The following is a 72089-nucleotide window of genomic DNA, read 5'->3' on the forward strand; positions in this document are numbered from 1 at the left end:
CCTCGAAAAATCAAATTTTTCATATGAAAAACTTAAATTGGCCATATCTCCTTAACTATGCGTCCTAGAGCGAAAAGAAGGTTAATTCGTGACCACCCCCCAAAAATCAAAATTTTAATGAAAATCCTCGAAAAATCAAATTTTTCATATGAAAAACTTAAATTGGCCATATCTCCTTAAATATGCGTCCTAGAGCGAAAAGGACTTTAATTCGTGACCACACCCCAAAAATCAAAATTTTGGTGAAAATCCTCGAAAAATCAAATTTTTCATATGAAAAACTTAAATTGGCCATATCTCCTTAAATATGCGTCCTAGAGCGAAAAGAAGGTTAATTCGTGACCACCCCCCAAAAATCAAAATTTTGATGAAAATCCTCGAGAAATCAAATTTTTCATATGAAAAACTTAAATTGGCCATATCTCCTTAAATATGCGTCCTAGAGCGAAAAGGACTTTAATTCGTGACCACCCCCAAAAAATCAAAATTTTGATGAAAATCCTCGAAAAATCAAATTTTTCGTATGAAAAACTTAAATTGGCCATATCTCCTTAAATATGCGTCCTAGAGCGAAAAGAAGGTTAATTCGTGACCACCCCCCAAAAATCAAAATTTTGATGAAAATCCTCAAAAATCAAATTTTTCACATGAAAAACTTAAATTGGCCATATCTCCTTAAATATGCGTCCTAGAGCGAAAAGAAGGTTAATTCGTAACCCCCCCCCCCCCCCCTCCAAAAATCAAAATTTTGATGAAAATCCTCGAGAAATAAAATTTTTCATATGAAAAACTTAAATTGGCCATATCTCCTTAACTATGCGTCCTAGAGCGAAAAGAAGGTTAATTCGTGACCACCCCCCAAAAATCAAAATTTTGATGAAAATCCTCGAAAAATCACATTTTTCATATGAAAAACTTAAATTGGCCATATCTCCTTAAATATGCGTCCTAGTGCGAAAAGGACTTTAATTCGTGACCACCCCCAAAAAATCAAAATTTTGATGAAAATCCTCGAAAAATCAAATTTTTCGTATGAAAAACTTAAATTGCCCATATCTCCTTAAATATGCGTCCTAGAGCGAAAAGGACTTTAATTCGTGACCACCCCCCAAAAATCAAAATTTTGATGAAAATCCTCGAAAAATCAAATTTTTCATATGAAAAACTTAAATTGGCCATATCTCCTTAAATATGCGTCCTAGAGCGAAAAGGACTTTAATTCGTGACCACCCCCCAAAAATCAAAATTTTGATGAAAATCCTCGAAAAATCAAATTTTTCATATGAAAAACTTAAATTGGCCATATCTCCTTAAATATGCGTCCTAGAGCGAAAAGAAGGTTAATTCGTGACCACCCCCCAAAAATCAAAATTTTGATGAAAATCCTCGAAAAATCACATTTTTCATATGAAAAACTTAAACTGGCCATATCTCCTTAAATATGCGTCCTAGTGCGAAAAGGACTTTATTTCGTGACCACCCCCAAAAAATCAAAATTTTGATGAAAATCCTCGAAAAATCAAATTTTTCGTATGAAAAACTTAAATTGCCCATATCTCCTTAAATATGCGTCCTAGAGCGAAAAGGACTTTAATTCGTGACCACACCCCAAAAATCAAAATTTTGGTGAAAATCCTCGAAAAATCAATTTTTTCATATGAAAAACTTAAATTGGCCATATGTCCTTAAATATGCGTCCTAGAGCGAAAAGAAGGTTAATTCGTGACCACCCCCCAAAAATCAAAATTTTGATGAAAATCCTCGAGAAATCAAATTTTTCGTATGAAAAACTTAAATTGGCCATATCTCCTTAAATATGCGTCCTAGAGCGAAAAGGACTTCAATTCGTGACCACCCCCAAAAACTCAAAATTTTGATGAAAATCCTCGAAAAATCAAATTTTTTATATGAAAAACTTAAATTGGCCATATCTCCTTAAATATGCGTCCTAGAGCGAAAAGAAGGTTAATTCGTGACCACCCCCCAAAAATCAACATTTTAATGAAAATCCTCAAAAAATCAAATTTTTCATATGAAAAACTTAAATTGGCCATATCTCCTCAAATATGCGTCCTAGAGCGAAAAGAAGGTTAATTCGTGACCACCCCCCAAAAATCAAAATTTTGATGAAAATCCTCGAAAAATCAAATTTTTCATATGAAAAACTTAAATTGGCCATATCTCCTTAAATATGCGTCCTAGAGCGAAAAGAAGGTTAATTCGTGACCACCCCCCAAAAATCAAAATTTTGATGAAAATCCTCGAAAAATTAAATTTTTCATATGAAAAACTTAAATTGTCCATATCTCCTTAAATATGCGTCCTAGAGCGAAAAGAAGGTTAATTCGTGACCACCCCCAAAACTCAAAATTTTAATGAAAATCCTCGAAAAATCAAATTTTTCATATGAAAAACTTAAATTGGCCATATCTCCTTAAATATGCGTCCTAGAGCGAAAAGAAGGTTAATTCGTGACCACCCCCCAAAAATCAAAATTTTAATGAAAATCCTCGAAAAATCAAATTTTTCATATGAAAAACTTAAATTGGCCATATCTCCTTAAATATGCGTCCTAGAGCGAAAAGAAGGTTAATTCGTGACCACACCCCAAAAATCAAAATTTTGGTGAAAATCCTCGAAAAATCAATTTTTTCATATGAAAAACTTAAATTGGCCATATCTCCTTAAATATGCGTCCTAGAGCGAAAAGAAGGTTAATTCGTGACCACCCCCCAAAAATCAAAATTTTGATGAAAATCCTCGAAAAATCAAATTTTTCATATGAAAAACTTAAATTGGCCATATCTCCTTAAATATGCGTCCTAGAGCGAAAAGAAGGTTAATTCGTGACCACCCCCAAAAAATCAAAATTTTGATGAAAATCCTCGAGAAATCAAATTTTTCATATGAAAAACTTAAATTGGCCATATCTCCTTAAATATGCGTCCTAGAGCGAAAAGGACTTTAATTCGTGACCACCCCCAAAAAATCAAAATTTTGATGAAAATCCTCGAAAAATCACATTTTTCGTATGAAAAACTTAAATTGCCCATATCTCCTTAAATATGCGTCCTAGAGCGAAAAGAAGGTTAATTCGTGACCACCCCCCAAAAATCAAAATTTTGGTGAAAATCCTCGAAAAATCACATTTTTCATATGAAAAACTTAAATTGGCCATATCTCCTTAACTATGCGTCCTAGAGCGAAAAGAAGGTTAATTCGTGACCACCGCCCATCAAAATTTTGATGAAAATCCTCGAAAACTCACATTTTTCATATGAAAAACTTAAACTGGTCATATCTCCTTAAATATGCGTCCTAGAGCGAAAAGAAGGTTAATCGTGACCACCCCCCAAAAATCAAAATTTTGATGAAAATCCTCGAAAAAACAAATTTTTCGTATGAAAAACTTAAATTGCCCATATCTCCTTAAATATGCGTCCTAGAGCGAAAAGGACTTTAATTCGTGACCACCCCCAAAAAATCAAAATTTTGATGAAAATTCTCGAAAAATCAAATTTTTTATATGAAAAACTTAAATTGGCCATATCTCCTTAAATATGCGTCCCAGAGCGAAAAGAAGGTTAATTCGTGACCACCCCCCAAAAATCAAAATTTTGATGAAAATCCTCGAGAAATAAAATTTTTCATATGAAAAACTTAAATTGGCCGTATCTCCTTAACTATGCGCCCTAGAGCGAAAAGAAGGTTAATTCGTGACCACCCCCCAAAAAACAAAATTTTGATGAAAATCCTCGAAAAATCACATTTTTCATATGAAAAACTTAAATTGGCCATATCTCCTTAAATATGCGTCCTAGTGCGAAAAGGACTTTAATTCGTGACCACCCCCAAAAAATCAAAATTTTGATGAAAATCCTCGAAAAATCAAATTTTTCGTATGAAAAACTTAAATTGGCCATATCTCCTTAAATATGCGTCCTAGAGCGAAAAGGACTTTAATTCGTGACCACCCCCAAAAAATCAAAATTTTGATGAAAATCCTCGAAAAATCAAATTTTTTATATAAAAAACTTAAATTGGCCATATCTCCTTAAATATGCGTCCTAGAGCGAAAAGGACTTTAATTCGTGACCACCCCCCAAAAATCAAAATTTTGATGAAAATCCTCGAAAAATCAAATTTTTCATATGAAACACTTAAATTGGCCATATCTCCTTAAATATGCGTCCTAGAGCGAAAAGGACTTTAATTCGTGACCATCCCCAAAAAATCAAAATTTTTATGAAAATTCTCAAAAAATCAAATTTTTCATATGAAAAACTTAAATTGGCCATATCTCCTTAAATATGCGTCCTAGAGCGAAAAGAAGGTTAATTCGTGACCACCCCCCAAAAATCAAAATTTTGATGAAAATCCTCGAAAAATCAAATTTGTCATATGAAAAACTTAAATTGGCCATATCTCCTTAAATATGCGTCCTAGAGCGAAAAGGACTTTAATTCGTGACCATCCCCAAAAAATCAAAATTTTTATGAAAATTCTCAAAAAATCAAATTTTTCATATGAAAAACTTAAATTGGCCATATCTCCTTAAATATGCGTCCTAGAGCGAAAAGAAGGTTAATTCGTGACCACCCCCCAAAAATCAAAAATTTGATGAAAATCCTCGAAAAATCAATGTTTTCATATGAAAAACTTAAATTGGCCATATCTCCTTAACTATGCGTCCTAGAGCGAAAAGAAGGTTAATTCGTGACCACCCCCCAAAAATCAAAATTTTGATGAAAATCCTCGAAAAATCAAATTTTTCGTATGAAAAACTTAAATTGGCCATATCTCCTTAAATATGCGTCCTAGAGCGAAAAGAAGGTTAATTCGTGACCACCCCCCAAAAATCAAAATTTTGGTGAAAATCCTCGAAAAATCACATTTTTCATATGAAAAACTTAAATTGGCCATATCTCCTTAAATATGCGTCCTAGACCGAAAAGAAGGTTAATTCGTGACCACCCCCCAAAAATCAAAATTTTGATGAAAATCCTCGAGACATCAAATTTTTCGTATGAAAAACTTAAATTGGCCATATCTCCTTAAATATGCGTCCTAGAGCGAAAAGGACTTTAATTCGTGACCACCCTCAAAAAATCAAAATTTTGATGAAAATCCTCGAAAAATCACATTTTTCATATGAAAAACTTAAATTGGCCATATCTCCTCAAATATGCGTCCTAGTGCGAAAAGGACTTTAATTCGTGACCACCCCCAAAAAATCAAAATTTTGATGAAAATCCTCGAAAAATCAAATTTTCCATATCTCCTTAAATATGCGTCCTAGAGCGAAAAGGACTTTAATTCGTGACCACCCCCAAAAATCAAAATTTTGATGAAAATCCTCGAAAAATCAAATTTTTCATATGAAAAACTTAAATTGGCCATATCTCCTTAAATATGCGTCCTAGAGCGAAAAGGACTTTAATTCGCCAAAAATCAAAATTTTGATGAAAATCCTCGACAAATCAAATTTTTCATATGAAAAACTTAAATTGGCCATATCTCCTCAAATATGCGTCCTAGTGCGAAAAGGACTTTAATTCGTGACCACTCCCCAAAAATCAAAATTTTGATGAAAATCCTCGAAAAATCAAATTTTTCGTATGAAAAACTTAAATTGGCCATATCTCCTTAAATATGCGTCCTAGAGCGAAAAGGACTTTAATTCGTGACCATCCCCAAAAAATCAAAATTTTTATGAAAATTCTCAAAAAATAAAATTTTTCATATGAAAAACTTAAATTGGCCATATCTCCTTAAATATGCGTCCTAGAGCGAAAAGAAGGTTAATTCGTGACCACCCCCCAAAAATTAATATTTTGATGAAAATCCTCGAAAAATCAATTTTTTCATATGAAAAACTTAAATTGGCCATATCTCCTTAAATATGCGTCCTAGAGCGAAAAGAAGGTTAATTCGTGACCACCCCCCAAAAATTAATATTTTGATGAAAATCCTCGAAAAATCAATTTTTTCATATGAAAAACTTAAATTGGCCATATCTCCTTAACTATGCGTCCTAGAGCGAAAAGAAGGTTAATTCGTGACCACACCCCAAAAATCAAAATTTTGGTGAAAATCCTCGAAAAATCACATTTTTCATATGAAAAACTTAAATTGGCCATATCTCCTTAAATATGCGTCCTAGTGCGAAAAGGACTTTAATTCGTGACCACCCCCAAAAATCAAAATTTTGATGAAAATCCTCGAAAAATCAAATTTTTCGTATGAAAAACTTAAATTGGCCATATCTCCTTAAATATGCGTCCTAGAGCGAAAAGGACTTTAATTCGTGACCACCCCCCAAAAATCAAAATTTTGATGAAAATCCTCGAGAAATAAAATTTTTCATATGAAAAACTTAAATTGGCCATATCTCCTTAACTATGCGTCCTAGAGCGAAAAGAAGGTTAATTCGTGACCACCCCCCAAAAATTAAAATTTTGATGAAAATCCTCGAAAAATCAAATTTTTCATAGGAAAAACTTAAATTGGCCATATCTCCTTAAATATGCGTCCTAGAGCGAAAAGAAGGTTAATTCGTGACCACCCCCCAAAAATCAAAATTTTGATGAAAATCCTCGAAAAATCAAATTTTTCATATGAAAAACTTAAATTGGCCATATCTCCTTAAATATGCGTCCTAGAGCGAAAAGAAGGTTAATTCGTGACCACCCCCCAAAAATCCAAATTTTGATGAAAATCCTCGAGAAATCAAATTTTTCATATGAAAAACTTAAATTGGCCATATCTCCTTAAATATGCGTCCTAGAGCGAAAAGGACTTTAATTCGTGACCACCCGCAAAAAATCAAAATTTTGATGAAAATCCTCGAAAAATCAAATTTTTCGTATGAAAAACTTAAATTGGCCATATCTCCTTAAATATGCGTCCTAGAGCGAAAAGAAGGTTAATTCGTGACCACCCCCCCAAAAATCAAAATTTTGATGAAAATCCTCAAAAATCAAATTTTTCATATGAAAAACTTAAATTGGCCATATCTCCTTAACTATGCGTCCTAGAGCGAAAAGAAGGTTAATTCGTGACCACCCCCCAAAAATCAAAATTTGGATGAAAATCCTCGAAAAATCACATTTTTCATATGAAAAACTTAAATTGGCCATATCTCCTTAAATATGCGTCCTAGTGCGAAAAGGACTTTAATTCGTGACCACCCCCAAAAAATCAAAATTTTGATGAAAATCCTCGAAAAATTAAATTTTTCGTATGAAAAACTTAAATTGCCCATATCTCCTTAAATATGCGTCCTAGAGCGAAAAGGACTTTAATTCGTGACCACCCCCCAAAAATCAAAATTTTGATGAAAATCCTCGAAAAATCAAATTTTTCATATGAAAAACTTAAATTGGCCATATCTCCTTAAATATGCGTCCTAGAGCGAAAAGGACTTTAATTCGTGACCACCCCCCAAAAATCAAAATTTTGATGAAAATCCTCGAAAAATCAAATTTTTCATATGAAAAACTTAAATTGGCCATATCTCCTTAAATATGCGTCCTAGAGCGAAAAGAAGGTTAATTCGTGACCACCCCCCAAAAATCAAAATTTTGATGAAAATCCTCGAAAAATCAAATTTTTCATATGAAAAACTTAAATTGGCCATATCTCCTTAAATATGCGTCCTAGAGCGAAAAGAAGGTTAATTCGTGACCACCCCCCAAAAATCAAAATTTTGATGAAAATCCTCGAAAAATCAAATTTTTCATATGAAAAACTTAAATTGGCCATATCTCCTTAAATATGCGTCCTGGAGCGAAAAGAAGGTTAATTCGTGACCACCCCCCAAAATTCAAAATTTTGATGAAAGTCCTCGAAAAATCAAATTTTTCATATGAAAAATTTAAATTGGCCATATCTCCTTAAATATGCGTCCTAGAGCGAAAAGGACTTTAATTCGTGACCATCCCCAAAAAATCAAAATTTTTATGAAAATTCTCAAAAAATCAAATTTTTCATATGAAAAACTTAAATTGGCCATATCTCCTTAAATATGCGTCCTAGAGCGAAAAAAAGGTTAATTCGTGACCACCCCCCAAAAATCAAAATTTTGATGAAAATCCTCGAAAAATCAAATTTTTCGTATGAAAAACTTAAATTGGCCATATCTCCTTAAATATGCGTCCTAGAGCGAAAAGGACTTTAATTCGTGACCACCCCCAAAAAATCAAAATTTTGATGAAAATCCTCGAAAAATCAAATTTTTCATATGAAAAACTTAAATTGGCCATATCTCCTTAACTATGCGTCCTAGAGCGAAAAGAAGGTTAATTCGTGACCACCCCCCAAAATTCAAAATTTTGATAAAAATCCTCGAAAAATCAAATTTTTCATATGAAAAACTTAAATTGGCCATATCTCCTTAAATATGCGTCCTAGAGCGAAAAGGACTTTAATTCGTGACCATCCCCAAAAAATCAAAATTTTTATGAAAATTCTCAAAAAATCAAATTTTTCATATGAAAAACTTAAATTGCCCATATCTCCTTAAATATGCGTTCTAGAGCGAAAAGAAGGTTAATTCGTGACCACCCCCCAAAAATCAAAACTTTGATGAAAATTCTCGAAAAATCAAATTTTTCGTATGAAAAACTTAAATTGGCCATATCTCCTTAAATATGCGTCCTAGAGCGAAAAGGACTTTAATTCGTGACCACTCCCAAAAAATCAAAATTTTGATGAAAATCCTCGAAAAATCAAATTTTTCATATGAAAAACTTAAATTGGCCATATCTCCTTAACTATGCGTCCTAGAGCGAAAAGAAGGTTAATTCGTGACCACCCCCCAAAAATCAAAATTTTAATGAAAATCCTCGAAAAATCAAATTTTTCATATGAAAAACTTAAATTGGCCATATCTCCTTAAATATGCGTCCTAGAGCGAAAAGAAGGTTAATTCGTGACCACACCCCAAAAATCAAAATTTTGGTGAAAATCCTCGAAAAATCAATTTTTTCATATGAAAAACTTAAATTGGCCATATCTCCTTAAATATGCGTCCTAGAGCGAAAAGAAGGTTAATTCGTGACCACCCCCCAAAAATCAAAATTTTGATGAAAATCCTCGAAAAATCAAAATTTTCATATGAAAAACTTAAATTGGCCATATCTCCTTAACTATGCGTCCTAGAGCGAAAAGGACTTTAATTCGTGACCATCCCCAAAAAATCAAAATTTTTATGAAAATTCTCAAAAAATCAAATTTTTCATATGAAAAACTTAAATTGGCCATATCTCCTTAAATATGCGTCCTAGAGCGAAAAGGACTTTAATTCGTGACCACCCCCAAAAAATCAAAATTTTGATGAAAATCCTCGAAAAATCAAATTTTTTATATGAAAAACTTAAATTGGCCATATCTCCTTAAATATGCGTCCTAGAGCGAAAAGAAGGTTAATTCGTGACCACCCCCCAAAAATCAAAATGTTGATGAAAATCCTCGAGAAATAAAATTTTTCATATGAAAAACTTAAATTGGCCATATCTCCTTAACTATGCGTCCTAGAGCGAAAAGAAGGTTAATTCGTGACCACCCCCCAAAAATCAAAATTTTGATGAAAATCCTCGAAAAATCACATTTTTCATATGAAAAACTTAAATTGCCCATATCTCCTTAAATATGCGTCCTAGAGCGAAAAGGACTTTAATTCGTGACCACCCCCAAAAAATCAAAATTTTGATGACAATCCTCGAAAAATCAAATTTTTTATATGAAAAACTTAAATTGGCCATATCTCCTTAAATATGCGTCCTAGAGCGAAAAGAAGGTTAATTCGTGACCACCCCCCAAAAATCAAAATGTTGATGAAAATCCTCGAGAAATAAAATTTTTCATATGAAAAACTTACATTGGCCATATCTCCTTAACTATGCGTCCTGGAGCGAAAAGAAGGTTAATTCGTGACCACCCCCCAAAATTCAAAATTTTGATGAAAGTCCTCGAAAAATCAAATTTTTCATATGAAAAACTTAAATTGCCCATATCTCCTTAAATATGCGTCCTAGAGCGAAAAGGACTTTAATTCGTGACCACCCCCAAAAAATCAAAATTTTGATGAAAATCCTCGAAAAATCACATTTTTCGTATGAAAAACTTAAATTGGCCATATCTCCTTAACTATGCGTCCTAGAGCGAAAAGAAGGTTAATTCGTGACCACCGCCCATCAAAATTTTGATGAAAATCCTCGAAAAATCACATTTTTCATATGAAAAACTTAAATTGGCCATATCTCCTTAAATATGCGTCCTAGAGCGAAAAGGACTTTAATTCGTGACCACCCCCAAAAAATCAAAATTTTGATGAAAATCCTCGAAAAATAAAATTTTTCATATGAAAAACTTAAATTGGCCATATCTCCTTAACTATGCGTCCTAGAGCGAAAAGAAGGTTAATTCGTGACCACCCCCCAAAAATCAAAATTTTGATGAAAATCCTCGAAAAATCACATTTTTCATATGAAAAACTTAAATTGGCCATATCTCCTTAAATATGCGTCCTAGTGCGAAAAGGACTTTAATTCGTGACCACCCCCAAAAAATCAAAATTTTGATGAAAATCCTCGAAAAATCAAATTTTTCGTATGAAAAACTTAAATTGGCCATATCTCCTTAAATATGCGTCCTAGAGCGAAAAGGACTTTAATTCGTGACCACCCCCAAAAAATCAAAATTTTGATGAAAATCCTCGAAAAATCAAATTTTTTATATGAAAAACTTAAAATGGCCATATCTCCTTAAATATGCGTCCTAGAGCGAAAAGGACTTTAATTCGTGACCACCCCCCAAAAATCAAAATTTTGATGAAAATCCTCGACAAATCAAATTTTTCATATGAAAAACTTAAATTGGCCATATCTCCTTAAATATGCGTCCTAGAGCGAAAAGAAGGTTAATTCGTGATCACCCCCCAAAAATCAAAATTTTGATGAAAATCCTCGAAAAATCAAATTTTTCATATGAAAAACTTAAATTGGCCATATCTCCTTAAATATGCGTCCTAGAGCGAAAAGAAGGTTAATTCGTGACCACCCCCCAAAATTCAAAATTTTGATGAAAATCCTCGAAAAATCAAATTTTTCATATGAAAAACTTAAATTGGCCATATCTCCTTAAATATGCGTCCTAGAGCGAAAAGAAGGTTAATTCGTGACCACCCCCCAAAAATCAAAATTTTAATGAAAATCCTCGAAAAATCAAATTTTTCATATGAAAAACTTAAATTGGCCATATCTCCTTAAATATGCGTCCTAGAGCGAAAAGAAGGTTAATTCGTGACCACACCCCAAAAATCAAAATTTTGGTGAAAATCCTCGAAAAATCAATTTTTTCATATGAAAAACTTAAATTGGCCATATCTCCTTAAATATGCGTCCTAGAGCGAAAAGGACTTTAATTCGTGACCACCCCCCAAAAATCAAAATTTTGATGAAAATCCTCGAAAAATCAAATTTTTCATATGAAAAACTTAAATTGGCCATATCTCCTTAAATATGCGTCCTAGTGCGAAAAGGACTTTAATTCGTGACCACCCCCAAAAATCAAAATTTTGATGAAAATCCTCGAAAAATCAAATTTTTCGTATGAAAAACTTAAATTGCCCATATCTCCTTAAATATGCGTCCTAGAGCGAAAAGAAGGTTAATTCATAACCACCCCCCAAAAATCAAAACTTTGATGAAAATCCTCGAAAAATCAAATTTTTCATATGAAAAACTTAAATTGGCCATATCTCCTTAAATATGCGTCCTAGAGCGAAAAGGACTTTAATTCGTGACCACCCCCCAAAAATCAAAACTTTGATGAAAATCCTCGAGAAATCAAATTTTTCATATGAAAAACTTAAATTGGCCATATCTCCTTAAATATGCGTCCTAGAGCGAAATGAAGGTTAATTCGTGACCACACCCCAAAAATCAAAATTTTGGTGAAAATCCTCGAAAAATCAATTTTTTCATATGAAAAACTTAAATTGGCCATATCTCCTTAAATATGCGTCCTAGAGCGAAAAGAAGGTTAATTCCTGACCACCCCCCAAAAATCAAAATTTTGATGAAAATCCTCGAAAAATCAAATTTTTCATATGAAAAACTTAAATTGGCCATATCTCCTTAAAAATGCGTCCTAGAGCGAAAAGAAGGTTAATTCGTGACCACCCCCCAAAAATCAAAATTTTGATGAAAATCCTCGAAAAATCACATTTTTCATATGAAAAACTTAAATTGGCCATATCTCCTTAAATATGCGTCCTAGTGCGAAAAGGACTTTAATTCGTGACCACCCCCAAAAATCAAAATTTTGATGAAAATCCTCGAAAAATCAAATTTTTCGTATGAAAAACTTAAATTGCCCATATCTCCTTAAATATGCGTCCTAGAGCGAAAAGAAGGTTAATTCATGACCACCCCCCAAAAATCAAAATTTTGATGAAAATCCTCGAAAACTCAAATTTTTTATATGAAAAACTTAAATTGGCCATATCTCCTTAAATATGCGTCCTAGAGCGAAAAGGACTTTAATTCGTGACCACCCCCCAAAAATCAAAACTTTGATGAAAATCCTCGAAAAATCAAATTTTTCATATGAAAAACTTAAATTGGCCATATCTCCTTAAATATGCGTCCTAGAGCGAAAAGAAGGTTAATTCGTGACCACCCCCCAAAAATCAAAATTTTGATGAAAATCCTCGAGAAATCAAATTTTTCATATGAAAATCTTAAATTGGCCATATCTCCTTAAATATGCGTCCTAGAGCGAAAAGGACTTTAATTCGTGACCACCCCCCAAAAATCAAAATTTTGATGAAAATCCTCGAAAAATCAAATTTTTCGTATGAAAAACTTAAATTGGCCATATCTCCTTAAATATGCGTCCTAGAGCGAAAAGAAGGTTAATTCGTGACCACCCCCCAAAAATCAAAATTTTGATGAAAATCCTCAAAAAATCACATTTTTCACATGAAAAACTTAAATTGGCCATATCTCCTTAAATATGCGTCCTAGAGCGAAAAGAAGGTTAATTCGTGACCACCCCCAAAAATCAAAACTTTGATGAAAATCCTCGAAAAATCAAATTTTTCGTATGAAAAACTTAAATTGGCCATATCTCCTTAAATATGCGTCCTAGAGCGAAAAGGACTTTAATTCGTGACCACCCTCAAAAAATCAAAATTTTGATGAAACTCCTCGAAAAATCAAATTTTTTATATGAAAAACTTAAATTGGCCATATCTCCTTAAATATGCGTCCTAGAGCGAAAAGAAGGTTAATTCGTGACCACTCCCCAAAAATCAAAATGTTGATGAAAATCCTCGAGAAATAAAATTTTTCATATGAAAAACTTAAATTGGCCATATCTCCTTAACTATGCGTCCTAGAGCGAAAAGAAGGTTAATTCGTGACCACCCCCCAAAAATCAAAATTTTGATGAAAATCCTCGAAAAATCACATTTTTCATATGAAAAACTTAAATTGGCCATATCTCCTTAAATATGCGTCCTAGTGCGAAAAGGACTTTAATTCGTGACCACCCCCAAAAAATCAAAATTTTGATGAAAATCCTCGAAAAATCAAATTTTTCGTATGAAAAACTTAAATTGGCCATATCTCCTTTAATTCGTGACCACCCCCAAAAAATCAAAATTTTGATGAAAATCCTCGAAAAATCAAATTTTTTATATGAAAAACTTAAATTGGCCATATCTCCTTAAATATGCGTCCTAGAGCGAAAAGGACTTTAATTCGTGACCACCCCCCAAAAATCAAAATTTTGATGAAAATCCTCGAAAAATCAAATTTTTCATATGAAAAACTTAAATTGGCCATATCTCCTTAAATATGCGTCCTAGAGCGAAAAGAAGGTTAATTCGTGATCACCCCCCAAAAATCAAAATTTTGATGAAAATCCTCGAAAAATCAAATTTTTCATATGAAAAACTTAAATTGGCCATATCTCCTTAAATATGCGTCCTAGAGCGAAAAGGACTTTAATTCGTGACCACCCCCTAAAATTCAAAATTTTGATGAAAATCCTCGAAAAATCAAATTTTTCATATGAAAAACTTAAATTGGCCATATCTCCTTAAATATGCGTCCTAGAGCGAAAAGAAGGTTAATTCGTGACCACCCCCCAAAAATCAAAATTTTAATGAAAATCCTCGAAAAATCAAATTTTTCATATGAAAAACTTAAATTGGCCATATCTCCTTAAATATGCGTCCTAGAGCGAAAAGAAGGTTAATTCGTGACCACACCCCAAAAATCAAAATTTTGGTGAGAATCCTCGAAAAATCAATTTTTTCATATGAAAAACTTAAATTGGCCATATCTCCTTAAATATGCGTCCTAGAGCGAAAAGAAGGTTAATTCCTGACCACCCCCCAAAAATCAAAATTTTGATGAAAATCCTCGAAAAATCACATTTTTCATATGAAAAACTTAAATTGGCCATATCTCCTTAAATATGCGTCCTAGTGCGAAAAGGACTTTAATTCGTGACCACCCCCAAAAATCAAAATTTTGATGAAAATCCTCGAAAAATCATATTTTTCGTATGAAAAACTTAAATTGCCCATATCTCCTTAAATATGCGTCCTAGAGCGAAAAGAAGGTTAATTCATGACCACCCCCCAAAAATCAAAATTTTGATGAAAATCCTCGAAAAATCAAATTTTTCATATGAAAAACTTCAATTGGCCATATCTCCTTAAATATGCGTCCTAGAGCGAAAAGGACTTTAATTCGTGACCACCCCCCAAAAATCAAAACTTTGGTGAAAATCCTCGAAAAATCAAATTTTTCATATGAAAAACTTAAATTGGCCATATCTCCTTAAATATGCGTCCTAGAGCGAAAAGAAGGTTAATTCGTGACCACCCCCCAAAAATTAAAATTTTGATGAAAATCCTCGAGAAATCAAATTTTTCATATGAAAAACTTAAATTGGCCATATCTCCTTAAATATGCGTCCTAGAGCGAAAAGGACTTTAATTCGTGACCACCCCCCAAAAATCAAAACTTTGATGAAAATCCTCGAGAAATCAAATTTTTCATATGAAAAACTTAAATTGGCCATATCTCCTTAAATATGCGTCCTAGAGCGAAAAGAAGGTTAATTCGTGACCACCCCCCAAAAATCAAAATTTTAATGAAAATCCTCGAAAAATCAAATTTTTCATATGAAAAACTTAAATTGGCCATATCTCCTTAAATATGCGTCCTAGAGCGAAAAGAAGGTTAATTCGTGACCACACCCCAAAAATCAAAATTTTGGTGAAAATCCTCGAAAAATCAATTTTTTCATATGAAAAACTTAAATTGGCCATATCTCCTTAAATATGCGTCCTAGAGCGAAAAGAAGGTTAATTCCTGACCACCCCCCAAAAATCAAAATTTTGATGAAAATCCTCGAAAAATCAAATTTTTCATATGAAAAACTTAAATTGGCCATATCTCCTTAAAAATGCGTCCTAGAGCGAAAAGAAGGTTAATTCGTGACCACCCCCCAAAAATCAAAATTTTGATGAAAATCCTCGAAAAATCACATTTTTCATATGAAAAACTTAAATTGGCCATATCTCCTTAAATATGCGTCCTAGTGCGAAAAGGACTTTAATTCGTGACCACCCCCAAAAATCAAAATTTTGATGAAAATCCTCGAAAAATCAAATTTTTCGTATGAAAAACTTAAATTGCCCATATCTCCTTAAATATGCGTCCTAGAGCGAAAAGAAGGTTAATTCATGACCACCCCCCAAAAATCAAAATTTTGATGAAAATCCTCGAAAAATCAAATTTTTTATATGAAAAACTTAAATTGGCCATATCTCCTTAAATATGCGTCCTAGAGCGAAAAGGACTTTAATTCGTGACCACCCCCCAAAAATCAAAATTTTGATGAAAATCCTCGAAAAATCAAATTTTTCATATGAAAAACTTAAATTGGCCATATCTCCTTAAATATGCGTCCTAGAGCGAAAAGGACTTTAATTCGTGACCACCCCCCAAAAATCAAAACTTTGATGAAAATCCTCGAAAAATCAAATTTTTCATATGAAAAACTTAAATTGGCCATATCTCCTTAAATATGCGTCCTAGAGCGAAAAGAAGGTTAATTCGTGACCACCCCCCAAAAATCAAAATTTTGATGAAAATCCTCGAGAAATCAAATTTTTCATATGAAAATCTTAAATTGGCCATATCTCCTTAAATATGCGTCCTAGAGCGAAAAGGACTTTAATTCGTGACCACCCCCCAAAAATCAAAATTTTGATGAAAATCCTCGAAAAATCAAATTTTTCGTATGAAAAACTTAAATTGGCCATATCTCCTTAAATATGCGTCCTAGAGCGAAAAGAAGGTTAATTCGTGACCACCCCCCAAAAATCAAAATTTTGATGAAAATCCTCAAAAAATCAAATTTTTCACATGAAAAACTTAAATTGGCCATATCTCCTTAAATATGCGTCCTAGAGCGAAAAGAAGGTTAATTCGTGACCACCCCCAAAAATCAAAACTTTGATGAAAATCCTCGAAAAATCAAATTTTTCGTATGAAAAACTTAAATTGGCCATATCTCCTTAAATATGCGTCCTAGAGCGAAAAGGACTTTAATTCGTGACCACCCTCAAAAAATCAAAATTTTGATGAAACTCCTCGAAAAATCAAATTTTTTATATGAAAAACTTAAATTGGCCATATCTCCTTAAATATGCGTCCTAGAGCGAAAAGAAGGTTAATTCGTGACCACTCCCCAAAAATCAAAATGTTGATGAAAATCCTCGAGAAATAAAATTTTTCATATGAAAAACTTAAATTGGCCATATCTCCTTAACTATGCGTCCTAGAGCGAAAAGAAGGTTAATTCGTGACCACCCCCCAAAAATCAAAATTTTGATGAAAATCCTCGAAAAATCACATTTTTCATATGAAAAACTTAAATTGGCCATATCTCCTTAAATATGCGTCCTAGTGCGAAAAGGACTTTAATTCGTGACCACCCCCAAAAAATCAAAATTTTGATGAAAATCCTCGAAAAATCAAATTTTTCGTATGAAAAACTTAAATTGGCCATATCTCCTTAAATATGCGTCCTAGAGCGAAAAGGACTTTAATTCGTGACCACCCCCAAAAAATCAAAATTTTGATGAAAATCCTCGAAAAATCAAATTTTTTATATGAAAAACTTAAATTGGCCATATCTCCTTAAATATGCGTCCTAGAGCGAAAAGGACTTTAATTCGTGACCACCCCCCAAAAATCAAAATTTTGATGAAAATCCTCGAAAAATCAAATTTTTCATATGAAAAACTTAAATTGGCCATATCTCCTTAAATATGCGTCCTAGAGCGAAAAGAAGGTTAATTCGTGATCACCCCCCAAAAATCAAAATTTTGATGAAAATCCTCGAAAAATCAAATTTTTCATATGAAAAACTTAAATTGGCCATATCTCCTTAAATATGCGTCCTAGAGCGAAAAGAAGGTTAATTCGTGACCACACCCCAAAAATCAAAATTTTGGTGAAAATCCTCGAAAAATCAATTTTTTCATATGAAAAACTTAAATTGGCCATATCTCCTTAAATATGCGTCCTAGAGCGAAAAGATGGTTAATTCCTGACCACCCCCCAAAAATCAAAATTTTGATGAAAATCCTCGAAAAATCACATTTTTCATATGAAAAACTTAAATTGGCCATATCTCCTTAAATATGCGTCCTAGTGCGAAAAGGACTTTAATTCGTGACCACCCCCAAAAATCAAAATTTTGATGAAAATCCTCGAAAAATCATATTTTTCGTATGAAAAACTTAAATTGCCCATATCTCCTTAAATATGCGTCCTAGAGCGAAAAGAAGGTTAATTCATGACCACCCCCCAAAAATCAAAATTTTGATGAAAATCCTCGAAAAATCAAATTTTTCATATGAAAAACTTCAATTGGCCATATCTCCTTAAATATGCGTCCTAGAGCGAAAAGGACTTTAATTCGTGACCACCCCCCAAAAATCAAAACTTTGGTGAAAATCCTCGAAAAATCAAATTTTTCATATGAAAAACTTAAATTGGCCATATCTCCTTAAATATGCGTCCTAGAGCGAAAAGAAGGTTAATTCGTGACCACCCCCCAAAAATTAAAATTTTGATGAAAATCCTCGAGAAATCAAATTTTTCATATGAAAAACTTAAATTGGCCATATCTCCTTAAATATGCGTCCTAGAGCGAAAAGGACTTTAATTCGTGACCACCCCCAAAAAATCAAAATTTTGATGAAAATCCTCGAAAAATCAAATTTTTCATATGAAAAACTTCAATTGGCCATATCTCCTTAAATATGCGTCCTAGAGCGAAAAGAAGGTTAATTCGTGACCACCCCCCAAAAATCAAAACTTTGATGAAAATCCTCGAAAAATCAAATTTTTCGTATGAAAAACTTAAATTGGCCATATCTCCTTAAATATGCGTCCTAGAGCGAAAAGGACTTTAATTCGTGACCACCCCCAAAAAATCAAAATTTTGATGAAAATCCTCGAAAAATCAAATTTTTCGTATGAAAAACTTAAATTGGCCATATCTCCTTAAATATGCGTCCTAGAGCGAAAAGAAGGTTAATTCGTGACCATCCCCAAAAAATCAAAATTTTTATGAAAATTCTCAAAAAATCAAATTTTTCATATGAAAAACTTAAATTGGCCATATCTCCTTAAATATGCGTCCTAGAGCGAAAAGAAGGTTAATTCGTGACCACCCCCCAAAAATCAATATTTTGATGAAAATCCTCGAGAAATCAAATTTTTCGTATGAAAAACTTAAATTGGCCATATCTCCTTAAATATGCGAAAAGGACTTTAATTCGTGACCACCCCCAAAAAATCAAAATTTTGATGAAAATCCTCGAAAAATCAAATTTTTCATATGAAAAACTTAAATTGGCCATATCTCCTTAACTATGCGTCCTAGAGCGAAAAGAAGGTTAATTGGTGACCACCCCCCAAAAATCAAAATTTTGATGAAAATCCTCGAAAAATCACATTTTTCATATGAAAAACTTAAATTGGCCATATCTCCTTAAATATGCGTCCTAGTGCGAAAAGGACTTTAATTCGTGACCACCCCCAAAAAATCAAAATTTTGATGAAAATCCTCGAAAAATCAAATTTTTCGTATGAAAAACTTAAATTGGCCATATCCCCTTAAATATGCGTCCTAGAGCGAAAAGGACTTTAATTCGTGACCACCCCCAAAAAATCAAAATTTTGATGAAAATCCTCGAAAAATCAAATTTTTTATATGAAAAACTTAAATTGGCCATATCTCCTTAAATATGCGTCCTAGAGCGAAAAGGACTTTAATTCGTGACCACCCCCCAAAAATCAAAATTTTTATGAAAATCGTCGAAAAATCAAATTTTTCATATGAAAAACTTAAATTGGCCATATCTCCTTAAATATGGCCATATCTCCTTAAATATGCGTCCTAGAGCGAAAAGAAGGTTAATTCGTGACCACCCCCCAAAAATCAAAACTTTGATGAAAATCCTCGAAAAATCAAATTTTTCGTATGAAAAACTTAAATTGGCCATATCTCCTTAAATATGCGTCCTAGAGCGAAAAGGACTTTAATTCGTGACCACCCCCCAAAAAATCAAAATTTTGATGAAAATCCTCGAAAAATCAAATTTTTCGTATGAAAAACTTAAATTGGCCATATCTCCTTAAATATGCGTCCTAGAGCGAAAAGAAGGTTAATTCGTGACCATCCCCAAAAAATCAAAATTTTTATGAAAATTCTCAAAAAATCAAATTTTTCATATGAAAAACTTAAATTGGCCATATCTCCTTAAATATGCGTCCTAGAGCGAAAAGAAGGTTAATTCGTGACCACCCCCCAAAAATCAATATTTTGATGAAAATCCTCGAGAAATCAAATTTTTCGTATGAAAAACTTAAATTGGCCATATCTCCTTAAATATGCGAAAAGGACTTTAATTCGTGACCACCCCCAAAAAATCAAAATTTTGATGAAAATCCTCGAAAAATCAAATTTTTCATATGAAAAACTTAAATTGGCCATATCTCCTTAACTATGCGTCCTAGAGCGAAAAGAAGGTTAATTGGTGACCACCCCCCAAAAATCAAAATTTTGATGAAAATCCTCGAAAAATCACATTTTTCATATGAAAAACTTAAATTGGCCATATCTCCTTAAATATGCGTCCTAGTGCGAAAAGGACTTTAATTCGTGACCACCCCCAAAAAATCAAAATTTTGATGAAAATCCTCGAAAAATCAAATTTTTCGTATGAAAAACTTAAATTGGCCATATCCCCTTAAATATGCGTCCTAGAGCGAAAAGGACTTTAATTCGTGACCACCCCCAAAAAATCAAAATTTTGATGAAAATCCTCGAAAAATCAAATTTTTTATATGAAAAACTTAAATTGGCCATATCTCCTTAAATATGCGTCCTAGAGCGAAAAGGACTTTAATTCGTGACCACCCCCCAAAAATCAAAATTTTTATGAAAATCCTCGAAAAATCAAATTTTTCATATGAAAAACTTAAATTGGCCATATCTCCTTAAATATGCGTCCTAGAGCGAAAAGAAGGTTAATTCGTGACCACCCCCCAAAAATCAAAATTTTGATGAAAATCCTCGAAAAATCTAATTTTTCATATGAAAAACTTAAATTGGCCATATCTCCTTAAATATGCGTCCTAGAGCGAAAAGAAGGTTAATTCGTGACCACCCCCCAAAATTCAAAATTTTGATGAAAATCCTCGAAAAATCAAATTTTTCATATGAAAAACTTAAATTGGCCATATCTCCTTAAATATGCGTCCTAGAGCGAAAAGGACTTTAATTCGTGACCATCCCCAAAAAATCAAAATTTTTATGAAAATTCTCAAAAAATCAAATTTTTCATATGAAAAACTTAAATTGGCCATATCTCCTTAAATATGCGTCCTAGAGCGAAAAGAAGGTTAATTCGTGACCACCCCCCAAAAATTAATATTTTGATGAAAATCCTCGAGAAATCAAATTTTTCGTATGAAAAACTTAAATTGGCCATATCTCCTTAAATATGCGTCCTAGAGCGAAAAGGACTTTAATTCGTGACCACCCCCAACAAAATCAAAATTTTGATGAAAATCCTCGAAAAATCAAATTTTTCATATGAAAAACTTAAATTGGCCATATCTCCTTAACTATGCGTCCTAGAGCGAAAAGAAGGTTAATTCGTGACCACCCCCCAAAAATCAAAATTTTAATGAAAATCCTCGAAAAATCAAATTTTTTATATGAAAAACTTAAATTGGCCATATCTCCTTAAATATGCGTCCTAGAGCGAAAAGGACTTTAATTCGTGACCACCCCCCAAAAATCAAAATTTTGATGAAAATCCTCGAAAAATCAAATTTTTCATATGAAAAACTTAAATTGGCCATATCTCCTTAAATATGCGTCCTAGAGCGAAAAGAAGGCTAATTCGTGACCACCCCCCAAAAATCAAAATTTTGATGAAAATCCTCGAGAAATCAAATTTTTCGTATGAAAAACTTAAATTGGCCATATCTCCTTAACTATGCGTCCTAGAGCGAAAAGAAGGCTAATTCGTGACCACCCCCCAAAAATCAAAATTTTGATGAAAATCCTCGAAAAATCAAATTTTTCATATGAAAAACTTAAATTGGCCATATCTCCTTAAATATGCGTCCTAGAGCGAAAAGGACTTTAATTCGTGACCACCCCCAAAAAATCAAAATTTTGATGAAAATCCTCGAAAAATCAAATTTTTCATATGAAAAACTTAAATTGGCCATATCTCCTTAACTATGCGTCCTAGAGCGAAAAGAAGGTTAATTCGTGACCACCCCCCAAAAATCAAAATTTTGATGAAAATCCTCGAAAAATCACATTTTTCATATGAAAAACTTAAATTGGCCATATCTCCTTAAATATGCGTCCTAGTGCGAAAAGGACTTTAATTCGTGACCACCCCCAAAAAATCAAAATTTTGATGAAAATCCTCGAAAAATCAAATTTTTCGTATGAAAAACTTAAATTGGCCATATCCCCTTAAATATGCGTCCTAGAGCGAAAAGGACTTTAATTCGTGACCACCCCCAAAAAATCAAAATTTTGATGAAAATCCTCGAAAAATCAAATTTTTTATATGAAAAACTTAAATTGGCCATATCTCCTTAAATATGCGTCCTAGAGCGAAAAGGACTTTAATTCGTGACCACCCCCCAAAAATCAAAATTTTTATGAAAATCCTCGAAAAATCAAATTTTTCATATGAAAAACTTAAATTGGCCATATCTCCTTAAATATGCGTCCTAGAGCGAAAAGAAGGTTAATTCGTGACCACCCCCCAAAAATCAAAATTTTGATGAAAATCCTCGAAAAATCAAATTTTTCATATGAAAAACTTAAATTGGCCATATCTCCTTAAATATGCGTCCTAGAGCGAAAAGAAGGTTAATTCGTGACCACCCCCCAAAATTCAAAATTTTGATGAAAATCCTCGAAAAATCAAATTTTTCATATGAAAAACTTAAATTGGCCATATCTCCTTAAATATGCGTCCTAGAGCGAAAAGGACTTTAATTCGTGACCATCCCCAAAAAATCAAAATTTTTATGAAAATTCTCAAAAAATCAAATTTTTCATATGAAAAACTTAAATTGGCCATATCTCCTTAAATATGCGTCCTAGAGCGAAAAGAAGGTTAATTCGTGACCACCCCCCAAAAATTAATATTTTGATGAAAATCCTCGAGAAATCAAATTTTTCGTATGAAACACTTAAATTGGCCATATCTCCTTAAATATGCGTCCTAGAGCGAAAAGGACTTTAATTCGTGACCACCCCCAACAAAATCAAAATTTTGATGAAAATCCTCGAAAAATCAAATTTTTCATATGAAAAACTTAAATTGGCCATATCTCCTTAACTATGCGTCCTAGAGCGAAAAGAAGGTTAATTCGTGACCACCCCCCAAAAATCAAAATTTTAATGAAAATCCTCGAAAAATCAAATTTTTTATATGAAAAACGTAAATTGGCCATATCTCCTTAAACATGCGTCCTAGAGCGAATAGGACTTTAATTCGTGACCACCCCCCAAAAATCAAAATTTTGATGAAAATCCTCGAAAAATCAAATTTTTCATATGAAAAACTTAAATTGGCCATATCTCCTTAAATATGCGTCCTAGAGCGAAAAGAAGGCTAATTCGTGACCACCCCCCAAAAATCAAAATTTTGATGAAAATCCTCGAAAAATCACATTTTTCATATGAAAAACTTAAATTGGCCATATCTCCTTAAATATGCGTCCTAGTTCGAAAAGGACTTTAATTCGTGACCACCCCCCAAAAATCAAAATTTTGATGAAAATCCTCGAAAAATCAAATTTTTCATATGAAAAACTTAAATTGGCCATATCTCCTTAAATATGCGTCCTAGAGCGAAAAGAAGGTTAATTCGTGACCACCCCCAAAAAATCAAAATTTTGATGAAAATCCTCGAAAAATCAAATTTTTCATATGAAAAACTTAAATTGGCCATATCTCCTTAAATATGCGTCCTAGAGCGAAAAGAAGGTTAATTCGTGACCACTCCCCAAAATTCAAAATTTTGATGAAAATCCTCGAAAAATCAAATTTTTCATATGAAAAACTTAAATTGGCCTCCTTAAATATGCGTCCTAGAGCGAAAAGGACTTTAATTCGTGACCATCCCCAAAAAATCAAAATTTTGATGAAAATCCTCGAAAAATCAAATTTTTCGTATGAAAAACTTAAATTGGCCATATCTCCTTAAATATGCGTCCTAGAGCGAAAAGGACTTTAATTCGTGACCACCCCCAAAAAATCAAAATTTTGATGAAAATCCTCGAAAAATCAATTTTTTTATATGAAAAACTTAAATTGGCCATATCTCCTTAAATATGCGTCCTAGAGCGAAAAGAAGGTTAATTCGTGACCACCCCCCAAAAATCAAAATTTTGATGAAAATCCTCGAAAAATCAAATTTTTCATATGAAAAACTTAAATTGGCCATATCTCCTTAAATATGCGTCCTAGAGCGAAAAGAAGGTTAATTCGTGACCACTCCCCAAAATTCAAAATTTTGATGAAAATCCTCGAAAAATCAAATTTTTCATATGAAAAACTTAAATTGGCCTCCTTAAATATGCGTCCTAGAGCGAAAAGGACTTTAATTCGTGACCATCCCCAAAAAATCAAAATTTTGATGAAAATCCTCGAAAAATCAAATTTTTCATATGAAAAACTTAAATTGGCCATATCTCCTTAAATATGCGTCCTAGAGCGAAAAGAAGGTTAATTCGTGACCACCCCCCAAAATTCAAAATTTTGATGAAAATCCTCGAAAAATCAAATTTTTCATATGAAAAACTTAAATTGGCCATATCTCCTTAAATATGCGTCCTAGAGCGAAAAGGACTTTAATTCGTGACCATGCCCAAAAAATCAAAATTTTTATGAAAATTCTCAAAAAATCAAATTTTTCATATGAAAAACTTAAATTGGCCATATCTCCTTAAATATGCGTCCTAGAGCGAAAAGAAGGTTAATTCGTGACCACCCCCCAAAAATTAATATTTTGATGAAAATCCTCGAGAAATCAAATTTTTCGTATGAAAAACTTAAATTGGCCATATCTCCTTAAATATGCGTCCTAGAGCGAAAAGGACTTTAATTCGTGACCACCCCCAAAAAATCAAAATTTTGATGAAAATCCTCGAAAAATCAAATTTTTCATATGAAAAACTTAAATTGGCCATATCTCCTTAAATATGCGTCCTAGAGCGAAAAGAAGGTTAATTTGTGACCACCCCCCAAAAATCAAAATTTTAATGAGAATCCTCGAAAAATCAAATTTTTCATATGAAAAACTTAAATTGGCCATATCTCCTTAAATATGCGTCCTAGAGCGAAAAGAAGGTTAATTCGTGACCACACCCCACAAATCAAAATTTTGGTGAAAATCCTCGAAAAATCAATTTTTTCATATGAAAAACTTAAATTGGCCATATCTCCTTAAATATGCGTCCTAGAGCGAAAAGAAGGTTAATTCCTGACCACCCCCCAAAAATCAAAATTTTGATGAAAATCCTCGAAAAATCAAATTTTTCATATGAAAAACTTAAATTGGCCATATCTCCTTAACTATGCGTCCTAGAGCGAAAAGAAGGTTAATTCGTGACCACACCCCACAAATCAAAATTTTGGTGAAAATCCTCGAAAAATCAATTTTTTCATATGAAAAACTTAAATTGGCCATATCTCCTTAAATATGCGTCCTAGAGCGAAAAGAAGGTTAATTCCTGACCACCCCCCAAAAATCAAAATTTTGATGAAAATCCTCGAAAAATCAAATTTTTCATATGAAAAACTTAAATTGGCCATATCTCCTTAACTATGCGTCCTAGAGCGAAAAGAAGGTTAATTCGTGACCACCCCCCAAAAATCAAAACTTTAATGAAAATCCTCGAAAAATCAAATTTTTCGTATGAAAAACTTAAATTGCCCATATCTCCTTAAATATGCGTCCTAGAGCGAAAAGGACTTTAATTCGTGACCACCCCCAAAAAATCAAAATTTTGATGAAAATCCTCGAAAAATCAAATTTTTTATATGAAAAACTTAAATTGGCCATATCTCCTTAAATATGCGTCCTAGAGCGAAAAGGACTTTAATTCGTGACCACCCCCCAAAAATCAAAATTTTGATGAAAATCCTCGAAAAATCAAATTTTTCATATGAAAAACTTAAATTGGCCATATCTCCTTAAATATGCGTCCTAGAGCGAAAAGGACTTTAATTCGTGACCACCCCCCAAAAATCAAAATTTTGATGAAAATCCTCGAGAAAATTTTGATGAAAATCCTCGAGAAATCAAATTTTTCATATGAAAAACTTAAATTGGCCATATCTCCTTAAATATGCGTCCTAGAGCGAAAAGGACTTTAATTCGTGACCACCCCCAAAAAATCAAAATTTTGATGAAAATCCTCGAAAAATCAAATTTTTCGTATGAAAAACTTAAATTGGCCATATCTTCGTAAATATGCGTCCTAGAGCGAAAAGAAGGTTAATTCGTGACCACCCCCCAAAAATCAAAATTTTGATGAAAATCCTCAAAAAATCAAATTTTTCACATGAAAAACTTAAATTGGCCATATCTCCTTAAATATGCGTCCTAGAGCGAAAAGAAGGTTAATTCGTGACGCCCCCCCAAAAATCAAAATTTTGATGAAAATCCTCGAGAAATAAAATTTTTCATATGAAAAACTTAAATTGGCCATATCTCCTTAACTATGCGTCCTAGAGCGAAAAGAAGGTTAATTCGTGACCACCCCCCAAAAATCAAAATTTTGATGAAAATCCTCTAAAAATCACATTTTTCATATGAAAAACTTAAATTGGCCATATCTCCTTAAATATGCGTCCTAGTGCGAAAAGGACTTTAATTCGTGACCACCCCCAAAAAATCAAAATTTTTATGAAAATTCTCAAAAAATCAAATTTTTCATATGAAAAACTTAAATTGGCCATATCTCCTTAAATATGCGTCCTAGAGCGAAAAGAAGGTTAATTCGTGACCACCCCCCAAAAATTAATATTTTGATGAAAATCCTCGAGAAATCAAATTTTTCGTATGAAAAACTTAAATTGGCCATATCTCCTTAAATATGCGTCCTAGAGCGAAAAGGACTTTAATTCGTGACCACCCCCAAAAAATCAAAATTTTGATGAAAATCCTCGAAAAATCAAATTTTTCATATGAAAAACTTAAATTGGCCATATCTCCTTAAATATGCGTCCTAGAGCGAAAAGAAGGTTAATTTGTGACCACCCCCCAAAAATCAAAATTTTAATGAGAATCCTCGAAAAATCAAATTTTTCATATGAAAAACTTAAATTGGCCATATCTCCTTAAATATGCGTCCTAGAGCGAAAAGAAGGTTAATTCGTGACCACTCCCCACAAATCAAAATTTTGGTGAAAATCCTCGAAAAATCAATTTTTTCATATGAAAAACTTAAATTGGCCATATCTCCTTAAATATGCGTCCTAGAGCGAAAAGAAGGTTAATTCCTGACCACCCCCCAAAAATCAAAATTTTGATGAAAATCCTCGAAAAATCAAATTTTTCATATGAAAAACTTAAATTGGCCATATCTCCTTAAATATGCGTCCTAGAGCGAAAAGAAGATTAATTCGTGACCATCCCCAAAAAATCAAAATTTTTATGAAAATTCTCAAAAAATCAAATTTTTCATATGAAAAACTTAAATTGGCCATATCTCCTTAAATATGCGTCCTAGAGCGAAAAGAAGGTTAATTCGTGACCACCCCCCAAAAATCAAAATTTTGATGAAAATCCTCGAAAAATCAAATTTTTCGTATGAAAAACTTAAATTGGCCATATCTCCTTAAATATGCGTCCTAGAGCGAAAAGGACTTTAATTCGTGACCACCCCCAAAAAATCAAAATTTTGATGAAAATCCTCGAAAAATCAAATTTTTTATATGAAAAACTTAAATTGGCCATATCTCCTTAAATATGCGTCCTAGAGCGAAAAGGACTTTAATTCGTGACCACCCCCCAAAAATCAAAATTTTGATGAAAATCCTCGAAAAATCAAATTTTTCATATGAAAAACTTAAATTGGCCATATCTCCTTAAATATGCGTCCTAGAGCGAAAAGGACTTTAATTCGTGACCACCCCCCAAAAATCAAAATTTTGATGAAAATCCTCGAGAAAATTTTGATGAAAATCCTCGAGAAATCAAATTTTTCATATGAAAAACTTAAATTGGCCATATCTCCTTAAATATGCGTCCTAGAGCGAAAAGGACTTTAATTCGTGACCACCCCCAAAAAATCAAAATTTTGATGAAAATCCTCGAAAAATCAAATTTTTCGTATGAAAAACTTAAATTGGCCATATCTTCGTAAATATGCGTCCTAGAGCGAAAAGAAGGTTAATTCGTGACCACCCCCCAAAAATCAAAATTTTGATGAAAATCCTCAAAAAATCAAATTTTTCACATGAAAAACTTAAATTGGCCATATCTCCTTAAATATGCGTCCTAGAGCGAAAAGAAGGTTAATTCGTGACGCCCCCCCAAAAATCAAAATTTTGATGAAAATCCTCGAGAAATAAAATTTTTCATATGAAAAACTTAAATTGGCCATATCTCCTTAACTATGCGTCCTAGAGCGAAAAGAAGGTTAATTCGTGACCACCCCCCAAAAATCAAAATTTTGATGAAAATCCTCTAAAAATCACATTTTTCATATGAAAAACTTAAATTGGCCATATCTCCTTAAATATGCGTCCTAGTGCGAAAAGGACTTTAATTCGTGACCACCCCCAAAAAATCAAAATTTTGATGAAAATCCTCGAAAAATCAAATTTTTCATATGAAAAACTTAAATTGGCCATATCTCCTTAAATATGCGTCCTGGAGCGAAAAGAAGGTTAATTCGTGACCACCCCCCAAAATTCAAAATTTTGATGAAAATCCTCGAAAAATCAAATTTTTCATATGAAAAACTTAAATTGGCCATATCTCCTTAAATATGCGTCCTAGAGCGAAAAGAAGATTAATTCGTGACCATCCCCAAAAAATCAAAATTTTTATGAAAATTCTCAAAAAATCAAATTTTTCATATGAAAAACTTAAATTGGCCATATCTCCTTAAATATGCGTCCTAGAGCGAAAAGAAGGTTAATTCGTGACCACCCCCCAAAAATCAAAATTTTGATGAAAATCCTCGAAAAATCAAATTTTTCGTATGAAAAACTTAAATTGGCCATATCTCCTTAAATATGCGTCCTAGAGCGAAAAGGACTTTAATTCGTGACCACCCCCAAAAAATCAAAATTTTGATGAAAATCCTCGAAAAATCAAATTTTTTATATGAAAAACTTAAATTGGCCATATCTCCTTAAATATGCGTCCTAGAGCGAAAAGGACTTTAATTCGTGAGCACCCCCAAAAAATCAAAATTTTGATGAAAATCCTCGAAAAATCAAATTTTTTATATGAAAAACTTAAATTGCCCATATCTCCTTAAATATGCGTCCTAGAGCGAAAAGGACTTTAATTCGTGAGCACCCCCAAAAAATCAAAATTTTGATGAAAATCCTCGAAAAATCAAATTTTTTATATGAAAAACTTAAATTGGCCATATCTCCTTAAATATGCGTCCTAGAGCGAAAAGGACTTTAATTCGTGACCACCCCCCAAAAATCAAAATTTTGATGAAAATCCTCGAAAAATCAAATTTTTCATATGAAAAACTTAAATTGGCCATATCTCCTTAAATATGCGTCCTAGAGCGAAAAGGACTTTAATTCGTGACCACCCCCCAAAAATCAAAATTTTGATGAAAATCCTCGAAAAATCAAATTTTTCATATGAAAAACTTAAATTGGCCATATCTCCTTAAATATGCGTCCTAGAGCGAAAAGAAGGTTAATTCGTGACCACCCCCCAAAAATCAAAATTTTGATGAAAATCCTCGAGAAATCAAATTTTTCATATGAAAAACTTAAATTGCCCATATCTCCTTAAATATGCGTCCTAGAGCGAAAAGGACTTTAATTCGTGACCACCCCCCAAAAATCAAAATTTTGATGAAAATCCTCGAAAAATCAAATTTTTCATATGAAAAACTTAAATTGGCCATATCTCCTTAAATATGCGTCCTAGAGCGAAAAGAAGGTTAATTCGTGACCACCCCCCAAAAATCAAAATTTTGATGAAAATCCTCGAGAAATCAAATTTTTCATATGAAAAACTTAAATTGACCATATCTCCTTAAATATGCGTCCTAGAGCGAAAAGGACTTTAATTCGTGACCACCCCCAAAAAATCAAAATTTTGATGAAAATCCTCGAAAAATCAAATTTTTCGTATGAAAAACTTAAATTGGCCATATCTCCTTAAATATGCGTCCTAGAGCGAAAAGAAGGTTAATTCGTGACCACCCCCCAAAATCAAAATTTTGATGAAAATCCTCAAAAAATCAAATTTTTCACATGAAAAACTTAAATTGGCCATATCTCCTTAAATATGCGTCCTAGAGCGAAAAGAAGGTTAATTCGTGACCCCCCCCCCCAAAAATCAAAATTTTGATGAAAATCCTCTAAAAATCACATTTTTCATATGAAAAACTTAAATTGGCCATATCTCCTTAAATATGCGTCCTAGTGCGAAAAGGACTTTAATTCGTGACCACCCCCAAAAAATCAAAATTTTGATGAAAATCCTCGAAAAATCAAATTTTTCGTATGAAAAACTTAAATTGGCCATATCTCCTTAAATATGCGTCCTAGAGCGAAAAGGACTTTAATTCGTGACCACCCCCCAAAAATCAAAATTTTGATGAAAATCCTCGAAAAATCAAATTTTTCATATAAAAACTTAAATTGGCCATATCTCCTTAAATATGCGTCCTAGAGCGAAAGGACTTTAATTCGTGACCACCCCCCAAAAATCAAAATTTTAATGAAAATCCTCGAAAAATCAAATTTTTCATATGAAAAACTTAAATTGGCCATATCTCCTTAAATATGCGTCCTAGAGCGAAAAGAAGGTTAATTCGTGACCACCCCCCAAAAATCAAAATTTTGATGAAAATCCTCGAAAAATCACATTTTTCATATGAAAAACTTAGACTGGCCATATCTCCTTAAATATGCGTCCTAGTGCGAAAAGGACTTTATTTCGTGACCACCCCCAAAAAATCAAAATTTTGATGAAAATCCTCGAAAAATCAAATTTTTCGTATGAAAAACTTAAATTGCCCCTATCTCATTAAATATGCGTCCTAGAGCGAAAAGGACTTTAATTCGTGACCACCCCCCAAAAATCAAAATTTTGATGAAAATCCTCGAAAAATCAAATTTTTCATATGAAAAACTTAAATTGGCCATATCTCCTTAAATATGCGTCCTAGAGCGAAAAGGACTTTAATTCGTGACCACCCCCAAAAAATCAAAATTTTGATGAAAATCCTCGAAAAATCAAATTTTTCGTATGAAAAACTTAAATTGGCCATATCTCCTTAAATATGCGTCCTAGAGCGAAAAGAAGGTTAATTCGTGACCACCCCCCAAAAATCAAAATTTTGATGAAAATCCTCAAAAAATCAAATTTTTCACATGAAAAACTTAAATTGGCCATATCTCCTTAAATATGCGTCCTAGAGCGAAAAGAAGGTTAATTCGTGACCCCCCCCCCAAAAATCAAAATTTTGATGAAAATCCTCTAAAAATCACATTTTTCATATGAAAAACTTTAATTGGCCATATCTCCTTAAATATGCGTCCTAGTGCGAAAAGGACTTTAATTCGTGACCACCCCCAAAAAATCAAAATTTTGATGAAAATCCTCGAAAAATCAAATTTTTCGTATGAAAAACTTAAATTGGCCATATCTCCTTAAATATGCGTCCTAGAGCGAAAAGGACTTTAATTCGTGACCACCCCCCAAAAATCAAAATTTTGATGAAAATCCTCGAAAAATCAAATTTTTCATATAAAAACTTAAATTGGCCATATCTCCTTAAATATGCGTCCTAGAGCGAAAGGACTTTAATTCGTGACCACCCCCCAAAAATCAAAATTTTAATGAAAATCCTCGAAAAATCAAATTTTTCATATGAAAAACTTAAATTGGCCATATCTCCTTAAATATGCGTCCTAGAGCGAAAAGAAGGTTAATTCGTGACCACCCCCCAAAAATCAAAATTTTGATGAAAATCCTCGAAAAATCACATTTTTCATATGAAAAACTTAGACTGGCCATATCTCCTTAAATATGCGTCCTAGTGCGAAAAGGACTTTATTTCGTGACCACCCCCAAAAAATCAAAATTTTGATGAAAATCCTCGAAAAATCAAATTTTTCGTATGAAAAACTTAAATTGCCCCTATCTCATTAAATATGCGTCCTAGAGCGAAAAGGACTTTAATTCGTGACCACCCCCCAAAAATCAAAATTTTGATGAAAATCCTCGAAAAATCAAATTTTTCATATGAAAAACTTAAATTGGCCATATCTCCTTAAATATGCGTCCTAGAGCGAAAAGGACTTTAATTCGTGACCACCCCCCAAAAATCAAAATTTTTATGAAAATCCTCGAAAAATCAAATTTTTCATATGAAAAACTTAAATTGGCCATATCTCCTTAAATATGCGTCCTAGAGCGAAAAGAAGGTTAATTCGTGACCACCCCCCAAAAATCAAAATTTTGATGAAAATCCTCGAAAAATCAAATTTTTCATATGAAAAACTTAAATTGGCCATATCTCCTTAAATATGCGTCCTGGAGCGAAAAGAAGGTTAATTCGTGACCACCCCCCAAAATTCAAAATTTTGATGAAAATCCTCGAAAAATCAAATTTTTCATATGAAAAACTTAAATTGGCCATATCTCCTTAAATATGCGTCCTAGAGCGAAAAGAAGATTAATTCGTGACCATCCCCAAAAAATCAAAATTTTTATGAAAATTCTCAAAATATCAAATTTTTCATATCAAAAACTTAAATTGGCCATATCTCCTTAAATATGCGTCCTAGAGCGAAAAGAAGGTTAATTCGTGACCACCCCCAAAAATTCAAAATTTTGATGAAAATCCTCGAAAAATCAAATTTTTCATATGAAAAACTTAAATTGGCCATATCTCCTTAACTATGCGTCCTAGAGCGAAAAGAAGGTTAATTCGTGACCACCCCCCAAAAATCAAAACTTTGATGAAAATCCTCGAAAAATCAAATTTTTCGTATGAAAAACTTAAATTGGCCATATTTCCTTAAATATGCGTCCTAGAGCGAAACGGACTTTAATTCGTGACCACCCCCAAAAAATCAAAATTTTGATGAAAATCCTCGAAAAATCAAATTTTTCATATGAAAAACTTAAATTGGCCATATCTCCTTAACTATGCGTCCTAGAGCGAAAAGAAGGTTAATTCGTGACCACCCCCCAAAAATCAAAATTTTAATGAAAATCCTCGAAAAATCAAATTTTTCATATGAAAAACTTAAATTGGCCATATCTCCTTAAATATGCGTCCTAGAGCGAAAAGAAGGTTAATTCGTGACCACACCCCAAAAATCAAAATTTTGGTGAAAATCCTCGAAAAATCAATTTTTTCATATGAAAAACTTAAATTGGCCATATCTCCTTAAATATGCGTCCTAGAGCGAAAAGGACTTTAATTCGTGACCACCCCCAAAAAATCAAAATTTTGATGAAAATCCTCGAAAAATCAAATTTTTCATATGAAAAACTTAAATTGGCCATATCTCCTTAACTATGCGTCCTAGAGCGAAAAGAAGGTTAATTCGTGACCACCCCCCAAAATTCAAAATTTTGATGAAAATCCTCGAAAAATCAAATTTTTCATATGAAAAACTTAAATTGGCCATATCTCCTTAACTATGCGTCCTAGAGCGAAAAGAAGGTTAATTCGTGACCACCCCCCAAAAATCAAAACTTTGATGAAAATCCTCGAAAAATCAAATTTTTCGTATGAAAAACTTAAATTGGCCATATTTCCTTAAATATGCGTCCTAGAGCGAAAAGGACTTTAATTCGTGACCACCCCCAAAAAATCAAAATTTTGATGAAAATCCTCGAAAAATCAAATTTTTCATATGAAAAACTTAAATTGGCCATATCTCCTTAACTATGCGTCCTAGAGCGAAAAGAAGGTTAATTCGTGACCACCCCCAAAAAATCAAAATTTTGATGAAAATCCTCGAAAAATCAAATTTTTCATATGAAAAACTTAAATTGGCCATATCTCCTTAAATATGCGTCCTAGAGCGAAAAGAAGGTTAATTCGTGACCACACCCCAAAAATCAAAATTTTGGTGAAAATCCTCGAAAAATCAATTTTTTCATATGAAAAACTTAAATTGGCCATATCTCCTTAAATATGCGTCCTAGAGCGAAAAGAAGGTTAATTCGTGACCACCCCCAAAAAATCAAAATTTTGATGAAAATCCTCGAAAAATCAAATTTTTCATATGAAAAACTTAAATTGGCCATATCTCCTTAAATATGCGTCCTAGAGCGAAAAGAAGGTTAATTCGTGACCACCCCCCAAAAATCAATATTTTGATGAAAATCCTCGAGAAATCAAATTTTTCGTATGAAAAACTTAAATTGCCCATATCTCCTTAAATATGCGTCCTAGAGCGAAAAGGACTTTAATTCGTGACCACCCCCAAAAAATCAAAATTTTGATGAAAATCCTCGAAAAATCAAATTTTTCGTATGAAAAACTTAAATTGCCCATATCTCCTTAAATATGCGTCCTAGAGCGAAAAGGACTTTAATTCGTGACCACCCCCAAAAAATCAAAATTTTGATGAAAATCCTCGAAAAATCAAATTTTTTATATGAAAAACTTAAATTGGCCATATCTCCTTAAATATGAGTCCTAGAGCGAAAAGAAGGTTAATTCGTGACCACCCCCCAAAAATCAAAATTTTGATGAAAATTCTCGAAAAATCACATTTTTCATATGAAAAACTTATATTGGCCATATCTCCTTAAATATGCGTCCTAGAGCGAAAAGAAGATTAATTCGTGACCATCCCCAAAAAATCAAAATTTTTATGAAAATTCTCAAAATATCAAATTTTTCATATCAAAAACTTAAATTGGCCATATCTCCTTAAATATGCGTCCTAGAGCGAAAAGAAGGTTAATTCGTGACCACCCCCCAAAAATCAAAATTTTGATGAAAATCCTCGAAAAATCAAATTTTTCGTATGAAAAACTTAAATTGGCCATATCTCCTTAAATATGCGTCCTAGAGCGAAAAGGACTTTAATTCGTGACCACCCCCAAAAAATCAAAATTTTGATGAAAATCCTCGAAAAATCAAATTTTTCATATGAAAAACTTAAATTGGCCATATCTCCTTAACTATGCGTCCTAGAGCGAAAAGAAGGTTAATTCGTGACCACCCCCCAAAATTCAAAATTTTGATGAAAATCCTCGAAAAATCAAATTTTTTATATGAAAAACTTAAATTGGCCATATCTCCTTAAATATGCGTCCTAGAGCGAAAAGAAGGTTAATTCGTGACCACCCCCCAAAAATCAAAATTTTGATGAAAATCCTCGAGAAATAAAATTTTTCATATGAAAAACTTAAATTGGCCATATCTCCTTAACTATGCGTCCTAGAGCGAAAAGAAGGTTAATTCGTGACCACCCCCCAAAAATCAAAATTTTGATGAAAATCCTCGAGAAATAAAATTTTTCATATGAAAAACTTAAATTGGCCATATCTCCTTAACTATGCGTCCTAGAGCGAAAAGAAGGTTAATTCGTGACCACCCCCCAAAAATCAAAATTTTGATGAAAATCCTCTAGAAATCACATTTTTCATATGAAAAACTTAAATTGGCCATATCTCCTTAAATATGCGTCCTAGTGCGAAAAGGACTTTAATTCGTGACCACCCCCAAAAAATCAAAATTTTGATGAAAATCCTCGAAAAATCAAATTTTTCGTATGAAAAACTTAAATTGCCCATATCTCCTTAAATATGCGTCCTAGAGCGAAAAGGACTTTAATTCGTGACCACCCCCCAAAAATCAAAATTTTGATGAAAATCCTCGAAAAATCAAATTTTTCATATGAAAAACTTAAATTGGCCATATCTCCTTAAATATGCGTCCTAGAGCGAAAAGGACTTTAATTCGTGACCACCCCCCAAAAATCAAAATTTTTATGAAAATCCTCGAAAAATCAAATTTTTCATATGAAAAACTTAAATTGGCCATATCTCCTTAAATATGCGTCCTAGAGCGAAAAGAAGGTTAATTCGTGACCACCCCCCAAAAATCAAAATTTTGATGAAAATCCTCGAAAAATCAAATTTTTCATATGAAAAACTTAAATTGGCCATATCTCCTTAAATATGCGTCCTGGAGCGAAAAGAAGGTTAATTCGTGACCACCCCCCAAAATTCAAAATTTTGATGAAAATCCTCGAAAAATCAAATTTTTCATATGAAAAACTTAAATTGGCCATATCTCCTTAAATATGCGTCCTAGAGCGAAAAGAAGATTAATTCGTGACCATCCCCAAAAAATCAAAATTTTTATGAAAATTCTCAAAAAATCAAATTTTTCATATGAAAAACTTAAATTGGCCATATCTCCTTAAATATGCGTCCTAGAGCGAAAAGAAGGTTAATTCGTGACCACCCCCCAAAAATCAAAATTTTGATGAAAATCCTCGAAAAATCAAATTTTTCGTATGAAAAACTTAAATTGGCCATATCTCCTTAAATATGCGTCCTAGAGCGAAAAGGACTTTAATTCGTGACCACCCCCAAAAAATCAAAATTTTGATGAAAATCCTCGAAAAATCAAATTTTTCATATGAAAAACTTAAATTGGCCATATCTCCTTAACTATGCGTCCTAGAGCGAAAAGAAGGTTAATTCGTGACCACCCCCCAAAATTCAAAATTTTGATGAAAATCCTCGAAAAATCAAATTTTTCATATGAAAAACTTAAATTGGCCATATCTCCTTAACTATGCGTCCTAGAGCGAAAAGAAGGTTAATTCGTGACCACCCCCCAAAAATCAAAACTTTGATGAAAATCCTCGAAAAATCAAATTTTTTATATGAAAAACTTAAATTGGCCATATCTCCTTAACTATGCGTCCTAGAGCGAAAAGAAGGTTAATTCGTGACCACCCCCCAAAAAATCAAAATTTTGATGAAAATCCTCGAAAAATCAAATTGTTCGTATGAAAAACTTAAATTGCCCATATCTCCTTAAATATGCGTCCTAGAGCGAAAAGGACTTTAATTCGTGAGCACCCCCAAAAAATCAAAATTTTGATGAAAATCCTCGAAAAATCAAATTTTTTATATGAAAAACTTAAATTGGCCATATCTCCTTAAATATGCGTCCTAGAGCGAAAAGGACTTTAATTCGTGACCACCCCCCAAAAATCAAAATTTTGATGAAAATCCTCGAAAAATCAAATTTTTCATATGAAAAACTTAAATTGGCCATATCTCCTTAAATATGCGTCCTAGAGCGAAAAGGACTTTAATTCGTGACCACCCCCCAAAAATCAAAATTTTGATGAAAATCCTCGAAAAATCAAATTTTTCATATGAAAAACTTAAATTGGCCATATCTCCTTAAATATGCGTCCTAGAGCGAAAAGAAGGTTAATTCGTGACCACCCCCCAAAAATCAAAATTTTGATGAAAATCCTCGAGAAATCAAATTTTTCATATGAAAAACTTAAATTGACCATATCTCCTTAAATATGCGTCCTAGAGCGAAAAGGACTTTAATTCGTGACCACCCCCAAAAAATCAAAATTTTGATGAAAATCCTCGAAAAATCAAATTTTTCGTATGAAAAACTTAAATTGGCCATATCTCCTTAAATATGCGTCCTAGAGCGAAAAGAAGGTTAATTCGTGACCACCCCCCAAAAATCAAAATTTTGATGAAAATCCTCAAAAAATCAAATTTTTCACATGAAAAACTTAAATTGGCCATATCTCCTTAAATAGGCGTCCTAGAGCGAAAAGAAGGTTAATTCGTGACCCCCCCCCCAAAAATCAAAATTTTGATGAAAATCCTCTAAAAATCACATTTTTCATATGAAAAACTTAAATTGGCCATATCTCCTTAAATATGCGTCCTAGTGCGAAAAGGACTTTAATTCGTGACCACCCCCAAAAAATCAAAATTTTGATGAAAATCCTCGAAAAATCAAATTTTTCGTATGAAAAACTTAAATTGGCCATATCTCCTTAAATATGCGTCCTAGAGCGAAAAGGACTTTAATTCGTGACCACCCCCCAAAAATCAAAATTTTGATGAAAATCCTCGAAAAATCAAATTTTTCATATAAAAACTTAAATTGGCCATATCTCCTTAAATATGCGTCCTAGAGCGAAAAGGACTTTAATTCGTGACCACCCCCGAAAAAATCAAAATTTTAATGAAAATCCTCGAAAAATCAAATTTTTCATATGAAAAACTTAAATTGGCCATATCTCCTTAAATATGCGTCCTAGAGCGAAAAGAAGGTTAATTCGTGACCACCCCCCAAAAATCAAAATTTTGATGAAAATCCTCGAAAAATCACATTTTTCATATGAAAAACTTAGACTGGCCATATCTCCTTAAATATGCGTCCTAGTGCGAAAAGGACTTTATTTCGTGACCACCCCCAAAAAATCAAAATTTTGATGAAAATCCTCGAAAAATCAAATTTTTCGTATGAAAAACTTAAATTGCCCCTATCTCATTAAATATGCGTCCTAGAGCGAAAAGGACTTTAATTCGTGACCACCCCCCAAAAATCAAAATTTTGATGAAAATCCTCGAAAAATCAAATTTTTCATATGAAAAACTTAAATTGGCCATATCTCCTTAAATATGCGTCCTAGAGCGAAAAGGACTTTAATTCGTGACCACCCCCCAAAAATCAAAATTTTTATGAAAATCCTCGAAAAATCAAATTTTTCATATCAAAAACTTAAATTGGCCATATCTCCTTAAATATGCGTCCTAGAGCGAAAAGAAGGTTAATTCGTGACCACCCCCCAAAAATCAAAATTTTGATGAAAATCCTCGAAAAATCAAATTTTTCGTATGAAAAACTTAAATTGGCCATATCTCCTTAAATATGCGTCCTAGAGCGAAAAGGACTTTAATTCGTGACCACCCCCAAAAAATCAAAATTTTGATGAAAATCGTCGAAAAATCAAATTTTTCATATGAAAAACTTAAATTGGCCATATCTCCTTAACTATGCGTCCTAGAGCGAAAAGAAGGTTAATTCGTGACCACCCCCCAAAATTCAAAATTTTGATGAAAATCCTCGAAAAATCAAATTTTTCATATGAAAAACTTAAATTGGCCCTATCTCCTTAACTATGCGTCCTAGAGCGAAAAGAAGGTTAATTCGTGACCACCCCCCAAAAATCAAAACTTTGATGAAAATCCTCGAAAAATCAAATTTTTCGTATGAAAAACTTAAATTGGCCATATTTCCTTAAATATGCGTCCTAGAGCGAAAAGGACTTTAATTCGTGACCACCCCCAAAAAATCAAAATTTTGATGAAAATCCTCGAAAAATCAAATTTTTCATATGAAAAACTTAAATTGGCCATATCTCCTTAAATATGCGTCCTAGAGCGAAAAGAAGGTTAATTCGTGACCACTCCCCAAAAATTAATATTTTGATGAAAATCCTCGAGAAATCAAATTTTTCGTATGAAAAACTTAAATTGCCCATATCTCCTTAAATATGCGTCCTAGAGCGAAAAGGACTTTAATTCGTGACCACCCCCAAAAAATCAAAATTTTGATGAAAATCCTCGAAAAATCAAATTTTTCGTATGAAAAACTTAAATTGCCCATATCTCCTTAAATATGCGTCCTAGAGCGAAAAGGACTTTAATTCGTGACCACCCCCAAAAAATCAAAATTTTGATGAAAATCCTCGAAAAATCAAATTTTTTATATGAAAAACTTAAATTGGCCATATCTCCTTAAATATGCGTCCTAGAGCGAAAAGAAGGTTAATTCGTGACCACCCCCCAAAAATCAAAATTTTGATGAAAATCCTCGAAAAATCACATTTTTCATATGAAAAACTTATATTGGCCATATCTCCTTAAATATGCGTCCTAGTGCTAAAAGGACTTTAATTCGTGACCACCCCCAAAAAATCAAAATTTTGATGAAAATCCTCGAAAAATCAAATTTTTCGTATGAAAAACTTAAATTGCCCATATCTCCTTAAATATGCGTCCTAGAGCGAAAAGGACTTTAATTCGTGACCACCCCCAAAAAATCAAAATTTTGATGAAAATCCTCGAGAAATCAAATTTTTTATATGAAAAACTTAAATTGGCCATATCTCCTTAAATATGCGTCCTAGAGCGAAAAGGACTTTAATTCGTGACCACCCCCCAAAAATCAAAATTTTGATGAAAATCCTCGAAAAATCAAATTTTTCATATGAAAAACTTAAATTGGCCATATCTCCTTAAATATGCGTCCTAGAGCGAAAAGAAGGTTAATTCGTGACCACCCCCCAAAAATCAAAATTTTGATGAAAATCCTCGAAAAATCAAATTTTTCATATGAAAAACTTCAATTGGCCATATCTCCTTAAATATGCGTCATAGAGCGAAAAGAAGGTTAATTCGTGACAACCCCCCAAAATTCAAAATTTTGATCAAAATCCTCGAAAAATCAAATTTTTCATATGAAAAACTTAAATTGGCCATATCTCCTTAAATATGCGTCCTAGAGCGAAAAGGACTTTAATTCGTGACCATCCCCAACAAATCAAAATTTTTATGAAAATTATCAAAAAATCAAATTTTTCATATGAAAAACTTAAATTGGCCATATATCCTTAAATATGCGTCCTAGAGCGAAAAGAAGGTTAATTCGTGACCACCCCCCAAAAATCAATATTTTGATGAAAATCCTCGAGAAATCAAATTTTTCGTATGAAAAACTTAAATTGGCCATATCTCCTTAAATATGCGTCCTAGAGCGAAAAGGACTTTAATTCGTGACCACCCCCAAAAAATCAAAATTTTGATGAAAATCCTCGAAAAATCAAATTTTTCATATGAAAAACTTAAATTGGCCATATCTCCTTAACTATGCGTCCTAGAGCGAAAAGAAGGTTAATTCGTGACCACCCCCCAAAAATCAAAATTTTAATGAAAATCCTCGAAAAATCAAATTTTTCATATGAAAAACTTAAATTGGCCATATCTCCTTAAATATGCGTCCTAGAGCGAAAAGGACTTTAATTCGTGACCACACCCCAAAAATCAAAATTTTGGTGAAAATCCTCGAAAAATCAATTTTTTCATACGAAAAACTTAAATTGGCCATATCTCCTTAAATATGCGTCCTAGAGCGAAAAGAAGGTTAATTCGTGACTACCCCCCAAAAATCAAAATTTTGGTGAAAATCCTCGAAAAATCACATTTTTCATATGAAAAACTTAAATTGGCCATATCTCCTTAAATATGCGTCCTAGAGCGAAAAGAAGGTTAATTCGTGACCACCCCCCAAAAATCAATATTTTGATGAAAATCCTCGAGAAATCAAATTTTTCGTATGAAAAACTTAAATTGGCCATATCTCCTTAAATATGCGTCCTAGAGCGAAAAGGACTTTAATTCGTGACCACCCCCAAAAAATCAAAATTTTGATGAAAATCCTCGAAAAATCAAATTTTTCATATGAAAAACTTAAATTGGCCATATCTCCTTAACTATGCGTACTAGCGCGAAAAGAAGGTTAATTCATGACCACCCCCCAAAAATCAAAATTTTAATGAAAATCCTCGAAAAATCAAATTTTTCATATGAAAAACTTAAATTGGCCATATCTCCTTAAATATGCCTAGAGCGAAAAGAAGGTTAATTCGTGACCACACCCCAAAAATCAAAATTTTGGTGAAAATCCTCGAAAAATCAATTTTTTCATATGAAAAACTTAAATTGGCCATATCTCCTTAAATATGCGTCCTAGAGCGAAAAGAAGGTTAATTCGTGACCACACCCCAAAAATCAAAATTTTGATGAAAATCCTCGAAAAATCAAATTTTTCGTATGAAAAACTTAAATTGCCCATATCTCCTTAAATATGCGTCCTAGAGCGAAAAGGACTTTAATTCGTGACCACCCCCAAAATATCAAAATTTTGATGAAAATCCTCGAAAAATCAAATTTTTTATATGAAAAACTTAAATTGGCCATATCTCCTTAAATATGCGTCCTAGAGCGAAAAGGACTTTAATTCGTGACCACCCCCCAAAAATCAAAATTTTGATGAAAATCCTCGAAAAATCAAATTTTTCATATGAAAGACTTAAATTGGCCATATCTCCTTAAATATGCGTCCTAGAGCGAAAAGAAGGTTAATTCGTGACCACCCCCCAAAAATCAAAATTTTGATGAAAATCCTCGAAAAATCAAATTTTTCATATGAAAAACTTAAATTGGCCATATCTAATTAAATATGCGTCCTAGAGCGAAAAGAAGGTTAATTCGTGACAACCCCCCAAAATTCAAAATTTTGATGAAAATCCTCGAAAAATCAAATTTTTCATATGAAAAACTTAAATTGGCCATATCTCCTTAAATATGCGTCCTAGAGCGAAAAGGACTTTAATTCGTGACCATCCCCAACAAATCAAAATTTTGGTGAAAATCCTCGAAAAATCAAATTTTTCATATGAAAAACTTAAATTGGCCATATCTCCTTAACTATGCGTCCTAGAGCGAAAAGAAGGTCAATTCGTGACCACCCCCCAAAAATCAAAATTTTAATGAAAATCCTCGAAAAATCAAATGTTTCATATGAAAAACTTAAATTGGCCATATCTCCTTAAATATGCGTCCTAGAGCGAAAAGGACTTTAATTCGTGACCACACCCCAAAAATCAAAATTTTGGTGAAAATCCTCGAAAAATCAATTTTTTCATACGAAAAACTTAAATTGGCCATATCTCCTTAAATATGCGTCCTAGAGCGAAAAGAAGGTTAATTCGTGACCACCCCCCAAAAATCAAAATTTTGATGAAAATCCTCGAAAAATCAAATTTTTCATATGAAAAACTTAAATTGGCCATATCTAATTAAATATGCGTCCTAGAGCGAAAAGAAGGTTAATTCGTGACAACCCCCCAAAATTCAAAATTTTGATGAAAATCCTCGAAAAATCAAATTTTTCATATGAAAAACTTAAATTGGCCATATCTCCTTAAATATGCGTCCTAGAGCGAAAAGGACTTTAATTCGTGACCATCCCCAACAAATCAAAATTTTGGTGAAAATCCTCGAAAAATCAAATTTTTCATATGAAAAACTTAAATTGGCCATATCTCCTTAACTATGCGTCCTAGAGCGAAAAGAAGGTCAATTCGTGACCACCCCCCAAAAATCAAAATTTTAATGAAAATCCTCGAAAAATCAAATTTTTCATATGAAAAACTTAAATTGGCCATATCTCCTTAAATATGCGTCCTAGAGCGAAAAGGACTTTAATTCGTGACCACACCCCAAAAATCAAAATTTTGGTGAAAATCCTCGAAAAATCAATTTTTTCATACGAAAAACTTAAATTGGCCATATCTCCTTAAATATGCGTCCTAGAGCGAAAAGAAGGTTAATTCGTGACCACCCCCCAAAAATCAAAATTTTGATGAAAATCCTCGAAAAATCACATTTTTCATATGAAAAACTTAAATTGGCCATATCTCCTTAACTATGCGTCCTAGAGCGAAAAGAAGGTTAATTCGTGACTACCCCCCAAAAATCAAAATTTTGGTGAAAATCCTCGACAAATCACATTTTTCATATGAAAAACTTAAATTGGCCATATCTCCTTAACTATGCGTACTAGCGCGAAAAGAAGGTTAATTCATGACCACCCCCCAAAAATCAAAATTTTAATGAAAATCCTCGAAAAATCAAATTTTTCATATGAAAAACTTAAATTGGCCATATCTCCTTAAATATGCGTCCTAGAGCGAAAAGAAGGTTAATTCGTGACCACACCCCCAAAAACAAAATTTTGGTGAAAATCCTCGAAAAATCAATTTTTTCATATGAAAAACTTAAATTGGCCATATCTCCTTAAATATGCGTCCTAGAGCGAAAAGAAGGTTAATTCGTAACCACACCCCAAAAATCAAAATTTTGATGAAAATCCTCGAAAAATCAAATTTTTCATATGAAAAACTTAAATTGGCCATATCTACTTAAATATGCGTCCTAGAGCGAAAAGAAGGTTAATTCGTGACCACCCCCCAAAAATCAAAATTTTGATGAAAATCCTTGAAAAATCAAATTTTTTATATGAAAAACTTAAATTGGCCATATCTCCTTAAATATGCGTCCTAGAGCGAAAAGGACTTTAATTCGTGACCACCCCCCAAAATTCAAAATTTTGATGAAAATCCTCGAAAAATCAAATTTTTCATATGAAAAACTTAAATTGGCCATATCTCCTTAAATATGCGTCCTAGAGCGAAAAGGACTTTAATTCGTGACCATCCCCAACAAATCAAAATTTTTATGAAAATTATCAAAAAATCAAATTTTTCATATGAAAAACTTAAATTGGCCATATATCCTTAAATATGCGTCCTAGAGCGAAAAGAAGGTTAATTCGTGACCACCCCCCAAAAATCAATATTTTGATGAAAATCCTCGAGAAATCAAATTTTTCGTATGAAAAACTTAAATTGGCCATATCTCCTTAAATATGCGTCCTAGAGCGAAAAGGACTTTAATTCGTGACCACCCCCAAAAAATCAAAATTTTGATGAAAATCCTCGAAAAATCAAATTTTTCATATGAAAAACTTAAATTGGCCATATCTCCTTAACTATGCGTCCTAGAGCGAAAAGAAGGTTAATTCGTGACCACCCCCCAAAAATCAAAATTTTAATGAAAATCCTCGAAAAATCAAATTTTTCATATGAAAAACTTAAATTGGCCATATCTCCTTAACTATGCGTCCTAGAGCGAAAAGAAGGTTAATTCGTGACTACCCCCCAAAAATCAAAATTTTGGTGAAAATCCTCGAAAAATCACATTTTTCATATGAAAAACTTAAATTGGCCATATCTCCTTAAATATGCGTCCTAGAGCGAAAAGAAGGTTAATTCGTGACCACCCCCCAAAAATCAATATTTTGATGAAAATCCTCGAGAAATCAAATTTTTCGTATGAAAAACTTAAATTGGCCATATCTCCTTAAATATGCGTCCTAGAGCGAAAAGGACTTTAATTCGTGACCACCCCCAAAAAATCAAAATTTTGATGAAAATCCTCGAAAAATCAAATTTTTCATATGAAAAACTTAAATTGGCCATATCTCCTTAACTATGCGTCCTAGAGCGAAAAGAAGGTTAATTCGTGACCACCCCCCAAAAATCAAAATTTTAATGAAAATCCTCGAAAAATCAAATTTTTCATATGAAAAACTTAAATTGGCCATATCTCCTTAAATATGCGTCCTAGAGCGAAAAGGACTTTAATTCGTGACCACACCCCAAAAATCAAAATTTTGGTGAAAATCCTCGAAAAATCAATTTTTTCATACGAAAAACTTAAATTGGCCATATCTCCTTAAATATGCGTCCTAGAGCGAAAAGAAGGTTAATTCGTGACTACCCCCCAAAAATCAAAATTTTGGTGAAAATCCTCGAAAAATCACATTTTTCATATGAAAAACTTAAATTGGCCATATCTCCTTAAATATGCGTCCTAGAGCGAAAAGAAGGTTAATTCGTGACCACCCCCCAAAAATCAATATTTTGATGAAAATCCTCGAGAAATCAAATTTTTCGTATGAAAAACTTAAATTGGCCATATCTCCTTAAATATGCGTCCTAGAGCGAAAAGGACTTTAATTCGTGACCACCCCCAAAAAATCAAAATTTTGATGAAAATCCTCGAAAAATCAAATTTTTCATATGAAAAACTTAAATTGGCCATATCTCCTTAACTATGCGTACTAGCGCGAAAAGAAGGTTAATTCATGACCACCCCCCAAAAATCAAAATTTTAATGAAAATCCTCGAAAAATCAAATTTTTCATATGAAAAACTTAAATTGGCCATATCTCCTTAAATATGCCTAGAGCGAAAAGAAGGTTAATTCGTGACCACACCCCAAAAATCAAAATTTTGGTGAAAATCCTCGAAAAATCAATTTTTTCATATGAAAAACTTAAATTGGCCATATCTCCTTAAATATGCGTCCTAGAGCGAAAAGAAGGTTAATTCGTGACCACACCCCAAAAATCTAAATTTTGATGAAAATCCTCGAAAAATCAAATTTTTCGTATGAAAAGCTTAAATTGCCCATATCTCCTTAAATATGCGTCCTAGAGCGAAAAGGACTTTAATTCGTGACCACCCCCAAAATATCAAAATTTTGATGAAAATCCTCGAAAAATCAAATTTTTTATATGAAAAACTTAAATTGGCCATATCTCCTTAAATATGCGTCCTAGAGCGAAAAGGACTTTAATTCGTGACCACCCCCCAAAAATCAAAATTTTGATGAAAATCCTCGAAAAATCAAATTTTTCATATGAAAGACTTAAATTGGCCATATCTCCTTAAATATGCGTCCTAGAGCGAAAAGAAGGTTAATTCGTGACCACCCCCCAAAAATCAAAATTTTGATGAAAATCCTCGAAAAATCAAATTTTTCATATGAAAAACTTAAATTGGCCATATCTAATTAAATATGCGTCCTAGAGCGAAAAGAAGGTTAATTCGTGACAACCCCCCAAAATTCAAAATTTTGATGAAAATCCTCGAAAAATCAAATTTTTCATATGAAAAACTTAAATTGGCCATATCTCCTTAAATATGCGTCCTAGAGCGAAAAGGACTTTAATTCGTGACCATCCCCAACAAATCAAAATTTTGGTGAAAATCCTCGAAAAATCAAATTTTTCATATGAAAAACTTAAATTGGCCATATCTCCTTAACTATGCGTCCTAGAGCGAAAAGAAGGTCAATTCGTGACCACCCCCCAAAAATCAAAATTTTAATGAAAATCCTCGAAAAATCAAATGTTTCATATGAAAAACTTAAATTGGCCATATCTCCTTAAATATGCGTCCTAGAGCGAAAAGGACTTTAATTCGTGACCACACCCCAAAAATCAAAATTTTGGTGAAAATCCTCGAAAAATCAATTTTTTCATACGAAAAACTTAAATTGGCCATATCTCCTTAAATATGCGTCCTAGAGCGAAAAGAAGGTTAATTCGTGACCACCCCCCAAAAATCAAAATTTTGATGAAAATCCTCGAAAAATCAAATTTTTCATATGAAAAACTTAAATTGGCCATATCTAATTAAATATGCGTCCTAGAGCGAAAAGAAGGTTAATTCGTGACAACCCCCCAAAATTCAAAATTTTGATGAAAATCCTCGAAAAATCAAATTTTTCATATGAAAAACTTAAATTGGCCATATCTCCTTAAATATGCGTCCTAGAGCGAAAAGGACTTTAATTCGTGACCATCCCCAACAAATCAAAATTTTGGTGAAAATCCTCGAAAAATCAAATTTTTCATATGAAAAACTTAAATTGGTCATATCTCCTTAACTATGCGTCCTAGAGCGAAAAGAAGGTCAATTCGTGACCACCCCCCAAAAATCAAAATTTTAATGAAAATCCTCGAAAAATCAAATTTTTCATATGAAAAACTTAAATTGGCCATATCTCCTTAAATATGCGTCCTAGAGCGAAAAGGACTTTAATTCGTGACCACACCCCAAAAATCAAAATTTTGGTGAAAATCCTCGAAAAATCAATTTTTTCATACGAAAAACTTAAATTGGCCATATCTCCTTAAATATGCGTCCTAGAGCGAAAAGAAGGTTAATTCGTGACCACCCCCCAAAAATCAAAATTTTGATGAAAATCCTCGAAAAATCACATTTTTCATATGAAAAACTTAAATTGGCCATATCTCCTTAACTATGCGTCCTAGAGCGAAAAGAAGGTTAATTCGTGACTACCCCCCAAAAATCAAAATTTTGGTGAAAATCCTCGACAAATCACATTTTTCATATGAAAAACTTAAATTGGCCATATCTCCTTAACTATGCGTACTAGCGCGAAAAGAAGGTTAATTCATGACCACCCCCCAAAAATCAAAATTTTAATGAAAATCCTCGAAAAATCAAATTTTTCATATGAAAAACTTAAATTGGCCATATCTCCTTAAATATGCGTCCTAGAGCGAAAAGAAGGTTAATTCGTGACCACACCCCCAAAAACAAAATTTTGGTGAAAATCCTCGAAAAATCAATTTTTTCATATGAAAAACTTAAATTGGCCATATCTCCTTAAATATGCGTCCTAGAGCGAAAAGAAGGTTAATTCGTAACCACACCCCAAAAATCAAAATTTTGATGAAAATCCTCGAAAAATCAAATTTTTCATATGAAAAACTTAAATTGGCCATATCTCCTTAAATATGCGTCCTAGAGCGAAAAGAAGGTTAATTCGTGACCACCCCCCAAAAATCAAAATTTTTAAGAAAATCCTTGAAAAATCAAATTTTTTATATGAAAAACTTAAATTGGCCATATCTCCTTAAATATGCGTCCTAGAGCGAAAAGGACTTTAATTCGTGACCACCCCCCAAAATTCAAAATTTTGATGAAAATCCTCGAAAAATCAAATTTTTCATATGAAAAACTTAAATTGGCCATATCTCCTTAAATATGCGTCCTAGAGCGAAAAGGACTTTAATTCGTGACCATCCCCAACAAATCAAAATTTTTATGAAAATTATCAAAAAATCAAATTTTTCATATGAAAAACTTAAATTGGCCATATATCCTTAAATATGCGTCCTAGAGCGAAAAGAAGGTTAATTCGTGACCACCCCCCAAAAATCAATATTTTGATGAAAATCCTCGAGAAATCAAATTTTTCGTATGAAAAACTTAAATTGGCCATATCTCCTTAAATATGCGTCCTAGAGCGAAAAGGACTTTAATTCGTGACCACCCCCAAAAAATCAAAATTTTGATGAAAATCCTCGAAAAATCAAATTTTTCATATGAAAAACTTAAATTGGCCATATCTCCTTAACTATGCGTCCTAGAGCGAAAAGAAGGTTAATTCGTGACCACCCCCCAAAAATCAAAATTTTAATGAAAATCCTCGAAAAATCAAATTTTTCATATGAAAAACTTAAATTGGCCATATCTCCTTAACTATGCGTCCTAGAGCGAAAAGAAGGTTAATTCGTGACTACCCCCCAAAAATCAAAATTTTGGTGAAAATCCTCGAAAAATCACATTTTTCATATGAAAAACTTAAATTGGCCATATCTCCTTAAATATGCGTCCTAGAGCGAAAAGAAGGTTAATTCGTGACCACACCCCAAAAATCAAAATTTTGGTGAAAATCCTCGAAAAATCAATTTTTTCATACGAAAAACTTAAAGTGGCCATATCTCCTTAAATATGCGTCCTAGAGCGAAAAGAAGGTTAATTCGTGACCACCCCCCAAAAATCAATATTTTGATGAAAATCCTCGAGAAATCAAATTTTTCGTATGAAAAACTTAAATTGGCCATATCTCCTTAAATATGCGTCCTAGAGCGAAAAGGACTTTAATTCGTGACCACCCCCAAAAAATCAAAATTTTGATGAAAATCCTCGAAAAATCAAATTTTTCATATGAAAAACTTAAATTGGCCATATCTCCTTAACTATGCGTCCTAGAGCGAAAAGAAGGTTAATTAGTGACCACGCCCCAAAAATCAAAATTTTGGTGAAAATCCTCGAAAATTCACATTTTTCATATGAAAAACTTAAATTGGCCATATCTCCTTAACTATGCGTCCTAGAGCGAAAAGGACTTTAATTCGTGACCATCCCCAAAAAATCAAAATTTTGATGAAAATCCTCGAAAAATCAAATTTTTCGTATGAAAAACTTAAATTGGCCATATCTAATTAAATATGCGTCCTAGAGCGAAAAGAAGGTTAATTCGTGACCACCCCCAAAAAATCAAAATTTTGATGAAAATCCTCGAAAAATCAAATTTTTCATATGAAAAACTTAAATTGGCCATATCTCCTTAACTATGCGTACTAGCGCGAAAAGAAGGTTAATTCATGACCACCCCCCAAAAATCAAAATTTTAATGAAAATCCTCGAAAAATCAAATTTTTCATATGAAAAACTTAAATTGGCCATATCTCCTTAAATATGCGTCCTAGAGCGAAAAGAAGGTTAATTCGTGACCACACCCCAAAAATCAAAATTTTGATGAAAATCCTCGAAAAATCAAATTTTTCATATGAAAAACTTAAATTGGCCATATCTCCTTAAATATGCGTCCTAGAGCGAAAAGAAGGTTAATTCGTGACCACACCCCAAAAATCAAAATTTTGGTGAAAATCCTCGAAAAATCAATTTTTTCATATGAAAAACTTAAATTGGCCATATCTCCTTAAATATGCGTCCTAGAGCGAAAAGAAGGTTAATTCGTGACCACACCCCAAAAATCAAAATTTTGATGAAAATCCTCGAAAAATCAAATTTTTCATATGAAAAACTTAAATTGGCCATATCTCCTTAAATATGCGTCCTAGAGCGAAAAGAAGGTTAATTCGTGACCACCCCCCAAAAATCAATATTTTGATGAAAATCCTCGAGAAATCAAATTTTTCGTATGAAAAACTTAAATTGGCCATATCTCCTTAAATATGCGTCCTAGAGCGAAAAGGACTTTAATTCGTGACCACCCCCAAAAAATCAAAATTTTGATGAAAATCCTCGAAAAATCAAATTTTTCATATGAAAAACTTAAATTGGCCATATCTCCTTAACTATGCGTCCTAGAGCGAAAAGGACTTTAATTCGTGACCACCACCCACAAATCAAAATTTTGATGAAAATCCTCGAGAAATCAAATTTTTCATATGAAAAACTTAAATTGGCCATATCTCCTTAAATATGCGTCCTAGAGCGAAAAGGACTTTAATTCGTGACCATCCCCAAAAAATCAAAATTTTGATGAAAATCCTCGAAAAATCAAATTTTTCGTATGAAAAACTTAAATTGGCCATATCTAATTAAATATGCGTCCTAGAGCGAAAAGAAGGTTAATTCGTGACCACCCCCCAAAAATCAAAATTTTGGTGAAAATCCTCGAAAAATCACATTTTTCATATGAAAAACTTAAATTGGCCATATCTCCTTAACTATGCGTCCTAGAGCGAAAAGGACTTTAATTCGTGACCATCCCCAAAAAATCAAAATTTTGATGAAAATCCTCGAAAAATCAAATTTTTCGTATGAAAAACTTAAATTGGCCATATCTAATTAAATATGCGTCCTAGAGCGAAAAGAAGGTTAATTCGTGACCACCCCCCAAAAATCAAAATTTTGGTGAAAATCCTCGAAAAATCAATTTTTTCATATGAAAAACTTAAATTGGCCATATCTCCTTAAATATGCGTCCTAGAGCGAAAAGAAGGTTAATTCGTGACCACCCCCCAAAAATCAAAATTTTGATGAAAATCCTCGAAAAATCAAATTTTTCATATGAAAAACTTAAATTGGCCATATCTCCTTAACTATGCGTCCTAGAGCGAAAAGAAGGTTAATTCGTGACCACCCCCCAAAAATCAATATTTTGATGAAAATCCTCGAGAAATCAAATCTTTCATATGAAAAACTTAAATTGGCCATATCTCCTTAAATATGCGTCCTAGAGCGAAAAGGACTTTAATTCGTGACCACACCCCAAAAATCAAAATTTTGGTGAAAATCCTCGAAAAATCAATTTTTTCATATGAAAAACTTAAATTGGCCATATCTCCTTAACTATGCGTCCTAGAGCGAAAAGAAGGTTAATTCGTGACCACCCCCCAAAAATCAATATTTTGATGAAAATCCTCGAGAAATCAAATTTTTCATATGAAAAACTTAAATTGGCCATATCTCCTTAAATATGCGTCCTAGAGCGAAAAGGACTTTAATTCGTGACCACCCCCAAAAAATCAAAATTTTGATGAAAATCCTCGAAAAATCAAATTTTTCATATGAAAAACTTAAATTGGCCATATCTCCTTAACTATGCGTACTAGCGCGAAAAGAACCACCATCAAAATTTTGATGAAAATCCTCGAAAAAATCAAATTTTTCATATGAAAAACTTAAATTGGCCATATCTCCTTAAATATGCGTCCTAGAGCGAAAAGAAGGTTAATTCGTGACCACCCCCCAAAACTCAAAATTTTGATGAAAATCCTCGAAAAATCAAATTTTTCATATGAAAAACTTAAATTGGCCATATCTCCTTAAATATGCGTCCTAGAGCGAAAAGAAGGTTAATTCGTGACCACCCCCCAAAAATCAAAATTTTAATGAAAATCCTCGAAAAATCAAATTTTTCATATGAAAAACTTAAATTGGCCATATCTCCTTAAATATGAGTCCTAGAGCGAAAAGGACTTTAATTCGTGACCACCCCCCAAAAATCAAAATTTTGATGAAAATCCTCGAAAAATCAAATTTTTCATATGAAAAACTTAAATTGGCCATATCTCCTTAACTATGCGTCCTAGAGCGAAAAGAAGGTTAATTCGTGACCACCCCCCAAAAATCAATATTTTGATGAAAATCCTAGAGAAATCAAATTTTTCGTATGAAAAACTTAAATTGGCCATATCTCCTTAAATATGCGTCCAAGAGCGAAAAGGACTTTAATTCGTGACCACCCCCAAAAAATCAAAATTTTGATGAAAATCCTCGAAAAATCAAATTTTTCATATGAAAAACTTAAATTGGCCATATCTCCTTAACTATGCGTACTAGCGCGAAAAGAAGGTTAATTCATGACCACCCCCCAAAAATCAAAATTTTAATGAAAATCCTCGAAAAATCAAATTTTTCATATGAAAAACTTAAATTGGCCATATCTCCTTAAATATGCGTCCTAGAGCGAAAAGAAGGTTAATTCGTGACCACACCCCAAAAATCAAAATTTTGATGAAAATCCTCGAAAAATCAAATTTTTCATATGAAAAACTTAAATTGGCCATATCTCCTTAAATATGCGTCCTAGAGCGAAAAGAAGGTTAATTCGTGACCACCCCCCAAAAAATCAAAATTTTGATGAAAATCCTCGAGAAATCAAATTTTTCATATGAAAAACTTAAATTGGCCATATCTCCTTAAATATGCGTCCTAGAGCGAAAAGGACTTTAATTCGTGACCATCCCCAAAAAATCAAAATTTTGGTGAAAATCCTCGAAAAATCACATTTTTCATATGAAAAACTTAAATTGGCCATATCTCCTTAACTATGCGTCCTAGAGCGAAAAGAAGGTTAATTCGTGACCACCCACCATCAAAATTTTGATGAAAATCCTCGAAAAATCAAATTTTTCATATGAAAAACTTAAATTGGCCATATCTCCTTAAATATGCGTCCTAGAGCGAAAAGAAGGTTAATCGTAACCACCCCCCAAAAATCAAAATTTTGATGAAAATCCTCGAAAAATCACATTTTTCATATGAAAAACTTAAATTGGCCATATCTCCTTAAATATGCGTCCTAGTGCGAAAAGGACTTTAATTCGTGACCACCCCCAAAAAATCAAAATTTTGATGAAAATCCTCGAAAAATCAAATTTTTCGTCCTAGAGCGAAAAGGACTTTTTGCGTCCTAGAGCGAAAAGGACTTTAATTCATGACCACCCCCAAAAAATCAAAATTTTGGTGAAAATCCTCGAAAAATCACATTTTTCATATGAAAAACTTAAATTGGCCATATCTCCTTAACTATGCGTCCTAGAGCGAAAAGAAGGTTAAATCGTGACCACCCACCATCAAAATTTTGATGAAAATCCTCGAAAAATCAAATTTTTTATATGAAAAACTTAAATTGGCCATATCTCCTTAAATATGCGTCCTAGAGCGAAAAGAAGGTTAATTCGTGGCCACCCCCCAAAATTCAAAATTTTGATGAAAATCCTCGAAAAATCAAATTTTTCATATGAAAAACTTAAATTGGCCATATCTCCTTAAATATGCGTCCTAGAGCGAAAAGAAGGTTAATTCGTGGCCACCCCCCAAAATTCAAAATTTTGATGAAAATCCTCGAAAAATCAAATTTTTCATATGAAAAACTTAAATTGGCCATATCTCCTTAAATATGCGTCCTAGAGCGAAAAGGACTTTAATTCGTGACCACCCCCAAAAAATCAAAATTTTGATGAAAATCCTCGAAAAATCAAATTTTTCGTCCTAGAGCGAAAAGGACTTTTTGCGTCCTAGAGCGAAAAGGACTTTAATTCATGACCACCCCCAAAAAATCAAAATTTTGGTGAAAATCCTCGAAAAATCACATTTTTCATATGAAAAACTTAAATTGGCCATATCTCCTTAACTATGCGTCCTAGAGCGAAAAGAAGGTTAATTCGTGACCACCCACCTTCAAAATTTTGATGAAAATCCTCGAAAAATCAAATTTTTTATATGAAAAACTTAAATTGGCCATATCTCCTTAAATATGCGTCCTAGAGCGAAAAGAAGGTTAATTCGTGACCACACCTCAAAAATCAAAATTTTGGTGAAAATCCTCGAAAAATCAATTTTTTCATATGAAAAACTTATATTGGCCATATCTCCTTAAATATGCGTCCTAGAGCGAAAAGAAGGTTAATTCGTGACCACCCCCCAAAAATCAAAATTTTGGTGAAAATCCTCGAAAAATCACATTTTTCATATGAAAAACTTAAATTGGCCATATCTCCTTAACTATGCGTTCTAAACTTAAATTGGCCATATCTAATTAAATATGCGTCCTAGAGCGAAAAGAAGGTTAATTCGTGACCACCCCCAAAAAATCAAAATTTTGATGAAAATCCTCGAAAAATCAAATTTTTCATATGAAAAACTTAAATTGGCCATATCTCCTTAACTATGCGTCCTAGAGCGAAAAGAAGGTTAATTCGTGACCACCCCCCAAAAATCAAAATTTTGATGAAAATCCTCGAAAAATCAAATTTTTCGTCCTAGAGCGAAAAGGACTTTTTGCGTCCTAGAGCGAAAAGGACTTTAATTCATGACCACCCCCAAAAAATCAAAATTTTGGTGAAAATCCTCGAAAAATCACATTTTTCATATGAAAAACTTAAATTGGCCATATCTCCTTAACTATGCGTCCTAGAGCGAAATTCGTGACCACCCACCATCAAAATTTTGATGAAAATCCTCGAAAAATCAAATTTTTTATATGAAAAACTTAAATTGGCCATATCTCCTTAAATATGCGTCCTAGAGCGAAAAGAAGGTTAATTCGTGACCACCCCCCAAAACTCAAAATTTTGATGAAAATCCTCGAAAAATCAAATTTTTCATATGAAAAACTTAAATTGGCCATATCTCCTTAACTATGCGTACTAGCGCGAAAAGATGGTTAATTCATGACCACCCCCAAAAAATCAAAATTTTGATGAAAATCCTCGAAAAATCAAATTTTTTATATGAAAAACTTAAATTGGCCATATCTCCTTAAATATGCGTCCTAGAGCGAAAAGAAGGTTAATTCGTGACCACCCCCCAAAACTCAAAATTTTGATGAAAATCCTCGAAAAATCAAATTTTTCATATGAAAAACTTAAATTGGCCATATCTCCTTAAATATGCGTAATAGAGCGAAAAGGACTTTAATTCGTGACCACCCCCAAAAAATCAAAATTTTGATGAAAATCCTCGAAAAATCAAATTTTTTATATGAAAAACTTAAATTGGCCATATCTCCGTAACTATGCGTCCTAGAGCGAAAAGAAGGTAGGTATGAAAAACTTAAATTGGCCATATCTCCTTAAATATGCGTCCTAGAGCGAAAAGAAGGTTAATTCGTGACCACACCTCAAAAATCAAAATTTTGGTGAAAATCCTCGAAAAATCAATTTTTTCATATGAAAAACTTAAATTGGCCATATCTCCTTAAATATGCGTCCTAGAGCGAAAAGAAGGTTAATTCGTGACCACCCCCCAAAAATCAAAATTTTGGTGAAAATCCTCGAAAAATCACATTTTTCATATGAAAAACTTAAATTGGCCATATCTCCTTAACTATGCGTTCTAAACTTAAATTGGCCATATCTAATTAAATATGCGTCCTAGAGCGAAAAGAAGGTTAATTCGTGACCACCCCCAAAAAATCAAAATTTTGATGAAAATCCTCGAAAAATCAAATTTTTCATATGAAAAACTTAAATTGGCCATATCTCCTTAAATATGCGTCCTAGAGCGAAAAGGACTTTAATTCGTGACCACACCCCAAAAATCAAAATTTTGGTGAAAATCCTCGAAAAATCAATTTTTTCATATGAAAAACTTAAATTGGCCATATCTCCTTAAATATGCGTCCTAGAGCGAAAAGAAGGTTAATTCGTGACCACCCCCCAAAAATCAAAATTTTGATGAAAATCCTCGAAAAATCAAATTTTTCATATGAAAAACTTAAATTGGCCATATCTCCTTAACTATGCGTCCTAGAGCGAAAAGAAGGTTAATTCGTGACTACCCCCCAAAAATCAAAATTTTGGTGAAAATCCTCGAAAAATCACATTTTTCATATGAAAAACTTTAATTGGCCATATCTCCTTAAATATGCGTCCTAGAGCGAAAAGAAGGTTAATTCGTGACCACCCCCCAAAAATCAATATTTTGATGAAAATCCTCGAGAAATCAAATTTTTCATATGAAAAACTTAAATTGGCCATATCTCTTTAAATATGCGTCCTAGAGCGAAAAGGACTTTAATTCGTGACCACCCCCAAAAAATCAAAATTTTGATGAAAATCCTCGAAAAATCAAATTTTTCATATGAAAAACTTAAATTGGCCATATCTCCTTAAATATGCGTCCTAGAGCGAAAAGAAGGTTAATTCGTGACCACACCCCAAAAATCAAAATTTTGATGAAAATCCTCGAAAAATCAAATTTTTCATATGAAAAACTTAAATTGGCCATATCTCCTTAAATATGCGTCCTAGAGCGAAAAGAAGGTTAATTCGTGACCACCCCCCAAAAATCAAAATTTTGATGAAAATCCTCGAGAAATCAAATTTTTCATATGAAAAACTTAAATTGGCCATATCTCCTTAAATATGCGTCCTAGAGCGAAAAGGACTTTAATTCGTGACCATCCCCAAAAAATCAAAATTTTGATGAAAATCCTCGAAAAATCAAATTTTTCGTATGAAAAACTTAAATTGGCCATATCTAATTAAATATGCGTCCTAGAGCGAAAAGAAGGTTAATTCGTGACCACCCCCCAAAAATCAAAATTTTGGTGAAAATCCTCGAAAAATCACATTTTTCATATGAAAAACTTAAATTGGCCATATCTCCTTAACTATGCGTCCTAGAGCGAAAAGAAGGTTAATTCGTGACCACCCACCATCAAAATTTTGATGAAAATCCTCGAAAAATCAACTTTTTCATATGAAAAACTTAAATTGGCCATATCTCCTTAAATATGCGTCCTAGAGCGAAAAGAAGGTTAATCGTAACCACCCCCCAAAAATCAAAATTTTGATGAAAATCCTCGAAAAATCACATTTTTCATATGAAAAACTTAAATTGGCCATATCTCCTTAAATATGCGTCCTAGTGCGAAAAGGACTTTAATTCGTGACCACCCCCAAAAAATCAAAATTTTGATGAAAATCCTCGAAAAATCAAATTTTTCGTCCTAGAGCGAAAAGGACTTTTTGCGTCCTAGAGCGAAAAGGACTTTAATTCATGACCACCCCCAAAAAATCAAAATTTTTGTGAAAATCCTCGAAAAATCAAATTTTTCATATGAAAAACTTAAATTGGCCATATCTCCTTAACTATGCGTCCTAGAGCGAAAAGAAGGTTAATTCGTGACCACCCACCATCAAAATTTTGATGAAAATCCTCGAAAAATCAAATTTTTTATATGAAAAACTTAAATTGGCCATATCTCCTTAAATATGCGTCCTAGAGCGAAAAGAAGGTTAATTCGTGACCACCCCCCAAAACTCAAAATTTTGATGAAAATCCTCGAAAAATCAAATTTTTCATATGAAAAACTTAAATTGGCCATATCTCCTTAAATATGCGTCCTAGAGCGAAAAGAAGGTTAATTCGTGGCCACCCCCCAAAATTCAAAATTTTGATGAAAATCCTCGAAAAATCAAATTTTTCATATGAAAAACTTAAATTGGCCATATCTCCTTAAATATGCGTCCTAGAGCGAAAAGGACTTTAATTCGTGACCACCCCCAAAAAATCAAAATTTTGATGAAAATCCTCGAAAAATCAAATTTTTCGTCCTAGAGCGAAAAGGACTTTTTGCGTCCTAGAGCGAAAAGGACTTTAATTCATGACCACCCCCAAAAAATCAAAATTTTGGTGAAAATCCTCGAAAAATCACATTTTTCATATGAAAAACTTAAATTGGCCATATCTCCTTAACTATGCGTCCTAGAGCGAAAAGAAGGTTAATTCGTGACCACCCACCATCAAAATTTTGATGAAAATCCTCGAAAAATCAAATTTTTTATATGAAAAACTTAAATTGGCCATATCTCCTTAAATATGCGTCCTAGAGCGAAAAGAAGGTTAATCGTAACCACCCCCCAAAAATCAAAATTTTGATGAAAATCCTCGAAAAATCACATTTTTCATATGAAAAACTTAAATTGGCCATATCTCCTTAAATATGCGTCCTAGTGCGAAAAGGACTTTAATTCGTGACCACCCCCAAAAAATCAAAATTTTGATGAAAATCCTCGAAAAATCAAATTTTTCGTCCTAGAGCGAAAAGGACTTTTTGCGTCCTAGAGCGAAAAGGACTTTAATTCATGACCACCCCCAAAAAATCAAAATTTTGGTGAAAATCCTCGAAAAATCAAATTTTTCATATGAAAAACTTAAATTGGCCATATCTCCTTAACTATGCGTCCTAGAGCGAAAAGAAGGTTAATTCGTGACCACCCACCATCAAAATTTTGATGAAAATCCTCGAAAAATCAAATTTTTTATATGAAAAACTTAAATTGGCCATATCTCCTTAAATATGCGTCCTAGAGCGAAAAGAAGGTTAATTCGTGACCACCCCCCAAAACTCAAAATTTTGATGAAAATCCTCGAAAAATCAAATTTTTCATATGAAAAACTTAAATTGGCCATATCTCCTTAAATATGCGTCCTAGAGCGAAAAGAAGGTTAATTCGTGGCCACCCCCCAAAATTCAAAATTTTGATGAAAATCCTCGAAAAATCAAATTTTTCATATGAAAAACTTAAATTGGCCATATCTCCTTAAATATGCGTCCTAGAGCGAAAAGGACTTTAATTCGTGACCACCCCCAAAAAATCAAAATTTTGATGAAAATCCTCGAAAAATCAAATTTTTCGTCCTAGAGCGAAAAGGACTTTTTGCGTCCTAGAGCGAAAAGGACTTTAATTCATGACCACCCCCAAAAAATCAAAATTTTGGTGAAAATCCTCGAAAAATCACATTTTTCATATGAAAAACTTAAATTGGCCATATCTCCTTAACTATGCGTCCTAGAGCGAAAAGAAGGTTAATTCGTGACCACCCACCATCAAAATTTTGATGAAAATCCTCGAAAAATCAAATTTTTTATATGAAAAACTTAAATTGGCCATATCTCCTTAAATATGCGTCCTAGAGCGAAAAGAAGGTTAATTCGTGACCACACCTCAAAAATCAAAATTTTGGTGAAAATCCTCGAAAAATCAATTTTTTCATATGAAAAACTTAAATTGGCCATATCTCCTTAAATATGCGTCCTAGAGCGAAAAGAAGGTTAATTCGTGACCACCCCCCAAAAATCAAAATTTTGATGAAAATCCTCGAAAAATCAAATTTTTCATATGAAAAACTTAAATTGGCCATATCTCCTTAACTATGCGTCCTAGAGCGAAAAGAAGGTTAATTCGTGACTACCCCCCAAAAATCAAAATTTTGGTGAAAATCCTCGAAAAATCACATTTTTCATATGAAAAACTTTAATTGGCCATATCTCCTTAAATATGCGTCCTAGAGCGAAAAGAAGGTTAATTCGTGACCACCCCCCAAAAATCAATATTTTGATGAAAATCCTCGAGAAATCAAATTTTTCATATGAAAAACTTAAATTGGCCATATCTCCTTAAATATGCGTCCTAGAGCGAAAAGGACTTTAATTCGTGACCACCCCCAAAAAATCAAAATTTTGATGAAAATCCTCGAAAAATCAAATTTTTCATATGAAAAACTTAAATTGGCCATATCTCCTTAAATATGCGTCCTAGAGCGAAAAGAAGGTTAATTCGTGACCACACCCCAAAAATCAAAATTTTGATGAAAATCCTCGAAAAATCAAATTTTTCATATGAAAAACTTAAATTGGCCATATCTCCTTAAATATGCGTCCTAGAGCGAAAAGAAGGTTAATTCGTGACCACCCCCCAAAAATCAAAATTTTGATGAAAATCCTCGAGAAATCAAATTTTTCATATGAAAAACTTAAATTGGCCATATCTCCTTAAATATGCGTCCTAGAGCGAAAAGGACTTTAATTCGTGACCATCCCCAAAAAATCAAAATTTTGATGAAAATCCTCGAAAAATCAAATTTTTCGTATGAAAAACTTAAATTGGCCATATCTAATTAAATATGCGTCCTAGAGCGAAAAGAAGGTTAATTCGTGACCACCCCCCAAAAATCAAAATTTTGGTGAAAATCCTCGAAAAATCACATTTTTCATATGAAAAACTTAAATTGGCCATATCTCCTTAACTATGCGTCCTAGAGCGAAAAGAAGGTTAATTCGTGACCACCCACCATCAAAATTTTGATGAAAATCCTCGAAAAATCAAATTTTTCATATGAAAAACTTAAATTGGCCATATCTCCTTAAATATGCGTCCTAGAGCGAAAAGAAGGTTAATTCGTGACCACCCCCCAAAAATCAAAATTTTGATGAAAATCCTCAAAAATCAAATTTTTCATATGAAAAACTTAAATTGGCCATATCTCCTTAACTATGCGTCCTAGAGCGAAAAGAAGGTTAATTCGTGACTACCCCCCAAAAATCAAAATTTTGGTGAAAATCCTCGAAAAATCACATTTTTCATATGAAAAACTTTAATTGGCCATATCTCCTTAAATATGCGTCCTAGAGCGAAAAGAAGGTTAATTCGTGACCACCCCCCAAAAATCAATATTTTGATGAAAATCCTCGAGAAATCAAATTTTTCATATGAAAAACTTAAATTGGCCATATCTCCTTAAATATGCGTCCTAGAGCGAAAAGGACTTTAATTCGTGACCACCCCCAAAAAATCAAAATTTTGATGAAAATCCTCGAAAAATCACATTTTTCATATGAAAAACTTAAATTGGCCATATCTCCTTAAATATGCGTCCTAGAGCGAAAAGAAGGTTAATTCGTGACCACACCCCAAAAATCAAAATTTTGATGAAAATCCTCGAAAAATCAAATTTTTCACATGAAAAACTTAAATTGGCCATATCTCCTTAAATATGCGTCCTAGAGCGAAAAGAAGGTTAATTCGTGACCACCCCCCAAAAATCAAAATTTTGATGAAAATCCTCGAGAAATCAAATTTTTCATATGAAAAACTTAAATTGGCCATATCTCCTTAAATATGCGTCCTAGAGCGAAAAGGACTTTAATTCGTGACCATCCCCAAAAAATCAAAATTTTGATGAAAATCCTCGAAAAATCAAATTTTTCGTTTGAAAAACTTAAATTGGCCATATCTAATTAAATATGCGTCCTAGAGCGAAAAGAAGGTTAATTCGTGACCACCCCCCAAAAATCAAAATTTTGGTGAAAATCCTCGAAAAATCACATTTTTCATATGAAAAACTTAAATTGGCCATATCTCCTTAACTATGCGTCCTAGAGCGAAAAGAAGGTTAATTCGTGACCACCAACCATCAAAATTTTGATGAAAATCCTCGAAAAATCAAATTTTTCATATGAAAAACTTAAATTGGCCATATCTCCTTAAATATGCGTCCTAGAGCGAAAAGAAGGTTAATCGTAACCACCCCCCAAAAATCAAAATTTTGATGAAAATCCTCGAAAAATCACATTTTTCATATGAAAAACTTAAATTGGCCATATCTCCTTAAATATGCGTCCTAGTGCGAAAAGGACTTTAATTCGTGACCACCCCCAAAAAATCAAAATTTTGATGAAAATCCTCGAAAAATCAAATTTTTCGTCCTAGAGCGAAAAGGACTTTTTGCGTCCTAGAGCGAAAAGGACTTTAATTCATGACCACCCCCAAAAAATCAAAATTTTTGTGAAAATCCTCGAAAAATCAAATTTTTCATATGAAAAACTTAAATTGGCCATATCTCCTTAACTATGCGTCCTAGAGCGAAAAGAAGGTTAATTCGTGACCACCCACCATCAAAATTTTGATGAAAATCCTCGAAAAATCAAATTTTTTATATGAAAAACTTAAATTGGCCATATCTCCTTAAATATGCGTCCTAGAGCGAAAAGAAGGTTAATTCGTGACCACCCCCCAAAACTCAAAATTTTGATGAAAATCCTCGAAAAATCAAATTTTTCATATGAAAAACTTAAATTGGCCATATCTCCTTAAATATGCGTCCTAGAGCGAAAAGAAGGTTAATTCGTGGCCACCCCCCAAAATTCAAAATTTTGATGAAAATCCTCGAAAAATCAAATTTTTCATATGAAAAACTTAAATTGGCCATATCTCCTTAAATATGCGTCCTAGAGCGAAAAGGACTTTAATTCGTGACCACCCCCAAAAAATCAAAATTTTGATGAAAATCCTCGAAAAATCAAATTTTTCGTCCTAGAGCGAAAAGGACTTTTTGCGTCCTAGAGCGAAAAGGACTTTAATTCATGACCACCCCCAAAAAATCAAAATTTTGGTGAAAATCCTCGAAAAATCACATTTTTCATATGAAAAACTTAAATTGGCCATATCTCCTTAACTATGCGTCCTAGAGCGAAAAGAAGGTTAATTCGTGACCACCCACCATCAAAATTTTGATGAAAATCCTCGAAAAATCAAATTTTTTATATGAAAAACTTAAATTGGCCATATCTCCTTAAATATGCGTCCTAGAGCGAAAAGAAGGTTAATCGTAACCACCCCCCAAAAATCAAAATTTTGATGAAAATCCTCGAAAAATCACATTTTTCATATGAAAAACTTAAATTGGCCATATCTCCTTAAATATGCGTCCTAGTGCGAAAAGGACTTTAATTCGTGACCACCCCCAAAAAATCAAAATTTTGATGAAAATCCTCGAAAAATCAAATTTTTCGTCCTAGAGCGAAAAGGACTTTTTGCGTCCTAGAGCGAAAAGGACTTTAATTCATGACCACCCCCAAAAAATCAAAATTTTGGTGAAAATCCTCGAAAAATCAAATTTTTCATATGAAAAACTTAAATTGGCCATATCTCCTTAACTATGCGTCCTAGAGCGAAAAGAAGGTTAATTCGTGACCACCCACCATCAAAATTTTGATGAAAATCCTCGAAAAATCAAATTTTTTATATGAAAAACTTAAATTGGCCATATCTCCTTAAATATGCGTCCTAGAGCGAAAAGAAGGTTAATTCGTGACCACCCCCCAAAACTCAAAATTTTGATGAAAATCCTCGAAAAATCAAATTTTTCATATGAAAAACTTAAATTGGCCATATCTCCTTAAATATGCGTCCTAGAGCGAAAAGAAGGTTAATTCGTGGCCACCCCCCAAAATTCAAAATTTTGATGAAAATCCTCGAAAAATCAAATTTTTCATATGAAAAACTTAAATTGGCCATATCTCCTTAAATATGCGTCCTAGAGCGAAAAGGACTTTAATTCGTGACCACCCCCAAAAAATCAAAATTTTGATGAAAATCCTCGAAAAATCAAATTTTTCGTCCTAGAGCGAAAAGGACTTTTTGCGTCCTAGAGCGAAAAGGACTTTAATTCATGACCACCCCCAAAAAATCAAAATTTTGGTGAAAATCCTCGAAAAATCACATTTTTCATATGAAAAACTTAAATTGGCCATATCTCCTTAACTATGCGTCCTAGAGCGAAAAGAAGGTTAATTCGTGACCACCCACCATCAAAATTTTGATGAAAATCCTCGAAAAATCAAATTTTTTATATGAAAAACTTAAATTGGCCATATCTCCTTAAATATGCGTCCTAGAGCGAAAAGAAGGTTAATTCGTGACCACACCTCAAAAATCAAAATTTTGGTGAAAATCCTCGAAAAATCAATTTTTTCATATGAAAAAATTAAATTGGCCATATCTCCTTAAATATGCGTCCTAGAGCGAAAAGAAGGTTAATTCGTGACCACCCCCCAAAAATCAAAATTTTGGTGAAAATCCTCGAAAAATCACATTTTTCATATGAAAAACTTAAATTGGCCATATCTCCTTAAATATGCGTCCTAGAGCGAAAAGGACTTTAATTCGTGACCACACCCCAAAAATCAAAATTTTGGTGAAAATCCTCGAAAAATCAATTTTTTCATATGAAAAACTTAAATTGGCCATATCTCCTTAAATATGCGTCCTAGAGCGAAAAGAAGGTTAATTCGTGACCACCCCCCAAAAATCAAAATTTTGATGAAAATCCTTGAAAAATCAAATTTTTCATATGAAAATCTTAAATTGGCCATATCTCCTTAACTATGCGTCCTAGAGCGAAAAGAAGGTTAATTCGTGACTACCCCCCAAAAATCAAAATTTTGGTGAAAATCCTCGAAAAATCACATTTTTCATATGAAAAACTTAAATTGGCCATATCTCCTTAAATATGCGTCCTAGAGCGAAAAGAAGGTTAATTCGTGACCACCCCCCAAAAATCAATATTTTGATGAAAATCCTCGAGAAATCAAATTTTTCGTATGAAAAACTTAAATTGGCCATATCTCCTTAAATATGCGTCCTAGAGCGAAAAGGACTTTAATTCGTGACCACCCCCAAAAAATCAAAATTTTGATGAAAATCCTCGAAAAATCAAATTTTTCATATGAAAAACTTAAATTGGCCATATTTCCTTAACTATGCGTACTAGCGCGAAAAGAAGGTTAATTCATGACCACCCCCCAAAAATCAAAATTTTAATGAAAATCCTCGAAAAATCAAATTTTTCATATGAAAAACTTAAATTGGCCATATCTCCTTAAATATGCGTCCTAGAGCGAAAAGAAGGTTAATTCGTGACCACCCCCCAAAAATCAAAATTTTGATGAAAATCCTCGAAAAATCAAATTTTTCATATGAAAAACTTAAATTGGCCATATCTCCTTAAATATGCGTCCTAGAGCGAAAAGGACTTTAATTCGTGACCATCCCCAAAAAATCAAAATTTTGATGAAAATCCTCGAAAAATCAAATTTTTCGTATGAAAAACTTAAATTGGCCATATCTAATTAAATATGCGTCCTAGAGCGAAAAGAAGGTTAATTCGTGACCACCCCCCAAAAATCAAAATTTTGGTGAAAATCCTCGAAAAATCACATTTTTCATATGAAAAACTTAAATTGGCCATATCTTCTTAACTATGCGTCCTAGAGCGAAAAGAAGGTTAATTCGTGACCACCCACCATCAAAATTTTGATGAAAATCCTCGAAAAATCAAATTTTTCATATGAAAAACTTAAATTGGCCATATCTCCTTAAATATGCGTCCTAGAGCGAAAAGAAGGTTAATCGTAACCACCCCCCAAAAATCAAAATTTTGATGAAAATCCTCGAAAAATCACATTTTTCACATGAAAAACTTAAATTGGCCATATCTCCTTAAATATGCGTCCTAGTGCGAAAAGGACTTTAATTCGTGACCACCCCCAAAAAATCAAAATTTTGATGAAAATCCTCGAAAAATCAAATTTTTCGTCCTAGAGCGAAAAGGACTTTTTGCGTCCTAGAGCGAAAAGGACTTTAATTCATGACCACCCCCAAAAAATCAAAATTTTGGTGAAAATCCTCGAAAAATCAATTTTTTCATATGAAAAACTTAAATTGGCCATATCTCCTTAACTATGCGTCCTAGAGCGAAAAGAAGGTTAATTCGTGACCACCCACCATCAAAATTTTGATGAAAATCCTCGAAAAATCAAATTTTTTATATGAAAAACTTAAATTGGCCATATCTCCTTAAATATGCGTCCTAGAGCGAAAAGAAGGTTAATTCGTGACCACCCCCCAAAACTCAAAATTTTGATGAAAATCTTCGAAAAATCAAATTTTTCATATGAAAAACTTAAATTGGCCATATCTCCTTAAATATGCGTCCTAGAGCGAAAAGAAGGTTAATTCGTGGCCACCCCCCAAAATTCAAAATTTTGATGAAAATCCTCGAAAAATCAAATTTTTCATATGAAAAACTTAAATTGGCCATATCTCCTTAAATATGCGTCCTAGAGCGAAAAGGACTTTAATTCGTGACCACCCCCAAAAAATCAAAATTTTGATGAAAATCCTCGAAAAATCAAATTTTTCGTCCTAGAGCGAAAAGGACTTTTTGCGTCCTAGAGCGAAAAGGACTTTAATTCATGGCCACCCCCAAAAAATCAAAATTTTGGTGAAAATCCTCGAAAAATCACATTTTTCATATGAAAAACTTAAATTGGCCATATCTCCTTAACTATGCGTCCTAGAGCGAAAAGAAGGTTAATTCGTGACCACCCACCATCAAAATTTTGATGAAAATCCTCGAAAAATCAAATTTTTTATATGAAAAACTTAAATTGGCCATATCTCCTTAAATATGCGTCCTAGAGCGAAAAGAAGGTTAATTCGTGACCACACCTCAAAAATCAAAATTTTGGTGAAAATCCTCGAAAAATCAATTTTTTCATATGAGAAACTTAAATTGGCCATATCTCCTTAAATATGCGTCCTAGAGCGAAAAGAAGGTTAATTCGTGACCACCCCTCAAAAATCAAAATTTTGGTGAAAATCCTCGAAAAATCACATTTTTCATATGAAAAACTTAAATTGGCCATATCTCCTTAACTATGCGTTCTAAACTTAAATTGGCCATATCTAATTAAATATGCGTCCTAGAACGAAAAGAAGGTTAATTCGTGACCACCCCCAAAAATCAAAATTTTGATGAAAATCCTCGAAAAATCAAATTTTTCATATGAAAAACTTAAATTGGCCATATCTCCTTAACTATGCGTCCTAGAGCGAAAAGAAGGTTAATTCGTGACCACCCCCCAAAAATCAAAATTTTAATGAAAATCCTCGAAAAATCAAATTTTTCATATGAAAAACTTAAATTGGCCATATCTCCTTAAATATGCGTCCTAGAGCGAAAAGGACTTTAATTCGTGACCACACCCCAAAAATCAAAATTTTGGTGAAAATCCTCGAAAAATCAATTTTTTCATATGAAAAACTTAAATTGGCCATATCTCCTTAAATATGCGTCCTAGAGCGAAAAGAAGGTTAATTCGTGACCACCCCCCAAAAATCAAAATTTTGATGAAAATCCTCGAAAAATCAAATTTTTCATATGAAAAACTTAAATTGGCCATATCTCCTTAACTATGCGTCCTAGAGCGAAAAGAAGGTTAATTCGTGACTACCCCCCAAAAATCAAAATTTTGGTGAAAATCCTCGAAAAATCACATTTTTCATATGAAAAACTTAAATTGGCCATATCTCCTTAAATATGAAGGTTAATTCGTGACCACCCCCAAAAAATCAAAATTTTGATGAAAATCCTCGAAAAATCAAATTTTTCATATGAAAAACTTAAATTGGCCATATCTCCTTAACTATGCGTACTAGCGCGAAAAGAAGGTTAATTCATGACCACCCCCCAAAAATCAAAATTTTAATGAAAATCCTCGAAAAATCAAATTTTTCATATGAAAAACTTAAATTGGCCATATCTCCTTAAATATGCGTCCTAGAGCGATAAGAAGGTTAATTCGTGACCACACCCCAAAAATCAAAATTTTGATGAAAATCCTCGAAAAATCAAATTTTTCATATGAAAAACTTAAATTGGCCATATCTCCTTAAATATGCGTCCTAGAGCGAAAAGAAGGTTAATTCGTGACCACCCCCCAAAAATCAAAATTTTGATGAAAATCCTCGAGAAATCAAATTTTTCATATGAAAAACTTAAATTGGCCATATCTCCTTAAATATGCGTCCTAGAGCGAAAAGGACTTTAATTCGTGACCATCCCCAAAAAATCAAAATTTTGATGAAAATCCTCGAAAAATCAAATTTTTCGTATGAAAAACTTAAATTGGCCATATCTAATTAAATATGCGTCCTAGAGCGAAAAGAAGGTTAATTCGTGACCACCCCCCAAAAATCAAAATTTTGGTGAAAATCCTCGAAAAATCACATTTTTCATATGAAAAACTTAAATTGGCCATATCTCCTTAACTATGCGTCCTAGAGCGAAAAGAAGGTTAATTCGTGACCACCCACCATCAAAATTTTGATGAAAATCCTCGAAAAATCAAATTTTTCATATGAAAAACTTAAATTGGCCATATCTCCTTAAATATGCGTCCTAGAGCGAAAAGAAGGTTAATCGTAACCACCCCCCAAAAATCAAAATTTTGATGAAAATCCTCGAAAAATCACATTTTTCATATGAAAAACTTAAATTGGCCATATCTCCTTAAATATGCGTCCTAGTGCGAAAAGGACTTTAATTCGTGACCACCCCCAAAAAATCAAAATTTTGATGAAAATCCTCGAAAAATCAAATTTTTCGTATGAAAAACTTAAATTGCCCATATCTCCTTAAATATGCGTCCTAGAGCGAAAAGGACTTTAATTCGTGACCACCCCCAAAAAATCAAAATTTTGATGAAAATTCTCGAAAAATCAAATTTTTCATATGAAAAACTTAAATTAGCCATATCTCCTTAAATATGCGTCCTAGAGCGAAAAGAAGGTTAATTCGTGACCACCCCCCAAAATTCAAAATTTTGATGAAAATCCTCGAAAAATCAAATTTTTCATATGAAAAACTTAAATTGGCCATATCTCCTTAAATATGCGTCCTAGAGCGAAAAGAAGGTTAATTCGTGACCACCCCCCAAAAATCAAAATTTTGATGAAAATCCTCAAAAAATCAAATTTTTCATATGAAAAACTTAAATTGGCCATATCTCCTTAAATATGCGTCCTAGAGCGAAAAGGACTTTAATTCGTGACCACCCCCAAAAAATCAAAATTTTGATGAAAATCCTCGAAAAATCAAATTTTTCGTATGAAAAACTTAAATTGGCCATATCTCCTTAACTATGCGTCCTAGAGCGAAAAGAAGGTAGGTATGAAAAACTTAAATTGGCCATATCTCCTTAAATATGCGTCCTAGAGCGAAAAGAAGGTTAATTCGTGACCACACCTCAAAAATCAAAATTTTGGTGAAAATCCTCGAAAAATCAATTTTTTCATATGAAAAACTTAAATTGGCCATATCTCCTTAAATATGCGTCCTAGAGCGAAAAGAAGGTTAATTCGTGACCACCCCCCAAAAATCAAAATTTTGGTGAAAATCCTCGAAAAATCACATTTTTCATATGAAAAACTTAAATTGGCCATATCTCCTTAACTATGCGTTCTAAACTTAAATTGGCCATATCTCCTTAAATATGCGTCCTAGAGCGAAAAGAAGGTTAATCGTGACCACCCCCCAAAAATCAAAATTTTGATGAAAATCCTCGAAAAATCAAATTTTTCGTATGAAAAACTTAAATTGGCCATATCTCCTTAAATATGCGTCCTAGAGCGAAAAGGACTTTAATTCGTGACCACCCCCCAAAAATCAAAATTTTGATGAAAATCCTCGAAAAATCAAATTTTTCGTATGAAAAACTTAAATTGGCCATATCTCCTTAAATATGCGTCCTAGAGCGAAAAGGACTTTAATTCGTGACCACCCCCAAAAAATCAAAATTTTGATGAAAATCCTCGAAAAATCAAATTTTTCATATGAAAAACTTAAATTGGCCATATCTCCTTAACTATGCGTCCTAGAGCGAAAAGAAGGTTAATTCGTGACCACCCCCCAAAAATAAAAATTTTAATGAAAATCCTCGAAAAATCAAATTTTTCATATGAAAAACTTAAATTGGCCATATCTCCTTAAATATGCGTCCTAGAGCGAAAAGAAGGTTAATTCGTGACCACACCCCAAAAATCAAAATTTTGGTGAAAATCCTCGAAAAATCAATTTTTTCATATGAAAAACTTAAATTGGCCATATCTCCTTAAATATGCGTCCTAGAGCGAAAAGAAGGTTAATTCCTGACCACCCACCATCAAAATTTTGATGAAAATCCTCGAAAAATCAAATTTTTCATATGAAAAACTTAAATTGGCCATATCTCCTTAACTATGCGTCCTAGAGCGAAAAGAAGGTTAATTCGTGACCACCCCCAAAAAATCAAAATTTTGATGAAAATCCTCGAAAAATCAAATTTTTTATATGAAAAACTTAAATTGGCCATATCTCCTTAAATATGCGTCCTAGAGCGAAAAGGACTTTAATTCGTGACCACCCCCCAAAAATCAAAATTTTGATGAAAATCCTCGAAAAATCAAATTTTTCATATGAAAAATTTAAATTGGCCATATCTCCTTAAATATGCGTCCTAGAGCGAAAAGAAGGTTAATTCGTGACCACCCCCCAAAAATCAAAATTTTGATGAAAATCCTCGAAAAATCAAATTTTTCATATGAAAAACTTAAATTGGCCATATCTCCTTAAATATGCGTCCTAGAGCGAAAAGAAGGTTAATTCGTGACCACCCCCCAAAATTCAAAATTTTGATGAAAATCCTCGAAAAATCAAATTTTTCATATGAAAAACTTAAATTGGCCATATCTCCTTAAATATGCGTCCTAGAGCGAAAAGAAGGTTAATTCGTAATATTTTGATGAAAATCCTCGAAAAATCAAATTTTTCGTATGAAAAACTTAAATTGGCCATATCTCCTTAAATATGCGTCCTAGAGCGAAAAGGACTTTAATTCGTGACCACCCCCAAAAAATCAAAATTTTGATGAAAACTTAAATTGGCCATATCTCCTTAAATATGCGTCCTAGAGCGAAAAGAAGGTTAATTCGTGACCACCCCCCAAAAATCAAAATTTTGATGAAAATCCTCGAGAAATCAAATTTTTCACATGAAAAACTTAAATTGGCCATATCTCCTTAAATATGCGTCCTAGAGCGAAAAGGACTTTAATTCGTGACCACCCCCAAAAAATCAAAATTTTGATGGAAATCCTCGAAAAATCAAATTTTTCGTATGAAAAACTTAAATTGGCCATATCTCCTTAAATATGCGTCCTAGAGCGAAAAGAAGGTTAATTCGTGACCACCCCTCAAAAATCAAAATTTTGGTGAAAATCCTCGAAAAATCACATTTTTCATATGAAAAACTTAAATTGGCCATATCTCCTTAACTATGCGTCCTAGAGCGAAAAGAAGGTTAATTCGTGACCACCCCCATCAAAATTTTGATGAAAATCCTCGAAAAATCAAATTTTTCATATGAAAAACTTAAATTGGCCATATCTCCTTAAATATGCGTCCTAGAGCGAAAAGAAGGTTAATCGTGACCACCCCCCAAAAATCAAAATTTTGATGAAAATCCTCGAAAAATCAAATTTTTCGTATGAAAAACTTAAATTGCCCATATCTCCTTAAATATGCGTCCTAGAGCGAAAAGGACTTTAATTCGTGACCAACCCCAAAAAATCAAAATTTTGATGAAAATCCTCGAAAAATCAAATTTTTTATATGAAAAACTTAAATTGGCCATATCTCCTTAAATATGCGTCCTAGAGCGAAAAGAAGGTTAATTCATGACCACCCCCAAAAATCAAAATTTTGATGAAAATCCTCGAAAAATCAAATTTTTCATATGAAAAACTTAAATTGGCCATATCTCCTTAAATATGCGTCCTAGAGCGAAAAGAAGGTTAATTCGTGACCACCCCCCAAAAATCAAAATTTTGGTGCAAATCCTCGAAAAATCAATTTTTTCATATGAAAAACTTAAATTGGCCATATCTCCTTAAATATGCGTCCTAGAGCGAAAAGAAGGTTAATTCGTGACCACCCCCCAAAAATCAAAATTTTGATGAAAATCCTCGAAAAATCAAATTTTTCATATGAAAAACTTAAATTGGTCATATCTCCTTAAATATGCGTCCTAGAGCGAAAAGAAGGTTAATTCGTGACCACACCCCAAAAATCAAAATTTTGGTGAAAATCCTCGAAAAATCAATTTTTTCATATGAAAAACTTAAATTGGCCATATCTCCTTAAATATGCGTCCTAGAGCGAAAAGAAGGTTAATTCGTGACCACC

The sequence above is a fragment of the Haematobia irritans genome, chromosome 2 (genome assembly GCF_050003625.1).
Source record: "Haematobia irritans isolate KBUSLIRL chromosome 2, ASM5000362v1, whole genome shotgun sequence".
NCBI lineage: Eukaryota > Metazoa > Arthropoda > Insecta > Diptera > Muscidae > Haematobia > Haematobia irritans.